This window comes from Erinaceus europaeus, chromosome 7 (genome assembly GCF_950295315.1).
Source record: "Erinaceus europaeus chromosome 7, mEriEur2.1, whole genome shotgun sequence".
Classification (NCBI taxonomy): Eukaryota; Metazoa; Chordata; class Mammalia; order Eulipotyphla; family Erinaceidae; genus Erinaceus; species Erinaceus europaeus.
In genome coordinates, this window is record NC_080168.1 from 63,831,149 (window position 1) to 63,901,977 (window position 70,829).

The following is a 70,829-nucleotide window of genomic DNA, read 5'->3' on the forward strand; positions in this document are numbered from 1 at the left end:
CTGGTGGGTTTGGTTGAACAGACAAGGGCTGATGGCCCATTAATGTTCAGTAGATTTCTTTTCTCATTCAGAGGCCTTGAGATTTATAAACAAATGACAATTCTTATTTTTAAGCTTTTCTCTTAATTTCTAGGTTAAGTATCCTTTTAAGTTGGTGGCACATATATCCATACAGATTTTGTCCCAAGTCAAAATTAAAATATGCTACACAATTGAGATTAAGTCTATGAGGCAATTCACCGAGGCAGCTTTATTATAGAAGATGACTTGATAATTATTTTGTAACCAACTTGAGTTAATCTATTCTTAGCTTTCTTGCTTAGATATCATTTTAAGATCTTGTTTTAAAAAAAATTTTAATATATGGCAATTGTTACCCATCATATACTTTTTTTTTCTAGCAGAACTTCAAATTCATGTCTATACTGTACAGAAACCTATTTTATCAATAAAGATGAGTGTTTAAAATTGGGATGGTCTCCAAGTTAATAGAAGGCAGTACAGTACTTACTTTGCTTTCTTACATAACCACTTATATTTAGGACTTTTTTTTTTTTTTTCATCTCCACCACAAAACCACTATCTTACGAGTAACTCTTATCTGGATGCCCAAGAGGTGGGAATTTCTGACCTGTGAACACAAGGTCCTGAGTTCAGTCCCCAGCATTTCACGTACCAGAATGATGCTCTGGTTCTCTCTCCCTACATCTCATACATAAATAAATCTTAAGGGGGAAAAATAAGCTTGAGTAATAAAATGGCCAGGGAAATAGCTTAATTGGAAGACTGTAGAACATGCATGCACAATGCTCTTGATTAGATCCTGAGCACTTTTAAGGTGTTTTTTGGTTTTGTTTTAAATAGGACAGAGAAATTGAAAGGGTATGGGGGGAAGAGACCTGCAACATTGCTTCACCACTTGTGAAGCTTCACCCTGCAGGTATGGATCAGGGGCTTGAAGAGAGGCCCATGCACTTGGTAATGCATGCATTCAACCAGGTGCGCCACTACCAGGCCCCAGTTTGTTTGTCTAGCAGTGAAATACCTCATCTCATTGCTATCATACAAATATAACTGATAAAAGAATTTTATAGACTACCATTTCTTTAAAATATGTATTTATTATAAAATTATACAACTTTTTTTTATTACTAACAAATTATCATGAGAAAATAAGACAATTTCTCACCCCCCTTCCAAAAGTACATTCTTTTTTTTTTTTTAAACAATTTTCACCAGCAATGCATTTTTTGATGATACAAAGAAATAACCCATGAGGATTCTTTCTTTTGTTAGAATGTACAATGATGGGGCAGAAGTCAGACTGCCTGTGCTGAATTAAAAAAAAAAACTATGGTTATGTGTTACTAAAGTGATAGACAATAAAGGGTTACAAAGTCAATAGTAAAAGAACATCAAGGTATAATGCTTTGAAAGCAAAAGTGTTTGGCTTAATATATATTTATTCACTTTCTTCTGTCTTACCAAAAGTTGAAAAAGTTTCCAGCGACCTAGAACTTCAGAAACTACACTGTGAAGAAACCCTGAAAGCAGCATTGTTTTTCAACAGTGGTGAACTCAGAAGCACCCAGTATGCAGCACCCAGAGGGTCATGGGAGGCACAAGGACACAGCTGACAGTGCAGACAGAAGGCAGCGGGCAGGGTGGCTGGTGGGAGGGGAGCTGCAGGCAACAGGTGTGTTCCCTTGAGGACGCAGAAAAGGACCAAGACTCAGGGGACTCTTCCCCCCAGGATACAAGCTCTTAATTAAAAACTGCTCCATGAGACACCTGGTTTAATTTCAACTCCCTCCTGATCACTTTCAAACACAGGTGGAACAAAAGCTTCTTGGAGGAAAGATTCTTTTAAAACTTTTCGAGCAAAGCTAATAAAACAATTGGTGGGAACTGGAGAATACACATTTTGAAAGGCCTCTGTTAAAGGACTGCAAGATAAGGCAGGAGTCAAATTTGTTTCATGATAAGACAATTCATGTCACCCAACCCACTTTAAAATTTAGATATGAGCTGGCAACGTGATTGATTACAGGAGTTTAATACTTTTCCTGATCCACGACTGGCTGACACTACTAGAAAATTTGGGGAGTGCAAGTTCACAACTCTGTCAAAACTTTGAAAAGGACTTGAAGTGAAAAAGAACAGACCATCCAAATTACTATGATCTGTATAAACTGGCCCATTTTAAATAATCAAAACTATTAAAATTGCCATCTTCAGAAACAGAAAACAAAGTTTCTGTAAGAGCTACACACTTAAAATTTATTGAAAAGCAATTTTTTAATACTTACTATTTTCTCTTGTTGCCCTCGTTTTTCATTGTTGTTGTAGTTATTGATGTCACCATTGTTAGATAGGACAGAAAGAAATGGAGAGAGGAGGGGAAGACAGAGGGGGGAGAGAAAGATAGACACCAGCAGACCTGCTTCACCACCTGTGAAGCGACACCCCTGCAGGTGGAGAGCCGGGGGCTCCAACCGGGATCCTTCTGCCAGTCCTTGCGCTTTGCACCACGTGTGCTTAACCCACTGCACTACCGCCCGACTTCCTTTTTTTGGTATTTTATCACAAAAATAAAGCAAACAAAAAAAATCTTTTAGGGAGAGAGCATAATGGTTATGCAAAGGGACTCATGCCTGAGGCTCCAACTTTGCAGATTCAAGTCTCCTGCACCACCATAAGACAGAGCTCAGTAGTGCTCTGGTATGAAGAAAACAAAAAAAGGCTTTTAGATAATGTATGCTAGTGAAAAGGCATGTGAGCAGGTCCTCAGATGGTGAGCAGTTAGGCTTTCTTTTGTCCTCCCAAGCTCAAAGGCCAGGAGCAAATCCCTACAGATCCAGATCCAACCACAGTAACCAATTAAAGACTCAAGCTAGCACCCCACCAAGTTTAGACGCACTCAAGTGACAGAATTGCTTGTGGAATTATAAAAAGAAACGGGGTGTGGGGGGAGTCACTGCTCTTTACTAATATGTAGTGTATCTACTTCGTGAGATATATTGGTCAGTCATTTATAAACAAGGAAATTCCTCAAGTATTAAGAATGGAGAAGCCTCTCTAGCATGACCTTTGTGTTCCGCTTTCTAAGTGTTTGCCTCCTCTCCCTGGTACCCCCATGCCAGGCATCAACTGGGAGCCTAGCACCAGGCAGAGCTAAGATCCCTAAGCTGGACTCTGTTCAGATTCACCCCATAGAGCCCTGAGCCCATTCAGACCACATTCCACAGCAGCACAGGGGGGCAGCTACAGAAGCAGGGGGGTTCTCTCTCCGGTGGACTCTTCCTTCTGGAAGAGCTCTTTGATCTGGGCCAGCTGGCCAAAAAGCCTCTCCCTCAGCGGAGGGATGTGGTAGCTGGGATCCAATACATTTGTCACCCTGCGCTCTTGCTCTCGCTTCCAGAGCTTGTAGGGGTGGGGAGGGAATGGCGGCTGCCCGAGCTCTCTCCGGATCTGCAAGGTTATTCCGCTCACGGCCAGCATGCCCCACACGGCCAGCAGGATGAAGTCTGCAATGTAGGAGGAAGTCACAGTTTGAACCTTTGTATTTTTGTTTGGGATCAGGGGACACAGCATAGTCTATGGTTATGCAAAAAGCCTGAGGCTTGATTCTCAGGTTCAGTCCCCAGCATCTCAGTAAGCCAGAGCTGAGCAGTACTCTGGTCTCTCTCGGAAATAAAATACACACACACACACACACACTCTCACACACACACACACACACACACACACACACACGTCTGTCGTATGCTTTACTTTGGTTTGTTCAAGCCCTCCCCCGCCAAGAGAATTGGATCAGTCCTATTAATTTCGCGGGCCTGCTTGGCCCCGCCCCAAGGAACCCCGGGAGAGGGTTCCTGAGTGAGAGAGTGCCAGAGAGACAGAGTTCCTGGGTTCCTGAGTTCCAGAGTAAGAGACGGTTCCTGAGTTTGAGAGTAAGAGAGAGTGCCAGTTAGACAGAGTTCCTGAGTTCGAGAGTGCCAGAGTTTCAGAGGGTTCCCCAGTACGAGAGTTCCAGAGTTCCTGAGTTGGAGAGGGACAGAGTAGGAGAGAGTGCTTGCGCCGCCGCAAAGAGACAGCGGAGTTTTGTTCGGTGATTAGTTTGTCTTAGTTTATGAATCGTTGTTCCTGAATAAAGAAATACAGCTTCCCTGCCCAGCTGTTGTCTCCGCGTCTCTGTTACCCGCCGTGAAGCTAGCCAGCCCGGCAAGAGCATTCCGAAAATTTTAACAACACACGTCTCTCTCTCTCTCTGAATTAAAATACATATACATACACACAGGCTTGGGAAACAGCATAATGGTTGTGCAAAAAAACTCGTGTGAGGCTATGAGGCCCTAGGTTTAATCCCTAGCACTTCCATAAACCAGAACCTGGAGTGCTCTGGACTTGCTATTTCTTTCTCCCTCTGTCTCATTAAAAAAAAGAGGGGGAGGGGTAGATAGCATAATGGTTATGCAAAGAGACTCTCATGCCTGAGTCTCCAAAGTCCCAGGTTCAATCCCCTGAACCACCACAAGCCAGAGCTGTGCAGTGCTCTGGTGTTTCTCTCTGTGTCTTTCTCTCTCTGCATCTCTCTCAAAAATAAAATAAAATACTTTAAAAAAAATTTTTTTAATAAAAATAAAAAGGGGGTAGATAGCGTAATTGTACAAGGAGACTCTCATGCCTAAGGCTCCAAAGTCCCAGGTTCAATCCCCTGCACCACCATAAACCAGAGCTGATTAGTGCTCTTGCAGGGAAAGAAATATATATATTTCTGTTTTTTAGATTCTCTCATGTAGTTTATGAAATAGCAAAAGGGGGAGAAAGAGAGAGAGAGAGGAGAGAGGTCAGAACAGCACTCTGGCTTATGCAGTACCAGGAATCAAATTTGGGACTTCATGCATGAAAGCCTAAAGTACTATCACTACAGAACCTCCTAAGTGGCTGAACTCCAGAGCCTGAGAACTCAACCCAGGGGCAGACGGCAGTGCACCTGGTCAAGCACATGCATTACCGAATGCGAGGACATGGGTTTCAGCTCCAGCTTCCCCTCCCCCCACCACACACATACACATCCTACCTGCATGAGTGGTGAAACAAGTACTACAGGTGTATCTGTCTCTCTCCTTCTCTATCTCCCCTACCCCTCTCAAAATTTCTCTGCCCTATCAAATAAAGGTGGGGGGGGAGCCACCAAGAGCAATGGATTGGTCGATCATGCAGGTGATAACCCTGGTGGCAATAAAGAATAAATAAATAATAGTGCCCAGAAAAGAAAGAGAAAACTCTCGTGGCCAGCAGGTAGCTCACCCAGTACACACTTGACCCCGAAGGAGGACCCAGATGTGATCCCTGGGCACCCCGTGGGAGTGCCTGTAGGGGGTGGAAGGGAGGCTCCACAAGTGGTTAGAGCAGTACTTTCCTTCTCTCTCCCCCCTTCTCCTCTCCCTCTTCCTCCCCTTTCTCTCTGTCTCTGGAGAAAATAGGAAAAAACAAAATGGACACCAGGAGTGGTACAGCTGTGTAGGCAGTGAGTCCCAGCATTCTACCAGATGAGCTACCTACCAAACCCTATAGTTTTAGAAGTGTTTACAGCTAGGAAAATAGTTCAGCTGGCAGAGCACAGGACTTGCACACCTAAGGCTCCCAGTTTGAGTTCTAGTACCCTATGTACCGGAGTGGAGCTTAGGCTCCTCTCCCATGTGAAACTGTCTCACAGAAGACAAAAAAAAAAAAAAAAAAAGCAATTGTGTGTGTCTATATTGAGGAAGGTACAGGTAGAGGAAGACCCAATTGTGCGCACATATTACAGTGCACAAGGATCCAGGTTTTAGCCCCACTTCCCCCCCTGCAGGGGGGAAGCTTCATGAGGAGTGAATCAGGTCTGCAAGTGTCTCTTTCTTTCTCCTCTCTGTCATCTCCTCCTCTCTCTGTCCCAGCAAATAAAATAGAAAGAAGGGGGTCAAGCAATAGTGCAGTGAATTAAGTACAGGTGGTGCAAAGCACAAGGACCAGCATAAGGATCCCGGTTTGAGCCCCCAACTCCCCACCTGCAGGCAAGTCACTTCACAGGTGGTGAAGCAGGTCTGCAGGTTTCTTTCTTTCTTTTTTTTTTTTTTAATATTTATTTATTTCCTTTTGTTGCCACTGTTGTTTTATTGTTGTTGATATCGTTGTTGTTGGATAGGACAGAGAGAAATAGAGAGAAGAGGGGAAGACAGAGGATAAGAGAAAGACAGGCACCTGCAGACCTGCTTCACCATCTGTGAAGCGACTCCCCTGCAGGTGGGGAGCTGGAGGCCCCAACTGGGATCCTCCCACCAGTCCTTGTGCTTTGCGCCCTGTGCACTTAACCCGCTGCGTGCACTTAACCCGCTGCGCTACCGCCCAACTCCCCTGCAGGTTTCTATCTTTTTCTCCCCCTGTCTTCCCCTCCTCTCTCCAATTCTTTCTGTCCTATCTAACAATGATGACATCAATAACAACTACAACAACAATAAAACAACAAGGGCAACAAAAGGGGGAAAAAAATAGAAAGAAGAAAATTTTTAAATGTCCGAGGCTCCAAAGTCCCAGGTTCAATCTCCTGTACCACCATAAGTCAGAGCTAAGCAGTGCTCTGATAAAAATAATAATAAATAAATAAAAATTAAAAAAGAAATAATGACCGCCAAGAGTGGTAGAACCCTAGAGATAGCTCTGATAGCAATTTTAAAAATAATAAAAGAAAAAAAACAATAATGAATCAAGAGGCATCTGTGTGGTGAGTGTCTCTTCTTTGGCCTGTCAGCACAGCCCTCCACCTCCCTGGCTCCTAGGTCTTACCGTTGGTCTGCAAAGGCACGCTAGTGAAAGCTCGGCGGAAGTCTGGGTACAGTGCTCTCTTGAGAATGTTGAGGGTGATGAAAGACAGGCTGGTGTAGGAGTAACTGCCCACAGCCAAGACCACAGTGTAAGAGCCCACAAGGCCACAGGCCAGGATGTTCATCTGTGGAAATAGGAAACAGGGAGCACTCAGGCCTCACTTCCAGCAACGCCAGAGTACCTAACACTCAGCTCTAGCCCAATCACAGGGATGCACTTTTTTTTTTTTAATTTATTTCTTTATTGGGGAATTAATGTTTTACATTCAACAGTAAATACAATAGTTTGTTCATGTATAACATCCCCCAGTTTCCCATTTAACAATACAACCCCCAAGGGATGCACTTCTGACCTTCTGGGGAACAAAAAAAAAAGGAATCAGTCTCCAAGCTAAACAAAGGTTGCCTGAAAAGATGAATTGAAACCACCTTCCAGACCCCAGGTGAGCCCTTCAACAGCTATTCACCTGAGGAGAAGGCTCCACTGGTCCAGTGTGATCAGCTGCAGACACCTAGGCTGCTGCTTCCATGACAACCTGTCCTGCTCTGCCCCCAGTGTTAAAGGCACACTTATAAAGTGGGGCTGCTGGGGATTGGTACACCTGGCTGAGTTCACACAGTGCACAAGGAAGCAGGTTCAAACCCCAGTCCCCACCTACAAGGGGGAGGAAGCTTCATGAGTGGTGAGTCAGGACTGCAAGTGTCTCCCTTCTCTTTCTCCCCTCTCTCAATTTCTGTCTTATCAAATAAAAGAAAGAAAAAGGAAAATGGCTGCCAGGAGTGACAGATTTCATCTTGCAGGCACCAAGCCCTCAAGATAACCCTGGTGGTGGTAATAAGAAGGAGAAGGAAAAGGAAAAGAAAAAGAAGGAAAAGGAAAAGGAGGAGGAAGAGGAGGAGGGGGAGGGGGAGGGGGGAGGGGGAGGGGGAGGAGAAGCAGTGACAGCAGCAGAAGCAGTGACAGCAGCAGAAACAGCGACAGCAGCAGAAACAGCGGTAGCAGCAGCACTGTTAACTCTGGCTTATGGTGGTGCTGGGGATTGAACCCAGGACCTCTGGTATATCAAGTTGCTGTGTTACTGACATGACCCAACAAGGTTAGTTGGAACCTGTGAGGTGATGCAGCCCTCCTTAGTAAGCGAAGTAGTTAAAAAGCCACCACACGTGATTATCTAGAAGACCAGGAAGGCATGATGGTTACATCTGACCACTGCAGAAGCACTTACCACACGGAGGCAGGCCAGGAAAATCACCGGAACGATCAGAGCCATCAAACAGAAGGCCACCCAGTACACGGCATCATCTTGAAAGACGCCTAGGTTTCCTGAAAAAAGCAAACAGGAATCCAGAGTAAACAGGAGGTCACGGGGGCCAGATGATGGTGCACCTGGTTGAGCACATCTGTTACAATGTACAAGGACCCAGGTTGAAGACCCCAGTCCCCACCTACAGGAGGAAAACTTTGCAAGTGGTGAAGCAGGGATGCAAGTGTCTGTCTCCCTGTCTATTGACCCCCTTCCCTCTTGACTTCTGGCTGTCTCTATCCAATAAATAAATAAAGATAATTAAACAAATTTAAATGAGTTAAAAAAATTTAATAAGTTTGCTGTGGTCTGGGAGGTGGTGCAGTGGATACGGCATTGGACTCTCAATAAATGAGGTCCTGGGTTCAATCCCCAGCAGCACATGTACCAGAATGATGTCTGGTTCTTTCTCTCTTTCCTCCTATCTTTCTTGTGAATAAAGAAATAAAATCTGTGGTTGGGAGGTGGCACAGTGGATAAAGCATTGGACTCTCAAACATGAGGTCCTGAGTTCAATCCCCAGCAGCACATGTACCAGAGTGATGTCTGGCTCTTTCTCTCTCCTCCTGTGTCTCTCATTAATAAATAAATAAATAAAATCTTTAAAAAAAAAAAAAAAAGAAAGAAAATCTTCAAAAAAAAAAAAAAAAGCAAAGAATTCACCGATTTAAATGCCACCTTCTCAACATCTGGAGGCAGGCATAGACTGAAGCTTTCGTGGAAGGACCAGGGAGTGTGTGAGAATCATCTGTGGTTTTTTTTGTTTTGTTTTTGTTTTTTTTGCCACCTAGGTTACTGCTGGGGCTTGGTGCCAGCACTATGAACCCATGTCTCCTGGTGGCCATTTCTTCCTCCCCCCCCCCCTTTTCTTTCCTCTCCTTTCGACTATACTTGATAGGACAGAAAGAAAATGAAAGGGGAGAGGAAATAGAGAGGGAGAAACAGAGAGACACTTGCAGACCTGCTTTATCACTTGTGAAGTGCACCCCCCACCCCGCAGGTGGGGAGTGGGAGCTCGTACCTGAGTACTTGTGCATAATAATATGTGCATTTAACCAGACACACTTCTGCCCAGCCCTCATCTTTTTTTTTTATTTATTTTCCCTTTTGTTGCCCTTTTTTTTATTGTAGTTATTAGTGTTGTTGTTATTGATGTCATCGTTGTTAGAACAGAGAGAAATGGAGAAGAAGAGAAGACAGAGAGGGGGAGAGAAAGATATAAACCTGCAGACCTGCTTTACCACCTGTAAATTGACTCCCCTGCGGGTGGGGAGCCAGGGGCTCAAACCAGGATCCTTAGGCCGGTCCTTGTGCTTTGTGCCACATGTGCTTAACCCGCTGCACTACAGGCCGTCTCCCGCATCTCCCGCATCCCGTTTTTAAGAGTAGCCTGTCACGGTACAGGCCCTGAATTTATTAACCAGGACAGCTGAGAAGAGACTGGGCTAGCCCCAGCCCTTCTTTCCTCTGTGTGGTGACCCAAGCCATAGTAGGCATCCCTTACCCATAGGAGTGAGGAGCAGCACGCCGTACCCCAGCGTGCCCAGCACCATGCCAGGGCATAGCAAGCAGAGCAGGAGTGTTCCAAATCGCCACCACACCGCCACCACAAGGAGCCCGCCGATACAGCCCACAACTGCTGTGAGGATCAGCCGCACTGCACAGGGGAGAAGAGAGGAGACTGAGTAGAGGTGGGGGTGGACACAGACTACAGGTCCAGGACTGGGGACAGCCAGGGCAGGGAGGCCATGGGCTCTGCCAGAGCTCAACCTGCAGCTCAACAAGATAGACCTGGGCTTGGGAGGCAGAGCTGGCCTGAATCCCAAATGTGTGACATGACAAGAGAAGTTCCTTGAGCTGTCACAGGTCTCTCATCAGTATGGCTTATTACTGAGTCTATATGTACCAAGGACTTCACCAGGGAAATGAAAAACCAGGAGAAAAAGTCTAAATGTGCATAGCACAGGAAATGTTTAGTTAGTTATTGACCTGTTATTCTACACAAATAAATACATATGAGCAGGGGAGAGAGCATAATGGTTATACTGAGAGAATCACATGCCTGAGGCTCCAAAGTCCCAGGTTCACTCCCTGCATCACCATAAATCAGAGCTTGGCAGTGCTCTGATGAAATAAATACTAATATAAATATAAATATATACGGAGTCAGGCAGTAGTGCAATGGGTTAAGTGCACATGGTGCAAAGCGCAAGGACCAATATAAGGATCCCAGTTTGAACCCCTGGCTCCCCACCTGCAGGAGAGTCGCTTCACAGGTGGTGAAGCAGGTCTGCAGGTGTCTATCTTTCTCTCCCCCTCTGTCTTCCCCTCCTCTCTCTATTTCTCTCTGTCCTATCCAACAATGATGACAATAATAGTAACTACAACAATAAAACAATAAAGGCAACAAAAGAGGATAAACATTTAAAAAAATATATCAGGATGTCACAGAGAGAGAGGCTGTCACACCCAGTCCTGGTTAAACAGCTGAGGGGCAGGCGGCATGGACACAAGGAAATCCTCAGGAACACCCAACAGAGCTAGCTGGCATGGTCACTCACCATCATAGGCAGCAGGTGTCACCCTCGTGACCAGGATGTAGAAGAGGAACCCCGCAATGATGAACCCCATGAAGAATAGTTCTGGTCACAAGCCATCAAGAAAAGGGAACAAGCAAAAACCACACGTTACGCTTAGGTGGGTACAAATTTAATTTACTCTCGTGTTGTTTTTGTCATTACCATGGCTTCCCTTCTCTCCATCCACACAGACTCCAGATGCTCAACCTCAGTCATCTTTCCTCACTCAGCCAGTCTGGCCATGGAAGTTTGCTGTGGAAACCTCATTTCACCTCCACCTGGCAAGTGGAGTTTTCAGTCTACTGTTGAGACTGAGAGGATCCAGGCACAAACCCACAAGCAGCAGAGATAGGTAGCTCCCTGCCGGCTCCTGGCACAGAAGAGATTGCTCAGTGGCACCAGGAAAGAAGACCACCAGCACACAAACAGCCTTAGGTTACCTGTTTTCCAGAATCTGTGCCCAAAGAAACAGATGAAGAGGCCAAACAGGGCGAAGAGAGTGAAGAACACTTTGGTAGATACTCGTCCTGAAAATGAGGAACAGTGAGTGGGTTATGCATCCAACTGGGTTATTTGTATTTATTCATTTGAATGAAGCTTAAAGACAGCAGAGTGGGGAGTCGAGAGGTAGTGCAGCGGGTTCAGTGCAAGTGGTGCAAAGTACAAGGACCACGTAAGGATCCCAGTTTGAGCCCCTGGCTCTCCACCTGCAGGGGACTTGCTTCACAAGCAGTGAAGCAGGTCTGCAAGTGTCTATCTTTCTCTCCCATCTTCCCCTTCTCTCTCCATTTCTCTCTGTCCTATCCAACAATGAAGACATCAATAACAACAATAACTACAACAACAATGAAAAACAAGGGCAATAAAAGGGAAAATTAATAAATATAGGGGGTCAGGTGGTAGAGCAGCGGGTTAATTGCATGTGGCTCAAAGCGCAAGGACTGGCATAAGGATCCCTGTTCGAGCCCCCATCTCCCCACCTGCAGGGGAGTTGATTCACAGGTGATGAAGCAGGTCTGCAGGTGTTGGTCTTTCTCTCCCCCTCTCTATCTTCCCCTCCTCTCTCCATTTTTCTCTGTCCTATCTAACAACGACAACAGCAATAACAACAGCAATAACTACAACAATAAAAAAAAAAGGGCAACAAAAGGGAAAATAAATATTTTTAAAAGGGGGCAACAAAAAAGAGGAAAAAAATATATATATATAATGTGGGAGCCAGGTGGTGGCGCACCTAGTTGAGCGCACGTATAATGATGCACAAGGACCGGGGTTTGAGCCCCCAGTCCCTGCCTGCAGGAGGAAAGCTTTGTGAGTGGTAAAGCAGTGCTGCAGGAGTCTCTCTCCCTCTCTATCACCCCCTTCCCTCTTGATTTCTGGCTGTCTCTATCCAATAAAGATAATAAAAAATTTTAAATAAATAAATAAATATAAAATGTGTCAGAGTGATGCTCTGATCCACTTTCCTCTTTTCTAAATAATTAATGAAATCTTAAAAAAAAAAAAAAGACAGAGTAGGGTAGGGAAGATAACAATGTTTATGTAAAAAGACATTCTTTGGCACCAGGTGGTGGTGCACCTAGTTGAACACACGTCGCAACACACCAGAACCCGGGTTTGAGCCCCTGGTTCCCACCTGCAAGGGGAAAGCTTTGCGAGTGGTGAAGCAGGTCTGCAAGTGTCTCTCTGACTCTCTCTCCTTCTCCTCTCAATTTCTCCCAGTTCTATCCAACGAAATAAAAAGAAGGGGAAAAAGGCCCCGGGAGCAGTGGATTCATAGTGCCAGCACCAAGCCCCAGCAATAACTCTGATAGCAATAAAAAAAATTAAAAAAGAAAGTAAAGATAAATCTGTATGGGATTATGGAATCTCACATGAATAAAGTCCTAGTACCAAACAGAATAGTACAATATATATAAAACAAAAAAGATCAAGCCAGAAGTAAGAGACAGCATTCTAGATTACAACTAGTTAACAGGTTAGTTAAATGGAAGGCATTATCGGATAGATTCTTTTTAGTTTTTTTTCTTTACTTTTTTGCCCCCAGGGTTATTGCTGGGGCTCAATGAATCCACTGCTCCTGCTCCTGGAGGCTTTTTTTTTTCACCTTTTGTTGCCCTGGTTGTTATCATTGTTGTTGTTATTATTATTGTTGTTGTTGGATAGGGCAGAGAGAAGTCGAGAGAGGAGGGGAAGACAGAGAGGGGAAAGAAAGATAGACACTTACAGACCTGCTTCACTGCTTGTGAAGTGACCCCACCTAAAGGTGGGGACCCAGGGGCTCGAACCGGGATCCTTACGCCAGTCCCTGCATTTGCGCCATGTGCGCTTAACCCTCTGTGCTACCGCCTGATAGGTTCCATGGCACAGTTTCTTTCTTTTTTTTTTTTTTTAATGAATTTTGTTGTAGTGTTGGTGGTGAAATAACTACTAAAATTCAGTAACATCTGTAGATTAAGTAGAGATCAGTAGGGGGCTGGGCAGTGGCATACATTATCATACACAAGGACCAGGGTTTGAGCCCCAGCTCCGCACCTCCAGGGGAAAAAAAAACTTCATGAGTAGTGAAGTGTGCAGGTGTCTCTCTTTATCTCTCCCTCTCTGTCTTCTCTAACCTCTCAATTCCTCTCTGTCCTCTCAAATAAAAATTAAAAAGGGAAAAATGGCCTCTGAAATGGTGGATTCATAGCACAGGCACAGCCTCAGTGATAACCTTGGTGACAGTAAAAGAAAGGGAAGTAGGGAGGGAAGGAAAGAAAGAAATGGGGGGTCGGGCGGTAATGCAGCAGATTAAGCGCATGTGGCGCAAAGCGCAAGGACCAGAGTAAGGATCCTGGTTCGAGCCCCTAGGTCCCCACCTGCAGGGGATTCGCTTCACAAGTGGTGAAGCAGGTCTGCAGGTGTCTGTCTTTCTCTCCCCTTCTCTGTCTTCCCCTCCTCTCTTCATTTCTCTCTGTCCTATCCAACAACAAACGATATCAACAATAATAATAATAACAACAATAAGGCTACAACAAGGGTAACAAAAGGGGAAAAAAAAAGGCCTCCAGGAGCGGCGGATTCATGGTGCAGGATTAAATGGTGGAAAACAGGATGTGACTAGGAGAGGGGGCGGAGTGGAAAAAGAGCACAAATCAGTGGGGATTAAACCAGTGCAAACAAAACAATGATTAGTAAATAGACCACAGCATCAAGCAACGCAACAGAAGGGGTCTTAGAAGCAGAATTTAGAAGCGGACCAACACTACGTTGCATGCCAGATGCCTGTGGGGCCAGGGAGGCCACTTCCCAGGCTGCTGTGCAGGTAACTCACCGAGGGTTGAACAGCCGCCCTGTGGAGTCCCAAGGCCACAGGCGTACGTATGCACAGGCACATAAGCAGCAGATGTGTTCAGGATTGGGTCCCTGACGATGACATTGTAGATGACCCCTTGTCCACCAAGGGAAGAGAAGGACATGGTTGTCTTATCATCCTCGGTTAGGGTCACCACCTGAAGCCCCAAGCGGTGCATGGTTAGTGTTCAGATAATCAGCTGAGCAGCATTGTCGTAGTCCTGACATCTCGGGATAGTCGGCTACAGAACAGATTTATATTTCTAAGACTGACAATTGATTTAATGTGACAGTAGGAGCCAAAGCATCACTCTCAAGGTAGATGCACTACAAGGAGTCAAACTCTGGACTGCAAGTCCTGTGCTCTAGCAGTAAGCCACTTCCCTGGACTAAACTAACTTATCAATACTGTTGAAAACATACACCAACCCACTTTTTTTTTGGACATGGAGAAAATTGAGAGGGAAGTGTGTGAAAGAGAGTGGGGTGGCCCTGGTCCCCACCTGCAGGGGGAAAGCTTCACATGTTATGAAGCAGGGCTGCAGGTATCTCTCTGTCTCTCTCCCTTTCTATTTCCCCCTCCCTTCTTTATTTCTCTCTATCTCTATCCCAGAATAAATAAATTAAATTAAGCATGAAAAAAAGAGGGGGGAGAGACACCTGCAACACTGCTTCACTACTCTTAATACTTGACCAGGTGCTTGAGCCTGGGTCCTTATGCACTGTAAGGTGTGTGCTCAACCAGGTGTGCCACCACCTGGCTCTTACCAACCAACCTGTTAGGGGCTGGACCCATTGCCTGGGAAAGTCCAGGCCATAGTTTCCATGAAGTCTGAGCAGGTCTGACTCCAAACCTACCCACCCCCACATATACACACACACACACACACACAGGCTGAGATATGGCTGGTCCCCCCTGACCTCTGGAATTTATGATGGCTGGACCCCCAGACATGGGCGCCTTTCTACACATGCCACACCTCCCCCCTTTCCTTATTTAATTAAAAGCCATAGATTACTGTGCGTTATTAATTTAAAAACTGCCAGTAAACAGATTGCTCAGCTGCCTCCCTTTTCCCCACTGATGCCCTAAAGTACTTGCAATCTACCTCTGGAAAAATGTACATTGTAAAGCTTGTGACCAAACCTTGTGTGGTAATCTTTTACTTGTGATCAGTCTGTAGGTCAAAATGTGACTATGCATTGTGTTGCTCTGTGTTTGGGTTAATGGTTACCTCAACTCCCGCTCCCCCGCCCCCCACCCCGAGTTATGGGTCTATTTGCCTGCCTTTTCTTTCAATAAATGAGTTGCCCCACTGATGCTCTCCCAGAGCTGACTGCTCGTCTCTCTAGCACTTTGCCCTCAGCACACAGAGCTACCCCAGGACCCCCAGAGAGCTGCTCTGACCTCCGTCTCCCCAACGGCCAGGGAAGGAAGGTGGGACCCAAAATCGGTGTGGGACTCCACACCAATCCACTTTTAAAAAACTTCTATTATGGCTATTGCTTGGGCTCAACACAGGCACTACATATCTACCACTCCTGGAAGATATTTTATTTCCTTTTTTCTTTTATTTTGGATAGGACAGAGAAATTGAGAGGGGGAGAAAAAGAGGAAGGGGGGAAAGGGAGACACTTTCAGACCTGCTTCATCACTTTCAAAGCTTCTGCCATACAAACAGGGAAGCAGAGACTCAAAGCCAAGTCCTCTCCGATGATAACGTGTGGACTCAACTGGGAGTGCCAATACCTGTTCCCATCAACCCACTTAAAACAAAAGTCTTTTATTGTAGTGCCAGGGACTGAACCTAGGGTCTCGCATATGTGTATCTCCTAAGCTGTCTCTCTGGACACTTTTTCTTGTGCCTTTAGGGTTATCTCTGGGGCTCGGACTCTGTACTATGAATCCACTGCTCCTGGAGGCTATTTTTTCCCATTTTCGTTGCCCCTGTTGTTATTATTGTTATTGCTGTTGTTACTGTTGGATAAGACAGAGGAAAATTGAGAGAGGAGGGAAGACAGAGAGGGGAGAGAAAGACAGACACTTGCAGACCTGCTTCACCAGTTGTGAAACAAACCCCCCCCGCCCCCCCCTCATAGGACTATGTGAAAGCTTGGTAGAGCTTAGGGGAGCTCTTCCATCCTTGGATGGAGGTCTGGAAAGACACCCCATCTGTTAGCCTCTCCCATATAGGAATGAGCTAAGAGGGAAAAGTCTTCCATGACTCAGTTTCCCCTTGTTAGCCTCTAAAGCTCACAGAAGAGAGCCTACAAGCCTCTCATACTTAGTTTCCCCTGCTAGCAGGCCAAATGGCTACCTGCTTGAGGGTTCACTCAAAGTTCACTATAGTCATTCAAAGTTCACACGTTCACTATAAATTCACCTTTTGATCATATAAGAGAGCACACTTTATCATACACCCTTGCCAGTGACTTGGCAGTGAGACCCCCACATCTATTTTCTTGCCTTTGATATCTATGATTTACATCAAGCCTTGCCTCTTTCTGTATCATCTCATTCTACTGGTTTAGCCACTATGTTTTTCTTAATACCTTTGGATAATTAAGATGCCTGCATGGAAAACAACTGTCTCGACCTTTTGGTATCACATCAATTCTTGTCATTCACACCCCTCCCCACTATAGGGGCAAGCTGACCTTTAAGAAACCTGTAATTTCTGACATATGTGAAAAATGTCCTTTGTTCCGTTTGCTATAAAGCCTTGTGATTACCCTGAATAAACTAGAGGTTCATACTAGGATCTCTCCTGGCATTCTTACTGCATCACAGAGTCCCTAGAACTTGTGACGGAGAAGCCAGTGGCTTACCTTCTGGTTGGAGGCACTCCACGTGAGCACCAGCACCCCACCCCTGTAGGTGGGGAGCCAGGGACTCAAACCAGGATCTTTATGCTTTGCACCATGTGCACTTAACCCACTGCACTACCTCCCAGCCCATTATAAAATTATAAAATATTTTTATATTTTATAAAAATATATTTTTTAATTTTTTTAATATTTATTTACTCCATTTTGTTGCCCTTGTTTGACTGTTACTGATGTCACCATTGTTGGATAGGACAGAGAGAAATGGAGAGAGGAGAGGAAGACATAGAAGGGGAGAGAAAGAGAGACACCTATACCTGCTTCACTGCTTGTAAAGTGACTCCCCTGCAGGTGGGGAGCCAGGGGCTCAAACCAGGATCCTTACTCTGGTCCTTGCACTTTGTGCCATGTGCACTTAACCCACTGCACGACCTCCCGGCCCCCAATATTTTGATTTTTTTACTAGCACAATGCTCAGTTTTAGCTCATAGTGGTGCTAGGAACTGAACTTGGGGCATTCAGTGTCTGAGACATGAAAGTCCTTTTGCGGGAGTCGGGCTGTAGCGCAGCGGGTTAAGCGCAGGTGGCGCAAAGCACAAGGACCGGCATAAGGATCCCGGTTCGAACCCCAGCTCCCCACCTGCAGGGGAGTCGCTTCACAGGTGGTGAAGCAGGTCTGCAGGTGTCTGTCTTTCTCTCCTCCTCTCTGTCTTCCCTTCCTCTCTCCATTTCTCTCTGTCCTATCCAACAACGACAACAACAATAATACCTACAACAATAAAACAACAAGGGCAACAAAAGGGAATAAATAAAATATTTTTAAAAAAAAGAAAGTCCTTTTGCATCACCATTTCTCGATCTAGCCTTGAAAATGTCTATAGTAGCTTTTTATTTTATTTTTTTTAACCAGAGCACAGCTCAGCTCAGCTCAGAGCTTTGGAGACTCAGGGATGAGAGTCTCTGCATAACCACTATGCTGTCTACCCCTGCTATAGCTGTTTTTCGTTTCTTTTGCCTGCAGGGTTATCACTGGGGCTTGATGCCTGCACTACAAATTCCCTGCTCCTAAGGCCATTTACTTTGATTTTTTTTTTTTTTTTTTATAGCACAGAGAAATTGAGAGGGGAGGGGAAGATAGAGAAAGAGAAAGATACACACCTGCAGACCTGATTCACTTATGAAGCAACTCCCTGCAGGTGGGCACTCAAACCAGATCCTTGCCCTTATTACTATGTGCGCTCAACCAGTGAGCCACCGCCCAGCCCCTATAACTGCTTTTCTTTCTTTCTCTTAACCCAGATTCAAGCCCCTAGAGAAGAGGGGAAGCTTCATGAGCAGTAAAGCAGTGTTACAGGTATTTCTCTCTTCTCCTTCCCTTTTTGATTTCTCTCTTTATCCAATAAATAATAATAATAATCAAAAGAAAGCAAAAATAAGAATTCAGATAATTATCTTTTTAAAATATTTTTTAAAAATTTATTTTGGGGGCTGGGTGGTAATGCACTTGGTTGAACGCACATGTTACAATGTGCAAGGACCCAGGTTCAAGTCCCATCTGCAGGGGAAAGCTTTGCAAGTGGTTTAGCAGTGCTGCTGGACTGACACTCTATCTCTCTCTCTCTCTCTCCCTCCCTCGTTCCCACCCTCACCCTCATTTTCTCTCCCTCTCTCCCTCCCTCTTTCTCTCCCTTCTCTCTCAATTTCTGGCTGTCTCTATCCAATAAATAAATAAAGATAATAAAAAAATTAAAAATAAGCATAAAAATTTATTTTGGATACAGAGAGAAATGAAGAGGGAAGGGGGAGACAGAAAGAGACATCTGCTGCTAGCATGATGCCAGCCAGACTTCCCTGGGCAGACAACCCCACCAATGTGTCCTGGAGCCCCACTTCCCCAGAGCCCCACCCCACTAGGGAAAGAGAGAGACAGGCTGGGAGTATGCCGACCTGCCCACACCCATGTTCAGTGGGGAAACAATTACAGAAGCCAGACCTTCCACCTTCTGCACCCCATAATGATCCTGGGTCCATAGTAAGCTATCAGGAGAGGGGATGGGATACAGAGTTCTGGTGGTGGGAATTGTGTGGAGTTGTACTCCTCTTATCCTATGGTTTTTGTCAGTGTTTTCTTTTTATAAGTAAAAATTAAAAAGAGAGAGAAAGAGACATCTGCAGACTTGCTTCACCACTGTGAAGCTCCCCCTGCAGGTGGGGACCAGGAGCTGGAACTGTGGACCTTACACAAGGTGATGTGTGCTCTATCAGGTGAGTCACCACCCAGCACCTAGATAATTATAAATGAATTTTAAAGTGATGCTCTGATTTTATCTATCATTAATAAATGTTCAAATGAAACAAAGAAAAAAAAGAAGGAAGGCTCGCTAAAATGGAAGAGGGACAGAGGGAAAAAGTCCACCAGACCTCAAGTGACAGCCTCAAAAAGCAATCAAAAAACAAGTAGCTGGCAGCCTCTCCCCTCCCTGACCCCACCTGACCAGATGACAAAGAGCGGGACTGACCTTGAGGGCATTGGCTGCCACCTGGGCCACACCGGCCATCCTCTGCAGGTGCTGAAGCGCAGCCCCTTCCGTGAGGTCCCCCTCTGGCAAGAAGTACTGGTAGATGTCATACTGCAGCCGCCACCGGGAGTCCTGGCCCGAACTCACATCGCATGGCAAGGGGTTGACGCCTCTACAATCGTCCAGCATAGCCGTGTCAGTCTCCTGGGGCACCAACAGGACCCAGAGCAGAACTGCCCCACCCTACCCCACCCAAAAGCAGGCACCAAGGAGCAAGTTAACAGTGAGGAGCTACAGTTGGCTCGGCCTGGCCGAGCACCAGCATATATGCTCGAGGCTCCGGAGGCTACAGGTTCGATCCTTCCCATCTCTTGCTCTCTTTTCCCTCTCTCACTAAAAATGGATCTTGAAAAGAAGGCCCTGGGTGGAGGTGGGGTGGGGATGGTTGGAAGGTGGCACAGTGGATAAAGTGTTGGACTTTCAAGCATGAGGGCCTAAGTTCAAATCATGGCACCATGTATGCCAGAGTACTTCTGTAGCTCTCTGTCTTCTTCCCCTCTCTTTCATAAATAAATCTTTTTTTTTAAGATTTTATTTATTCATTAATGAGAAAGATAGAAGAGAGAGAAAGAACCGGACATCACTCTGGTGCATGTGCTGCTGGGGACTGAACTCAGGACCTGCTGCTTGAGAGTCCAATGCTTTATTCACTGCGCCACCTCCCGGACCACGATAAACAATTTTTAAGATTTTATTTATTTATTGAGAAAGATAAAAAAGAGAGAGAAAGAACCAGACATCACTCTGGTACATGTGCTGCTGGGGACTGAACTCAGGACCTCATGCTTGAGAGTCTAGTGCCTCGGCTACTGCGCCACCTCCCAGACCACAATAAATCTTTTAAAAATATATTTTATTTGTTTTAATTTTTTTTTTTTTTGCATCCAGGGTTATTGCTGGGGCTCAGTGCCTGCACCATGAATCCACTGCTCCTGGAAGCCATTCTTCCCCCCTTTTGTTGCCCTTGTTGTTGTAGCCTTGTTGTGGTTATTATTATTGTTGATGTCATTCGTTGTTGGATAGGACAGAGAGAAATAAAGAGAGATGGGGAAGACAGAGAAGGGGAGAGAAAGACAGATACATGCAGGTCTGTGAAGTGACTCCCCTGCAGGTGGGGAGCCAGGGGCTTGAACCGGGATCCTTATGCTGGTCCTTGCACTCTCCGCCTGACCCCCTATTTGTTTTAATTTAATGAGACAGTGGTCCGGGAGGTGGTGCTGTGGATAAAGCACTGGTCTCTCAAGCCTGAGGCCCTGAGTTCAATCCCCAGCAGCACATGTATCAGAGTGATGTTTGGTTCTTTCTCCTCCTATCTTTCTCATGAATAAATTCTTTTTACAAAGAGAGAGACAGACAGACAGACATACCAGAGGCCTGCTCAGCTCTGGCTAATAGTGGTGCTGGGGACTGAACCTGAAACTTTAGGGTCTCAGGCACGAAAACCTTTTTTGTATAACCATTATGCTGTCTCCCCTGCCCTAAATAAATCAATCTTAATAAAAATAAAGAAGGCCAGAGGAGAGCTGGGATGTGGCTGAGACAGCAAAGTATATACTTAACCATGCATGAGGATCTAGCTTTGAGCCTCTGGTCATCAGCAGAGCAACTTCACAAACAGTGGTGCAATGCTGTGTGGTGTCACTCCTATTATCTAACTGTGTCTTACTGGTTTTATCTCTCACACTCTATCTAAATAAAAAAATCAAAAACTTCAGTTCACTGAGAATGGCAGAATCATGCAGTTGCCAAGTGAAACACCTGGGGGCAGAAAAGAAAAGGAGAAAAAAAAAAGAAGAAAAAAAAAAAAAAAGGCCAGAGAGAGGGAGCACTCCCAGGGCAGGCCATGAGTCTGGCCACGAGCAAGGCAGGACCCATGCTGGAACTCAGCACCACGTGGGTGGAGCCACAGCACTGGGTGGCTCTCTGATTCTGGGTCTGAATAAAGCATCCTGTGAGCAGTGAAATCATCCATGTGGCAAAGACTGTCAGTATGCAGTTACAAAAACTCTTTCAAAGGAAGGAGGCAGAAATGGTTGAACAACAGGCATTACAGCAGCCAGGCCGAGTCAAGCACAGGCTGTGAAGGAATCCCCGTGGACAAAGGCCAGCTGCTCCTCCTCATGAAAGGGTGGCATGGCCACTTGGCACAGGGCCACTCGGCACAGCTGGCAAAGATGCCTGGGGAGCTCTAACTGCTACTCATGGGACAGCTGCCACTGCCAGGGAAGCAGAATCAATGGTAGAGTGTTCATTCCCCCCCCCCCCCGCCTTTTCTTTTATTTTAGGACAGAGAACTTGAGAGTCAACAGGAAGATGGAGAGGGAGAGAGACACCTGCCAACCTGCTATACCACTTGTGAAGCTTCCCCTGTTGGTACTGAGTAGGTGCTAGAACCCAGGTCCTTCTTCTTCTTCTAGCATTTGCCCTTCTTCCATAGCCAGTCAACAGCGTCAGGTTGAAAGCTGTCAGGAGCTGCTTGTTGCTGGCTTTGAAAGTGACTGGGATCCATATGGATTCAGTTGGCTAGGAAGGATCGTCAGTTTCCCCAATGAATGGGTACTCACGGGATGCATCACGAGAAGGTCGATCCAATGCATCCACCCAGGTCCTTATGCATGGTAACGTGTGCACTTAACCAGGTGCGCCACTGCCCGACCCACACAGGGTGTTAAGGTCATTAACTCCTTGCACAAACATGAGTGGTTCACAGCTCCATACCCTTGTTCTCTTTTCTTGTTTGTCATCATTGGGGCTTCACTGCTCCAGGTCAATTTTTTTTCTTTTTTCTTTTTTTTTTTTTTCAGACAGAAAGATAGAAACAGATAGAGACAGAGAGGGAAAGAGACCACAACACTGAAGCTTCTCCCAATGCAGTGTGGCAGGTAGAATCTGGGCTGGGTTGTGCACATGGCAAAGCAGATAATCTATCTTGCTGGCCCTTCCTGTCAGTCTGTCTTTCTTTCCACCAGTTATCAATGGGGCTTGGTGCCTGCATGATGAATCCACCACTCCTTGCTGTCATTTTTTTAATCTCTTTATTATTGCCCAGATTCTACCTGCCACACTGCATTGGGAGAAGCTTCAGTGTTGTGGTCTCTTTCCCTCTCTGTCTCTGTTTCTATCTTTCTGTCTGAAAAAAAAAAAAAAAAGAAAGAAAGAAAAAAAATTGACCTGGAGCAGTGAAGCCCCAATGATGACAAACAAGAAAAGAGAACAAGGGTATGGAGCTGTGAACCACTCATGTTTGTGCAAGGAGTTAATGACCTTAACACCCTGTGTGGGTCGGGCAGTGGCGCACCTGGTTAAGTGCACACGTTACCATGCATAAGGACCTGGGTGGATGCATTGGATCGATGCACCACCACCGAACCCCTTTTCCTTCATTTTTAAGTCAGTATTGGGTGATGAACTTAAGGTCATGCCTATCCATTAACACCATTGATTGACCTTTGGTTAATCCTATGGCCAACTTTTTCATTCCCTTATTATTGTTATTTTAATTTTTTTTAATTTGAACACTGCTCACCTCTGGCTTATGGTGGTGTGGAGGACTGAACCTAGGACCTCAGAGCCTCAGGCATGACAGCAAACATTATGCTATCTCCCCAGACTTTTCATTCCCTTAATTGACAGAGGGAGATGATAGACAGAGATACAGCAGCACTACTCCACAGTCTGTTCATGGGGCTCCCTGGGTGCTGGGCTTGAACTCAAGGCCCCAAGCATGGTGAGATGTATACTCTACTTCGTGAGAGATCACCAAGCCCTTGCAGATTCTTGGTATATTTACAACTCTGTACAGACTAGAGACAGATGTCTAGACTAGGACAGACAGATGTTTCACAGCTGCTCTTCATTAAAGTGGAAGGGGATAGCCAGTAACAACTTACAAAGCCTGCTCCCTCCCCCACTCTTGTTACAAAAAAAGAGCAGCATCCACTGGACATCATTAAGGAGCAGTGGCTTGGGGCAGAGCTTGCCACCCATACGGGCAGGTGAGGGGAGCTGTACCTGGCAGAACCCAGGTTTGCGGGAGCAAATTTGATGGTTGTTTCAAAGAAATCGTATTCCACGTAAATGTTGGGATCTACATCTAGATCAAACTCCAAGTTGCAGCCTCCAGGAACAGGGTCTAGACAAAAATGAACAAACAAATAAAGGAGTTACCCAATCATATATATTTTCTCTCTCTTTTTATTTTTTGGCCCACTGAGCTTCATATGTATGACCCCATTGCTCCCAGCAGACTTTTAATCTCCCATTTGAATTTTAGGTAGAGAGAGGAGACATCATAGCACTGACCCATAGCTCATGGGGCTTCTCTTAGTACCACCACAGTGCTCCCATGTGGTGACAGGCCTGAGCCCCCGAAGCCTCAAGCACAGTGAGCCACATTCTCCTCCACTAAGGGAGCCCCCACGCAGTCCCCAGACAGAGCTCTCTAGGACCTGAAATGCAATACACATTTCTGCTTACAAACTCTCCATATATGCACAGAACCTAGCACAAGCCTTGAACTGTACATAAAGCTTCCTTCCCTGGTCCCAATCCCTATCATAAGCTCAAAATCTACCTGCCACCCACAGGGATGCCCTGCTCCTTCCCTCCGCCAGGACAAGCCCTGAGGCCTGAGTCTCTGGTTGCTGCCTCTCCTGCTGCTCCCAGGGATCCTCAAGAGCTTTTTTTTTTTTTTTTTTACTATTTATTTTCCCTTTTGTTGCCCTTGTTGCTTTTATTGTTGTTGTTGCCATTGGATAGAACAAAGATAAGAGAGAGGAGGAGAAAACAGAGAGGAGGAGAGAAAGATAGACACCTTCAGACCTGCTTCACCATTTATGAAGCGAGGGCTTTTCTTTTCATTCTTTCTTCTTTTTTGTTTTTAGAAATGAAAAGGTATATAGTTTATGTATCTACTGTTCACTGGACTGAGGCAGAGAGAATTCGAGTGCTATGGGGGAGCAAGAAAGGGAGACAGAAATAAAGAGACAACTGCAGCCCTGTTCCACAGCTCATGAAGCTTCCTCCCTACAGGTGGGGAGCAGGGGTTCAAACCTAGATCCTTGCGCATGGTAACATGTGCACTCAACCAGGTGTGCTACTGCCTAGCCCTTCCTAGAATGCTTTACAAACTAAAGCAAGGGAACCCTGCAGGTCTTGGACTGGCTTTCAATGCCTTATGGAAACATCTGATGAACATGGATAAGCAAGGCAGGGTGACAGAGGTCTTCTTGAGTCCTAATGTGTGTGTGTGTGTGTGTGTGTGTGTGTGTGTGTGTGTGTGTGTGTAACTTACCTCTCTCAGTGTAGGACAATGGCACTGCCAGGCTCTGCACCGGCCCAGCCTCCCCAGTCTGTAGGTGCCAGGAGCACTGGCTCTGCTCTGGCTGAAGAGCCAAAACCAGCCCTGTGTCCATGCCTGTCGCCGAGGCATTGGGAAGGGGCACCTGTTGCAAGAAATAGGAGTTGCCCTGAATATGACACAGGGGAACAGGAGATTCCAGAAATACCGGAGCACATCCGCTCATCTCAACGGACACTGAGCTAAGCAGACCAAGCTGTGGGTTTCACTTCTCGGCTCAGAGGAGAAGTCGAGGCTTGTGGGTGGGTGGGTGGGTCCTGGGTTCACCCAATGTTCCTGGAAGAGGTTGACTAAAATTCAGGAAGCCTGGTGGAAGGGTCACACAGCAGGAACAGTTAGGTGGGGCCTTAGGGGGCACTGTGGAGGTCAGAGACTTGAAGAGGGCATAGGAGAGTCAGGATCCCCAACATGGGGATATAGACCAAATGAGAGAGAGACAAGAGACACAGATAAAGACAGACAAAAGGATAAATAGAGGGGCCGGGTGGTAGCGCAGTGGGTTAAATGCACATGGCACGAAGTACAAGGACTAGAATAAGGATCCTGGTTCAAGCCCCCAGCTCTCCACTTGCAGGGGGGTCACTTCACAAGCAGTGAAGCAGGTCTGCAGGTGTCTGTCTTTCTCTCCCCCTCTCTGTCTTCCCCTCCTCTCTCCATTTCTCTCTGTCCTATCCAGCAGTAACAGCAATAACAACAACAATAATAACAACAACAAGGGCAACAAAAATGGTGGAAAAAATAGCCAGAAGCAGTGGATTTGTAGTGCAGGTACTGAGCCCCAGCAATAACCCTGGAGGCTAAATAAATAAATAAATAAATAGAAACAGAGTATAGATTAACTTAGGAAAAAAGGCACCCACTAAAGGCAGACAGTGGGCTTGATCCTTGCATCAAGAAACAGATGCAAGAAACAGAGCTGAGTGATGCTGCACCCAGTAGAGCACAGTTCACCATCCACAAAGACCTGGGTTTAAATCCCTGGTCCCCACCTGCAGAAGGGATACTTCACAAGCAGTGGTGCAGTGCTGCAGGTATCTCTCTTCTTCCTTTCCCCCTCCACCCATTTTAAACCATCTATCAGAATAAAAAATGGAAATAAAAATGGTTCCTAGGAATGGTAGAGCCATGTAGGCACCAAGCCCTAACTTTCTCTTTTTATTTTATTTTATTTTATTTTATATATTTATTTGGACAAAGACAGTAAGAAATCAAGACGGAAAGAAGAGACAGAAAGAGAAGACACCAGCAGCACTGCTTCACCACTTGCAAAGCTAGTCCCTACAGGTGGAGATCAGGGACTTGAACCCAGGTTTTTGTACATGGTAGCATGTGCATTGCCAGGTGAGCTACCACCTGACCCCTCCCCCACTTTTTTTCTTTTGTGATCATAGGTGAAACAGATATATATATACACACACACACACACACACACACATACACACACACGTGGCAGGGGTGGGGGGAGACAGAGAGGAGAGCCACCTTTAGAATTATTTTAGCACTTGTGAAGCTTCTTCCCACAAGTGGGGACCAGGAGTTTGAACCCAGGTCCTTAAGCACAGTAACATGTACACCACCAGCCAGCCCCTCAATCTAGGCTGGTTTTTTGTTTTGTTTTGTTTGTTTGTTTTTGCCTACAGGGTTATTACTGGGGCTTAGTCCCTGCATTATGAATCCACTGCTCCTGGCAGCCATCTTTTTTTCCATTGTTGTTGCTGTTGTTCTTGTTGCTATTGAATAGACAACGAGGAGAGAGGAGGGAGAAATAGAGGGAGAAAGATAGACACCTGCAGACCTACTTCACTACTTGTGAAGTGACCCCCCTCCTGCAGGTGGGGAGCCGGGGCTCAAACTGGGATCAGTGCACCAATCAGTGTGCTTTGCACTATGTGCACTTAACCCAACCCCCTCAATCTGGGCTTTTCTTATAGACATAAAGCCACATATCAAGAGACATAAAGCCACATATCAAGAGATGACCAATCATCTACCTAAGACTCAAAAAATATGGAAACCATTCTTCCTGGAACCCTTCTGTACACTTACCTTAGAAAAGGAAATTGTTGTATTCTGATGCTGCGAGTGTATCTGGATAATAAGAAAAGATACATTGCTGGGAATATCTCGCAAAATCGCTTCCTTGGGAAAGGCCCTGCTGAGGCTGACGTATCTGAATCTCCCCACAGAAAATTCCAGAAGACCTATGGTGGAAGAAAGTTTTCACTGTAACCCTTCTACCTCTAATATCACTATATAGACATCACATACAAAAATATACATGGGCTACTAATTTAATCTTCAGTAAAGACCCTTAAGATAAATATGATTGATAATGTCCTTGTTTCTCTGATGAAGAGTCCACTTACGGTCACCCAGTTAGGTAGTGGTGGACAGGAACCAGAATAGAGAAGAGGAGCTGGAGGATAGTTTGCCTGGTAGAGTGTACACCTTACCTTATCCCAGCACCACAGAAAGCACTACACACAGCACCAAGGGGAGCTCCATAGATGACAGGGTGGTACTATGGTCTCTCTCAAGAGAAATAAAGAATGAGTTGCCCAAGAGATGGCATAGTGGGTAAGCATTGGACCCTCAAAGCATGAGGTCCTGAGTTTGACTAATAGAATTGTATATGCCAGTGTGATGCTCTAGATCTCTCTCCTAGGCCTCCTTTCCCTATCATTTTATTCATTTTATTTTTTTAAAAGATTGCATAGCACAAGAACACACAAGGATCTTGAGTTCAAGCCTCTAGCTCGCCACCTACAGGAGGGGCCGCTTCACAAGTGGTGAAGCAGGGCTGCAGGTATCTTTATCTCCCTTCCTATTTTTATTTATTTATTTATTTTCCCTTTTGTTGCCCTTGTTGTTTTTTTTATTGTTGCTGTAGTTATTATTGTTGTTATTGATGTCGTAGTTATTGGATAGGACAGAGAGAAATGGAGAGAGGAGGGGAAGACAGAGAAGGGAAGAGAAAGACAAAAACACCTGCAGACCTGCTTCACTGCCTGTGAAGCAACTCCCCTGCAGGTGCGGAGACAGGGGCTCGAACCGGGATCCTTAGGCTGGTCCTTGCACTTTGTGCCACCTGTGCTTAACCCGCTGCACTACCTCCAGACTCCCTATCTCTCTTCCTTTCTATCTCCCTCTCCTCTCAATTTCTCTCTGTCCTATTCAATAAAATGGAAAAAAAAGAAAAGGCTGCTAGGAACAGTGGATTCCCAGTGTAGGCACCCAGCCCCAGCAATAACCCTGGAGGCAAAAGAAAAAGAAAAAAGAATTTATTCAAGAGAGAAAGAGAACTGGCCTGGGAGGTGAGGCAGTGGCTAAAGCATTGGACTCTCGAGCATGAGGTGCTGAGTTCCCTCTCCAGAAGCACATGTACCAGAGTGATGCCTGGTTCTGTCTCTCCTTTCATTAATAAATAAATATTTAAAAATATATCTTAAAAAATGGGAGAGAATATCACAGCATCATTCTGACTGAGAGTGGTTAGCTGGCAAGAGAGTCAAACAGGATTTATCAATAGTCTTAGCACCAGAACAAGTCTTAGTTCGGGGCCAGCAAGACAGCTCACCTGGACAGTACACCTGTTTTGCCATGCCTGCTGTCCAGGTGATTCTTTTTTTTAAGACTTTATTTATTCATGAGAGAGATAGAAGGAAAGAAAGAACCAGACATCACTCTGATACATGTGCTGCCGGAGATCAAACTCAGGACCTCATGGTTGAGAATCCAATGCTTTATCCACTGTGCCACCTCCCGGACCACTGTCCAGGTGATTCTAATGCTCAGCCATCTTGAGAACTCCTAACACTGTCAGGTGAGTCACAAAAGGATGCCCATAATGAGCATATTTTCCTCAATAACCTTTTATTTAGCCACCAGAGTTATTGCTAGGACTTGGTGTCTGCATGACTCTACCATTTCCAGTAGCTTGATCTATCTCTCTTTCTGTCTCTCTCTCTCTCTTCTTTTTCACCTGCAGCACTGCTCCACCACTCATGAAGCTTCCCCCCTGAATGTGGGGTGGGGACTTGCACCCAGGTCCTCTGGATCATGTGGACGTTGAGTGCTCCTCTAGATGAGCCGTCACTCAGTTCCAATTCTCAGCCATCTTTAACTTCTATGTGATGATACTTCGGTGGTGTTATGTCAGCAGGCCAACAGTCACTGGACAGTTTTGAAAGAAGTCTGCCTGGTGACCAAACCAATTGTGGTTGGGCTCACGTCTGAGCAGGACTTTGGCACATTACACAATCGTGTACCAAACAGAGCACCAATCACCCAACTGGCTCAGTGAGTGAATGACAGTTGAACTTTGTTACCTCAGGCAAGAAATTTACTTCCTCTGGACCTCAGTACCCTTCTGGTAGAGAGGAGGTTGTATTGTTACACAGAGTCACTCTGGCACTGAAATTCTCAAAGAAATGGGGAAAAATTGGAGGGTGGGGATGGGGCATAAAAGATAGCTCACTCAGCAGGGCGCAGGGCAATGCTCTGGTGTCTCTGTCTCTCTATCTGAAGTAAAAATGAAGAAAGTCAATCTAGGAGTGGCAGATTCATGTGCAAATGAAGAAATATTATAAAGTAGCAAAGAATGATAATGAACTTCCATTAGACTACCAGCATTTCAGAGACTTAAAAACAAGACTGGGAGTTGGACCGGTAGCACAGCAAGTTAAGCGCAGGTGGTGCAAAGCGCAAGGACTGGTGGAAGGATCCCGGTTCAAGCCCCCAGCTCCCCACCCGCAGGAGGGTTGCTTCACAGGTAGTGAAGCAGGTCTGCAGATGTCTTTCTCTCTTCCTCTGTCTTCCCCTCCTCTCTCCATTTCTCTCTGTCCTATCTAACAACGACAGCATCAATAACAACAATAATAACTATAACAATAAACAAGGGCAACAAAAGGGAAAATAAATATTTTTAAAAAATTAAAAAAAAAGAAGGGAACTATATGCTGGGTCACAAACTTTTGGTGGAAAAAAAGATCCCATGGAATGACAAGAAACAACACTGAAAAGGATGACAAGAATCACAAGAGAGACTGCTTTCCACCCTGGTCCATTAAAGCATGCAAGAAAAAAAAAAAAACAAAGACACATCCAAAGTACATTCTGAAGAAGCTAGCAGGAACGAAGACTTTGTGGGCATCTGGAGGAATCACCTCTTTTTATGAGGCTCAACTAGGTCTCTTGCTTGGAGTGGGTGGGAGAGAGGGAGAGATAACAGGCTCAGTCATACACAGACAGAATGCTTGGGTGCCCCTCTCTCCTGGGAAGCAGCGCCTGCTGCTTCTGCCAAAACCCATCCTTGCTGTCTGAGCCATAGGAGGAGACTTCCTGGCCACCTACTTCCAGTCCTGCTCAGGGGCCCCTGCTCTTTGCAGTAAATCATTCCAGATAAGTTGTCCAACCCTGATCTGCTCCTCCTTTTTTCCCAATCAGCTCTTCAACCTAAAAGCTGATACTTTTTTTTGGGGGGGTTCTCATTTTACTGACAATCTGGGCTTTCATGTGACAGATTCTAGGAAAGATCTGTGAGGGCTCCATCTTCATAATCCTCTTCAGATGAATATGGAAGAAAAAAATAACTCAGCTACCGGAGCTGACATCCAAGCCTCCCTCCCCATTTGTCATTTGTAGCTTCTTACTCATTTTCTAGTTCCCTGGAAAGGGACCACTGGTACAAAGATGCAAGTGCCTGCTTGTTGACGCAAAGCACTGTCACAGCCTACATACAAGAAGGGGACATTCCGCTTAATCCAAGTTACTATGTAATTCATGTGAGTTACTATATATGAAGTTAAAATAATAACAGTCCTTGAGGAAAACAGAACTGGGACTCCAAAAAGAGGAGGAAACTGCTAAAACGTATGATGAGTTTCTATCCTTGCTGGTCACATCAGACATTCCAGGAACTTATTCATCCCCCAACAGAGTTACTGGCCTTTCAAAACACTCAAGTCATGCATACTAGCTGAGAAGCACTTCTATTATGAGAAAGATGGGAATCCCAGCAACTGCTCCAGACCCCCAGTCTGTACAGTTAGCCGAACCCTTGAATAGAAATTCAGCCATTTTCCAGGACAGGCATTTGAATTAGCACTATCTTCATTTCCCTATGGCTTTTAATCTGAGCCATGTGGAGATATCAGCTTTTATGGTCACCAGGCAGTGAGAGTGCTACAGTGACTAGCTTCTGGAAAGAAGGCTGCTGAGGGCCAATCACTGTTGCCATCACAGAAACGAGGGACAGAATAATGTCGGGAAAATGGTAATTCCTTGAATATCTCAACACATGCTTACAAATGTGGAGATTTTATGGAACATGCCAACACAGACTCAGAAGTACAAAGCTCTAGCTCCCAGCCTCCCTGCTAACTCAAATTTTCAAATTCTCTACCTAGTGGAAAGGAGACAATGTCTCTCTCACCTCCTTCACCAGGCTCTATTGAGGAATAAGAATTAGCACAGGCATTGACACTTTGTGAGCCCAAAGCACCTGCCAAGCCAGCTGTTCTTCTGGAAGGGCAGCTCTGTTGAAGTGACAGCATGAAAGTAGCAGGGAGGGAGTCGGGCGGTAGTGCAGCGGGTTAAGCGCAGGTGGCACAAAGCACAAGAACTGGCATGAGGATCTCAGTTCAAGCCCCGGCTCCCCACGTGTAGGGGAGTCGCTTCACAGGCAGTGAAGCAGGTCTGAAGGTGTCCATCTTTCTCTCCCCCCTCTGTCTTCCCTTCCTCTCTCCATTTCTCTCTGTCCTATCTAACAGCGATGACATCAATAACAACAACAATAATAACTACAACAATGAAAAAACAAGGGCAACAAAAGGGAAAATAAATAAATAAATAAGAAAGTAGCAGGGAGATGCCACTACCTGGGTCTTCGTATCTGTTCAACTTGGAGCGAGCATCAAATGCTCTAGGCATCAGCTGGCTTCTCTGCCCATTGGGGGGGAGGGGTGGGAATCATCACTCTCCTAGCTCTGTTGTGGAAAGCAGAGACACCCTGCTCGCTCTTGGTGAATGCCAGTACCCTACTATAACCAAGGTTATCTTTTCTTGCAAAAAATATAATTGCCCTTTTCAGCCTTGGTCTTAAGTCCTCTGCAAAGTTTCCAGGGTGCAGCTGCACAAGAGCTTAGCAATGAACCACCCTGAGGAATATAATTATATTATTCACAAAATATATATATTTTGTGAAATGCAGCTGGCCTTATAAGTGCAAAGCCAAACTAAGACTGTACTGAACCTCATGGAAAAGCACGTGATTATCAGGTTGGGACCATTAATGCATTTTACAGTTGATACAAACAAACCACAAGCTATTAAAATCCACTCATGAGGCACATGACCTACAATCTGAAATCCTAGTCCAAATCCATAGGGAATAACCAACTCAAAAACCATCTGGATTGGGGGGTGGGGGTATAAAATCCTTCTGCAGCCCAAAGGACCACCAGGCAGGAAGCAACTTAGCTTTCCACCCAGCTCGTCAGTGCCATTATGCAGACACCCCACATGGGAGCAAAGGGGGCCTTCAGGGGATCCTGCGAAACCCAATCCTGGCTCTTCCCAGGAAAAACAGTGAGCTGACTGGCTGGGACTAACCTCTCTCTCCCCTCACTTCCCCAGTCCAAATGAGGAGACTGGCAGTGCAGCCTGCTAGTAATGGGAGCTTCATTCTGAAAAGAAAAGAAAAGAAAAAAGGACCCTGAAACTGTGGTCCCAAGAGAAGATGACTTCCTAAAGGTGGTGACCTGACACTTATAAACTCTTCGACAGCGGATTGCTAAAACTCTGGGACAGTTTCCAGAATCAGCTTAGCAGAAACTTAAGGGAAACTCATCAGGATCCAGAAGACTGGAGGAGTTGATGGCCTCAAGAGTCCCACGCCCTTGTCTTCTGCCTTCAGGCCCAACAGCTTAAAACTCACTCAAGACATGCTTCTTTTTATGCCTAAACCCTCTAGTTTTGTGTCATGCAAGAAAGACTTCTCCAGGGCAGGGGTTGATAGCATAATGGTTATGCAAACAGATTATCATGCCTCAGGCTTCGAAGTCTCAGGTTCAACCCCCTGCACCACCATAAACCAGAGCTGATCAGTGCTCTACTAAAAAAGAAATAAAGAAAGAAAGAAAGAAAGAAAGAAAGAAAGAAAGAAAGAAAGACTTCTTCAGCCTCACCCATTACCTGGAGCAAGAATCTCTCCATATCTCCAAGCAAGAACCAGAGAGTATGGCCCTGGCCTCCACTGCCCATGGGGGTGAGGATGGGGGTGGGAGGCAGCAAAAAACTTTCCCTTTCTGCAAAAGCTAGTGTGACAACTGGCTGTAGCTTTCTATGGCATGGGACAGAGCCCTTCTTGGCCTGCCGCCCCGCTCCAGGGCAGGGCCCAGCACTTCCCGCCCCCCTCCCCAAAAGGGTGGCCAGGCTCCAAGGCAGATTAGATCTGACAACAGATGCAAAAGCCACTCTGGGCTGCAAAAACAGCAGCGGGACCTTACCTTCACTGGCGTTGCCCGCACTCTCGGCTGCCCAGGTAGAGCCAGGTCTCCAAGCCAGCACACCCAAAATCAGCAGCCCCAGGAGCTCCATAGCTGAGGTGGCGGTTCGACAGACTCGCCCGCGCTACCCCGGGGAGCCAGCCGCGTGCTCCATCGCCTGCCAGGTGCACTAGCCACACACCTGCCCACCCCTTCGCCCGCGGGCTTCCTCTTCCGCTGCCTGCCCCGCCCTATGACGTCATCGCGCCAGCTGGCTTAAGGTTCCACCCCCTTAGATCACCACGCAAGTTCCCGGGACTCAAGACAGCGCGCGCCCTCTGTAGGCAAACCACGGAACTGCTCACGGAGGCCCGCAGCTTACCGCACCTGGTGGCACCCCTAGGCTCTCCTAAGTAGAAAGTGTACTTTCAACCACTACCCAAACCAAGAGACCCCTCACAGAATGGGAGAAGATCTTTACATGCCATACATCAGATAAGAGTTTAATAACCAACATATATAAAGAGCTTGCCAGACTCAACAACAAGACAACAAATAACCCCATCCAAAAATGGGGGGAGGACTTGGACAGAATATTCACCACAGAAGAGATCCAAAAGGCTGAGAAACACATGAAAAAATGCTCCAAGTCTCTGATTGTCAGAGAAATGCAAATAAAGACAACAAAGAGATACCACTTCACTCCTGTGAGAATGTCATACATCAGAAAAGGTAACAGCAGCAAATGCTGGAGAGGGTGTGGGGTCAAAGGAACCCTCCTGCACTGCTGGTGGGAATGTCAATTGGTCCAACCTCTGTGGAGAACAGTCTGGAGAACTCTCAGAAGGCTAGAAATGGACCTACCCTATGACCCTGCAATTCCTCTCCTGGGGATATATCCTAAGGAACCCAACATATCCATCCAAAAAGACCTGTGTACACATATGTTCTTGGCAGCACAATTTGTTTTTTTTTATTTCTTTATTGGGGAATTAATGTTTTACATTCAACAGTAAATACAATAGTTTGTACATTCATATCATTCCCCAGATTCCCATTTTTCAACTTCAGCCTGAGAGTGAGATCATCCCATATTCATCCTTCTGTTTCTGATTTATTTTACTCAACATGATTTTTTAAGGTCCATCCAAGATCGGCTGAAAACGGTGAAATTGTGCTGCCTTAGAGCTCCAGTGGCGCAATCGGTTAGCGCGCGGTACTTATACAAATTGTGCTGCCAAGAACATTTTTAAAAAAAAAAAAATTTATTTCTTTATTGGGGAATTAATGCTTCGGTCTGAGAGTTTGGCAGCACAATTTGTAATAGCCAAAACCTGGAAGCAACCCAGGTGTCCAACAACAGATGAATGGCTGAACAAGTTGTGGTCTATATACACAATGGAATACTACTCAGCTGTAAAAAATGGTGACTTCACCGTTTTCAGCCGATCTTGGATGGACCTTGAAAATTTCATCGTAAGTGAAATAAGTCAGAAATAGAAGGATGAATATGGGATGATCTCACTCTCAGGCAGAAGTTGAAAAACAAGATCAGAAAAGAAAACACAAGTAGAACGTTAAATGGAATTGGCATATCACACCAAAGTAAAAGACTCTGGGGTGGGTAGGTGGGGAGAATACAGGTCCATGAAGGATGATAGAGGACCTAGTGGGGGTTGTATTGTTATATGGGAAACTGGGGAATGTTATGCATGTACAAACTATTGTATTTACTGTTGAATGTAAAACATTAATTCCCCAATAAAGAAAAAAAAGAAAGAAAGAAAGAAAGTGTACTTTCTCAGTCTCTTCTTTCTCCTCTCTGTCTCCTGCTTCCCTCTCTCTCTCTCCTCTCCCCCCACCACTCTTTCTTTTAACCTTTCCTCCTTTGGAAAACTTCGATTATAATCACAATGACACACTCCTCTGCAGGCTAACAGTTCCAAGAACCTATTGCTGAGTTTAACTGTCCTTTGAAAGAAGACATCCACAGAAAAGGCAGCTCAGGTCTGCCTCCACCCCGCGGCTCACTCCACTGGACATGAAAAGTTTTTGTTTGTTTGTTTTCAGGAAGTCCTACAAATTATTTCCTTCCTGGAGTCTCTGCCTTAATTGCTGAAGCCCAGGTTAGAAAGACAGTGGAAGAAAAGAAGAAAACAGACTGTGCAGGGGGCAAGGGGAGATCCCATAGGGGTAAACACAGCAGTTTAAAAGTAAAACTGCTGGGAGCAGCGCAGTGGGTTAAGCGCACATGGCACAAATGCAAGGCCTGGCGTAAGGATCCCAGTTCGAGCCCCCGGCTCCCCACCTGCAGGGGAGTCGCTTCACAAGCGGTGAAGCAGGTCTGCAGGTGTCTATCTTTCTCTCCCCCTCTCTGTCTTCCCCTCCTCTCTCCATTTCTCTCTGTCCTATCCAACAACAACGACATCAATAATGATTACAACAATAAAACATCAAGGGCAACAAAGGGAATAAATAAATATTATAAATAAATAAATAAAATTGCTTTCTCTCTCTGGGAAAGAGGCTGAAAGTGTGGAAATCCTCTGAACTTCCCCATCTCAGTCTCCCACATAAACGCTGCTGAAGGTAATCCCAGTGACTGGGGGACAAAATCGTGCAACGAATGATGATTGATTCCTTGGGAAAGTGGAAAAGCACAGCTATCATCACCCCTTGCCCTGTTAATAGACAAAGTTCTTTCCCCTGGCCTTCTGTATGACACACAATTCTCCATTTTGGTAACACTATCTGCTCCTAGGGTTGCCTGATGGCTCTTGCTATTCTCAAGAGATGGATCACACTCAGTGATGATGATTAAGGGTAGCGTTTGAGGTCTGTGGATTCTTTCATAATTTTTTTTATTCCCTTTTGTTGTCCTTGTTGGTTTTTTATTGTTGTAGTTTTTATTGTTATTGATTTCGTTGTTGTTGGATAAGACAGAGAGAAATGGAGAGAGGAGGGGAAGACAAAGAAGGGGAGAGAAAGACAGACACTCGCAGACCTGCTTCACCGCCTGTGAAGCGACTCCCCTGCAGGTGGGGAGCCTAGGGCTCGAATCGGGATCCTTATGCAGGTCCTTGTGCTTTGCTCAACGTGTGCTTAACCCGCTGCGTTACAGACCGACTCCTTCTTTCATAAGTTTTATACTGACAGGAGTCCGGTGGTAGCACAGCGGGTTAAGTGCAGGTGGCGCAAAACACAAGGACCGGCGCAAGGATCCCTGTTGGAGCCCCGGCTCCTCCACCTGTCGGGGAGTAGCTTCACAGGCAGTGAAGCAGGTCTGCAGGTGTCTTTCTCTCCCCCTCTCTGTCTTCCCCTCCTTGCTCCTTTTCTCTCTGTCCTATCCAACAACGACGACAATAAGAATAACTACAACAATAAAACAAGGGCAACAAAAGGGAATAAATAAATATATATTTTTAAAATGTATACTGACAACTACTTGGCTGTGATAAATAGGGAAGGAAGGATGGGGAAGTTACTCTTGGGGGCCGGGGAGTGGCGCAACCAGAAGAGCATGCATGTTACCGTATGCGAAGACCAGGGTTCAAGCCCCTGCTCTCCACCTGTAGGGGCTAAACTTCAGGAGCAGGGCTGCAGGTGTCTGTTTCTTTCCTTCTCTATCTTCCCCTCCCCTTTCAGTTTCTCTATCTCTATCCAAAATGTGTTAATAAATTCTTTTAAAGAAAGAAAAGAAAATTGCTCTTAAACAGCAGACTTCAATGATTTGTGTCGTCCTTTTTACAAAAAGAAATAAATGGTATCGGGGCCAGGTGGTGATTAAGTGCACACCTGGTTAAGTGCTCACATTATAGTGAGCAAAGACCCAGGTTTAAGCCCCTGGTCCCCACCTGCAGGGAGGAAGTTTCACAAGTGGTGAAGCAGGGCTGAAGGTGTCTCTTTGTCTCTTTCCCTCTGTCCTCTTCCCCTCTCAATTCCTCTCTGTCTCTATCTAATAATAAATATATATATTTTTAAAAAGAAGTAAATGGTCTCATATTTACTTATTTTATATGTGTTATACCTCAGCTCTATACACAGTGATGCTGAGGATCAAACCTATGGTCTCTGTCATCTAAGTTCCAAATTTAACAGACTTCTTCTTCTTGCGTTTGCCCTTCTTCAGTAGCCAGTCAACAGCAAAGCTGTCAGGAGCTGCTTGTTGCTGGCTTTGAAAGTGACTGGGATCCATGTGGATTCAGTCGGCTAGGAAGGATCATCAGTTTCCCAATGAATGGGTACTCACGGGAAGCACCACGAGAAGGTGGATCCAATGCAATCCATTTAACAGACTGAGGTAATTGGGTAACAGCTTGAAAGTTAAGGAGACCCGGATGTTTAGCTCAGAGGGGGCGGGGCCCAGCACCGCCACGTGTGACTTCCGGAAGGTCCCGCCTTTCCCTTTCTGGCTCCACCTCTTCCCAGGTCGCAGCCTTGTGATTGGTCATGACAAATAACGTATTGGGAGCCACTGTGTCGCGGCTACGCAGTGGCTCCCGTTTGGGGCCGAGGAGCAATATGGCGGATCGCCTCACTCAGCTGCAGGACGCTGTTAATTCGGTGAGTGTTTCCCGCCTCGGGCCGCCTGGGCCCTACGGGACTTGGCAGGATAAAAAAAAAAAAGGGGGGGGGGTCGGAGGTGGGGCCAGACTGGACGCCTGCACTAGAGGTGGGAGGCGGGGAGCAGAGCGTCTGGCATCCTTGGGCTTTCTTGGGTCTGGAAGTCTGCTTTCGAGAGGTTGTTTTTGATCATCTGTGTGAGAACAAAGCAAGGCCTTTCGCGACCGGGAATTGATGGAGTCGACAAGATGACGAATGCGACCTCGCCAGGGAGAGGTACTCCTGGGAGGTTTAGCAAAAGTCAGAGGGTAACGATGCTCTGCGGATGGACGTCCAACTCAAGGGGAAGATGTTGCAAATCCCGACCTGCCTGGGAGCCATCACTCCCCCCCTAAAAATAAAAAAAAAAAGTATAGAAGGACAACACCACAGCATATGGCCTCGACTCCAGGGCAGACATGCTGATAATTGCATTTTAGGAAGGGAAACTCCAAGTTCACTAGTCTGCGCTCCCCTGTGATAGTGTGAGCCCCTGGTATGTTCCAAAGGACTCGCAGGTTCCAGAGACACGGTTTTTGTTTTTGCCTCCAGGGTTATTGCTTGGGCTCGGTGCCTGCACTACGAGTCCACTGCTCCTGGAGGAGCCATTTTTTCCATTTTTTTTGCCCTTGTTGTTATTATTACTGTTGTCGTTGCTGTCGTTGTTGTTGGCTAGAACAGAGAGAAAGAGACACCCGCGGACCTGCTCCAAGCGGGATCTTTGTGCCGGTCCTTGCACTTGCACGTGCTCAAGTCCCTTGGATTATTGAGTGTTCTAAAAAAAGGGGGGGGTTCTAAGGTGCCGGGTGGTGGAGCACCTGGTTGAGTACACATGTTACGGTGCGCAAGGACACAGGTTCGAGCCCCCAGTCCCCACCTGCTGGGGAAAAGCTTTGAAAGTGGTGAAGCAGGACTACAGGTGTCTCTCTGTCTCTCTCCCACCCCCTTCCCTCTTGATTTCTGACAGTCTCTATACAATGATAAAGATAATTTTTAAAAAATAATAAAAGGGGGGTTCTACCATCTAGAAGAGAAGAGAGTGGTTCTGAGTTAAGATTTACTTGAAAAACAAGGGCAACAAAAGAAAAATTAGCCTCCAGGAGCAATGGATTCATGGTGCAGGCACCAAGCCCCAGTGATAACCCTGGAGGCATAAGCTCCCCTAGAGAATTCCTTTTCTCATCAGAACCTACAAAAAGCTATTTGTGCTTGTAACAGATGTTGGCATACATTTTCTTTTATATATGTGTATATTTATGTGTCTGAGTATATACATTTTTTTTTTTTTTTTTTAACGAAAGAGATAGACCAAAGCCCTACTCAGCTCTGGCTTATAGAAGTGCTGCAGATTGAACCTGGGACCTCACAGCCTTAGGCAGGAAAGTCATTTGCAGAATTTTTATGCTGCTCCCCAGCCCTACTGGCATATGTTTCTTAGCCATACTCTTTGGAATGTAAAGAAAGATTATTGTGTATTGCTTGAGCACTGCTCAGGTCTGGCTCATGATGGTAAGAGGGATTGGACCTGGAAACCTAGGTGCATCAGGCATGAAAGGCTTTTTATTGTTGTTTGTTTGCTTTGCATAAGCATTATGTTCGCTGTCTCCCCTGCCTGAAATGTTGGACTCTCAAGCTATAAAAATAAACACAAGGGGGACCAGGCAGTGGTACAGTTGGTTAAGCACACACACTACATTGCACAAGGACCCAAGTTTAAGTCCTTGGTCCCCACAGTAGGGGAAAAACTTCACAAGTGTTGAAGCAGGGCTGCAGGTGTTTCTCTGTTTCTCTCTATCTCCTACTCCCCTCTTAATTTCTGTCTCTATCAAAAAATTAATTAATTAAACACATTTAATCATTAATAATAACTGACTAACTTTATCTCACATAACTCCTTTTTGATGTATCCCTTTGCTCAGAAACCATTATAGGAACTGTTTTTTAGTGCTATTAAAATGTGTAGATCTCCCCCGTCTCCGGGCGGGCCGGAGCCTGAGGAAGAGGAAGGGGACGAGGACAACGAGGCGGAGGAAGAGGAGGCCGAGCACCAAGATGGCCCCCGCTGCAGGAGCAGCCTCGGCAGCCGCAGGCGGGAGGCTAGAGGCCGCGCTGGCGGCGTTGGCGGCCGGGGCCCGGCGGCCTGGGACCGAGTCCGAGTCGGCGGCGGCGGCGGCGGCCGCGGTGGCGTCTACAGCGGGCCCTCGGAGCTGAGAGGAGCTGCGCGGGGCGGCGGTTATATTTCACACTATGTGCTGACTGTATCTACAAAAGATATTTAACGGAAAAAAAGAGATAAACTTTTTTCAAAGAAAAAAAAAATGTGTAGATCTGGGGAGTTAGGTGGTAGCGCAGCGGGTTAAGCACACGTGGCACAAAGCGCAAGCAAGGACCAACATAAGGATCAGGGTTTGAGCCCCTGGCTCCCCACCTGCAGGGGAGTCGCTTCACAGGTAGTGAAGCAGGTCCGCAGGTATCTTTCTCTCCCCCTCTCTGTCTTCCCTTCCTCTCTCCATTTCTCTCTGTTCCTATCTAACAATGACATAAATAACAACAATAACTACAACAACAATAAAAAACAAGGGCAACAAAAGGGGAAAAAAATATATATATATTTTAACCAGAGCACTGTTCAGCTCTGGCTTATGGTGGTACAGGGGATTGAACATGGGACTTTGGAGCCTCAGGCATGAAAGTCTCTTTGCATAACCATTATGTTATCTACCCTCCACACAAATACAATTTTTTAAGGGGGTATAGCATAATGGTTATGCAAAGAGACTTTCATGCCTGAGGCTCTCAAGTCCCAGGTTCAATCCCCCACATTGCCATAAGCCAGAGCTCAGCAGTGCTCTGGTAAAAAAAAAAAAAAATTAAAAAGAAAGGGCAACAAAAGGGAATAAATAAATAAATATATATATTTTTAAAAATGTGTAGATCCTGTAGCCTGGAGCTGGCTTACTCACACCTATGTGCGTGTTTAAGGTCTGGAGTTCATTCCATACTACCACATGTGTCAGAGTGATGCTCTCGTTCGCTGTCTCTTTCATACATACATGCATAAGTAAATATTTTGTAAAATTCAAAGATCCTTCCTAACTTGGGCACATTTTCTTTGGGCTCAGCTTGCAGATCAGTTTTGTAACGCCATTGGAGTATTGCAGCAGTGCGGGCCTCCTGCCTCTTTCAGCAACATCCAGACATCAATTAACAAAGATCAGCCAGCCAACCCAACAGAAGGTTAAGTACTGACTTCTCTTGGTTTGACTCACATTACATGAGGCCCTTTAAAGGAGGATCAACTGAGAAATTCAGATCACTCCTAGCTTTCTTTTTTTTTTTAATATTTATTTTATTTATTTATTCCCTTTTGTTGCCCTTGTTGTTTTATTGTTGTAGTTATTATTGTTGTTGTCGTTGTTGGATAGGACAGAGAGAAATGGAGAGAGGAGGGGAAGACAGAGAGAGGGAGAGAAAGATAGACACCTGCAGACCTGCTTCACCACTTGTGAAGCGACTCCCCTGCAGGTGGGGAGCCGGGGTTCGACACTCCTAGCTTTTTAAGAAGCTCATTGTAGTTTGAAAATCACAATAATGTGATCTGTCATAAAATAATTGCTGCACTTAACACAGTCTTTCATGACTGTTCATGTCAGATAGCTCCATCTGAGTAAATTCGTGTAGAATTAGCTGAATTTTATTGGCGGTATCATAATAAAGCATTCCATTTATTTAAATTCTTTCATTCAAATATCTGTGATGTTATCTAATAAATGAGAGTATATACATTCATTCCCAGTTTTAGTAAATATTAAGGCTAATGCTCAAACAGGTAATAGGATTGGCATGTTAACATTACACTTTAATTGTTAGAGGCCTAGTACCTAAAAAGTTATATACTGTTTTCTGGCTTCATTAACTTTGTCTCTGAAGCTTAAGATGCTCTAGTGTCTCAATATTAGTAATATCTTCTTCTAGAATATGCCCAGCTTTTTGCAGCACTGATTGCACGAACAGCAAAAGACATCGATGTTTTGATAGATTCCTTACCCAGTGAAGAATCTACAGCTGCTTTACAGGTAAAAACAAAACCAAAAAAAAGCTCTTCCTTTGAGAACCCTTCTAGTAGAGAAGTTTTAATTAAAGGAAGTAAGTTTGATACCATTGTTACAATGTTTAAAGTTAGCTTAAAGTTAAATTTTCAGATTGAGAGAATTAATCATTTTGAATCATTGTAGCTTGCTGAGGACCATACTGAATGTGTAGAGCTATCCAATTTCTAATTAGAAGCAAACTTGCCATTTTTCCTAATTTGGCTCTTTTCTTTCCTTTTTCTTTTTGCCTCCAGGGTTACTGTTCAGGCTCGGTGCCTGCACTACAAATACACTGCTCCTGAGGGCCATTTCCCCCCATTTTGTTGTCCTTGTTGTCACTACTGTTATTGTCAACATTGCTGTTGTTGTTGGATAAGACAGAGAAAAATCGAGAGAAGGGGAGAGAAAGATAGACACCTGCAGACCTGCTTCACCACTTGTGAAGCAAACCAGAGGCTCAAGCCGGTCCTTGTGCTTTGCACCATGTGTGCTTAACCCGCTGTGCTACTGCCCTACCCCCAGTTTGGCTTTTCCATAGCAAAGAGTGAGTGAAGGTGCTTTCTGGGTTGCTTCTCTCCACCCCCAGCAATGTTACCACTGGAGTTCTGCCTGCACCATGAATCCACCACCTCAACGGTCTCCTCTTCCTTATTTCTTTTCTTCTTCCTTCCTTCCCCACTTTTTTTGTAATAGACAGAGAGAAGTGGGGAAGGGGGAAAGAAGGGAGACGCCTGCAGCATGCTCCACTACTCATGACACGTTCCCCATACAGGTGGGTACAGAGGCTTTGAACCCAGATCATCAAACATGGTAACCTGTGCACTTCACTGGCGTCCCCCTGTCCAACTATGAAGGCTGATTTCAGGATGTGGTATGGAATAGAAGCCTCCAGAAGTGAGTCATGGATAGATACCCAGAGATCCCTCATTGAAAACTCATTCTAGTACACAGTCCATTCAGAGAAAACTCGGAAAAGTTATAAGTTTAGAATTTGTCACCTGGGGGCTGGGTGGTAGTGCACCTGGTTGAGGGTACATACTAACATGCACAAGGACCTTGGTCCAAACCTCTGGTCCCCCTAGCTGCAGGGGGAAAGCTTCACCACTGATGAAGCAGGTCTGCATGTGTCTTTCTCTTTCCCTCTCTACCTTCCCTTCCTTCTCAACTTCCTATCCAATAAATAAATAAATATATATACTAAAGAAAAACAATTACCATTCAGAAATCTTTCACAGTGGTTTCATAGATATGTTACTAATAAGTTCTGAGCAATATCTGTCTTCAATTCTTGCCAGTTTCCATGTATCTCATTTTTAAAAAATAGTTTTATTTACTTATTTATTTTAATGAGAGAACGACATAGCGAAAGACCAGAGCACTGCTCAGCTCTGTTAGGGATTGAATCTGAAACCTCAGGGCCTCAGGCATAAAAGTTTGTTGTTGTTTTTTAAGATTTTATTTATTAATGAGAAAAATAGGCGGAAAAAGAGCCAGACATCACTCAGGCACATGTGCTGCCAGGGACCTCACGCTTGAGAGTCTAATGCTTTACTCACTGCGCCACCTCCTGGACCACTTTATTTTAAACATTTATTTATGAGAAAGATAGGAGAGAGAAAGAATCAGACATTACTCTGGCACATGTGCTGCCGGGGACCTCACGCTTGAGAGTCTAATGCTTTACTCACTGCGCCACCTCCTGGACCACTTTATTTTAAACATTTATTTATGAGAAAGATAGGAGAGAGAAAGAATCAGACATTACTTGGCACATGTGCTGCCAGGGATCAAACTCGGGACCTCATGCTTGAGAGTCCAAAGCTATACCACTGCACCACCTCCCGGACCACAGGCATAAAAGTCTTTTGTATAACCGTTATGCTGTCTCCCCAGCCTCAAGTATTCATTTTTTCTCTATTTAATATTTTACTTTAATAAAGAGAGATACCAGAGCACTTCTCAGCTCTGGCTGATGTGAGGGATTCAACCTGGGACCAAAGAGCCTCAGGCATGAGAGTTTTTTGAGTTATGCTGTCTCCCCAACCCTCAAAACATATTCTAGGGGGGTCAGGCGGTAGCGCAGAAGGTTAAGCACACATGGTGTAAAGTGCAAGGACGGGCATAAGGATCCCATTTTGATCCCCCAGCTCCCCACCTGCAGGGTGGTCACTTCACAGGTGGTAAAGCAGGTCTGCACATGTCTATCTTTCTCTCCTCCTCTCTGTCTTCCCCTCCTATCTCCATTTATCTCTCTGTCCTATCCAACAGTGACAGCAATAATAACAGCAATGATGAACAAGGGCAACAAAAGAGAGAAAATAGCCTCCAGGAGCAGTGAATTCATAGTGCAAGCACTGAGATCCAGAGAACCCTGGAGGCAAAAATATAAAAATAAAAGATTTTCTAATGTGTGTGTCTTATAAATAGGCAGCAAGCTTGTATAAGTTGGAAGAAGAAAACCATGAGGCTGCTACGTGCCTGGAGGACGTTGTTTATCGCGGGGATGTGCTTCTGGAAAAGATACAGAGTGCACTTGCTGACATTGCACAGTCGCAGCTGAAGACACGGAGCAGTGCCCATCACCAGGCCCTTGCAGACTCATAGTGCCCAGAGTCCACTGTGTGGCCGAGGAAAGAACTGTTTCAGTGCCCATTAGGAATTCTGCATCAGTTTTAGATATAAGCCTTACCTTATCTGTCAACACTTATGGAAGTGAGAAGCAGTATAACACAGGCAAACTTTTTAGCTTTTAACTAGGCTTTCATTGTCACTCTTGGTGCATCTGTAAAGTTGAACCATATTTAAACCATCATTATACCCTCTTTTTATTATTTTGTTTTTTTACTTTTCTGAAGAGATTGATGCAGATAATACATTACTCGTCAGAATAACACATGTACTTTGGAGTTCTTTTGGTGATATAAATTTCTGTCTATTTTTGTCGTGTTTCTAGAATCTTTCTACAAATCAAATGATCCCTCAAGCCAGAGGAGAGGTAGTAAGTTCAGAGATGTGGGGCATTTCACATTTAGTTTAGTGAGTGTCCTTTTGCCTATTTAGAAGTGGCAATGTTAAAATTAAAGTGGGAGCAGGGGAGTCAGGTGGTAGTGGAGCGGGTGCAGCAGGCTTAGAACAGGTGGCACAAAGCACAAGGACCAGCGTAAGTATCCCGGTTCAAGCCCCGGCTCCCCACCTGCAAGGGAGTTTCTTCACAAGCGGTGAAGCAGGTCTGTAGGTGTTTATCTTTCTCTCCTCCTCTGTCTTCCCCATCTCTCTCCATTTCTCTGTCCTATCCAACAACTATGACAACAACAATAAAAAACAAGGGCAACAAAAGGGAAAGTAAATATATATATAAATTAAAGTGGGAGCAAAGCACCTCCAACCAAAAAGATCTGTGTACACTTGTGTTCATAGCACCACAATTCGTAATAGCCAAAATCTGGAAGCAACCCAGGTGCCCAACAAGAAATGAATGGCTGAGAAAGTGTGGTCTGCATACACACAGTGGAATACTACTCAGCTATTGGTAATGAACCCACCTTCTCTGACCCATCTTGGGTGGAGCTAGGAGTTATGTTAAATGAGATGAGTCAGAAAGATAAAGACAAGTATGGGATGACCCTACTCATAAACAGAAGTTGAGAAAAACAGAAAAGGAAACTCAAAGCTGAATCTGAGTTTGGAGTATTGCACCAAAGTAAAAATCTCTGGGTGGAAGATGAGGGTAGATGTTCAGCTTCACTTGGGGGGGGGGAGGGGATGCAGGGGGGACACAGATCTTTGGTGGTCTGTTATGAATGGTATTAATTTACTTAACATATAGTCTCACAAAGAAATTATAAAAAGAAAAAGTGGGGGAGTCAGGCAGTAGTGCATCGGGTTAAGCAAAGCACAAGGAGCGGCATAAGGATGCGGGTTCATGCCTTCGGCTCCCCACCTGCAGGGGAGTCGCTTCACAAGCGGTGAAGCAGGTCTGCAGGTGTCTTTCTCTCCCTGTCTGTTTTCTCCTCTCTCCATTTCTCTCTGTCCTATCCAACAGCAACAACATCAATAATAATAACTACAACAATGAAACAAGGGCAACAAAAAGGGAGTAAATAAATATTTAAAAAGAAAAAGTGGAAGCAAAGCAAAATTCTAAAGCAGTTTTGTTAATGTGGCTATCAGGTCACTTATAGAACTGTTTTCCTCTTTTTCCTTTTACCTATTATAAAAAAATAGATGAAAAGTCTGATTTTCACAGTGAACGATATTTTCTTTTTTATATACCAGAGCACTGCTCTGGCTTATGGTAGTGCAGGGGATTGAACCTGGGTCTTTGGAGCCTCAGGCATGAGAGTCTGTTTGCATAACCATTATGCTCTCTACCCCTGCCCTACCCTTTTTTTTTTTTTAATTTTTTAAAATTTATTATTCCCTTTTGTTGCCCTTGTTGTTTTATTGTTGTAGTTATTATTGTTGTTGTTGGATAGGACAGAGAGAAATGGAGAGAGGAGGGGAAGACGGGGAGAGAAAGACAGACACCTGCAGACCTGCTTCACCGCTTGTGAAGCAACTCTCCTGCAGGTGGGGAGCCAGGGCTTGAACCTGGATCCTTACTCCAGTCCTTGTGCTTTGCACCACCTGCGCTTAACCCACTGCGCTACAGCCCGACTCCCCCCTTCTTTTTTTTTTTATACCACAGCAATCCTCAACTCTAGTTTATGGTGTGGGGGCTTGAGCCTGGGACTTGGGATCTATAGACATGGAAGTCTTTTTATATAACCATTATGCTGTCTGACCCACCCTAGCTTTTTCAGAGATAATCATTGGAATCAGAGTTGGAAACATAACTGCAGTTAATAATATTAAATGTTAGTGATGGCAAACTATGGTGAACTTGAGAAAATCACAGTGATGTAACTCATGAAGTTCATATCCTGGCTATATATCTGAGAATGCAACAAGGCAGGCTGAGAGGTCAGCCAGATCAGAAGACAGAATTAGGGGGCTGGGTGGTGGTGTACCTAGTAGAGCACATGATATCATGCACAAGGACTTGGGTTCCATACCCCAGTTCCCACCTGCAGAGAGGAAGCTTCACAATCCATAAAACAGGACTGCAGGTCTTTCTCTTCCCCCTCCCTTCTAAGTTTTTCTGTCATATCAAGACAGAAACATAACTAAATAAAATTAACAACAACAAAGCCCCAGAAACTTCAGATAATAAAATTATTGAGAAAAAACTGAGTTAGAAAATATCTTTCGGGAGTCGGGCTGTAGCACAGCGGGTTAAGCGCAGGTGGCGCAAAGCACAAGGACCAGCGTAAGGATCCCAGTTCGAACCCCGGCTCCCCACCTGCAGGGGAGTCGCTTCACAGGCGGTGAAGCAGGTCTGCAGGTGTCTATCTTTCCTCCTCTCTGTCTTCCCCTCCTCTCCATTTCTCTCTGTCCTATCCAATAACGACAACAACAATAATAACTACAACAATAAAACAAGGGCAACAAAAGGGAATAAATAAATAAAACAAATATTTAAAAAAAAAGAAAATATCTTTCACTGTTGGGTAGGGGTAGATAGCATAATGGTTATGCAAACAGACTCTCATGCCTGAGGCTCCAAAGTCCCAGGTTCAATCCCCTTCTTCTAGCCTGCACCACGGTAAATCAGAGCTGATTAGTGCTCTGGTAAAAATAAAGGGGGGAGGGGGGTCGGGTGGTAGCTCAGCAGGTTAAGAGCACATGGCGTACAAGGACCGGCACAACGATCCCGGCTCCCCACTTGTAGGGGAGTTGTTTCACAGGCGGTGAAGCAAGACTGCAGGTGTCTGTCTCTCCCCCTCTCTTGTCTCCCCTCTTCTCTCAATGTGTGTCTCTCCTGTCCAACAACCACAGCAGTAATGACAACAATAATAACAATAACAAGGGCAACAAAAATGGGAAAAAAAATAGCCTCCAGGAGCAGTGGATTCATGGTGCAGGCACTGAGCCCCAGCAATAACCCTGGAAGCAAAAAAAAAAAAAAGGGGGGGTAGAGTTCAAGTGTGTTTTACATTGTAACTACACTTCCTGCAGTAAAAATGGTGAATGAGGGCTGGGTTGAACAGCTCTGGTAAAAACAGAAGAAATGTGATTGAAAGGGGTTAGGCTATGGCATACCTAGTTGAGTAGACACATCTCAATGCTCAAGGACCTACTTACAAGCCCCCCAGTCCTCACCTTCAGTGTGATCCCTTCACAAGTGGTGAAACAGTGCTGCAGGTGTCTCTTTCTCACCCTATCTCCTCCATTCCTTTCAACTTCTCTCTGTCTCTATCAAAAATAAATTTATAAATAAAATTTCTTTAAGAAGTGATTGAAAGTTTAGACTTGTATGTTATCTTGCCTAAGGACTCCACAGCCAAAGGCAAATGAGTCTGTCCATGTGTGGGAGCCCAGCAGCATCTGTAGCATATGCCTGAATTTGTAGAGACCCAGCTAGGGGATAAAGTCAGAGTATGGGCAAGGAGACAAGCAAAAATAATAAAATAGGACTGCATCAGCTTAAACAGCTATACAGTGGGCAAAAAAGGGCACCAATGAGGAAAGGCAGCCTACTGAATGGGAGAGGACAAATAATAAAGGACTCATAAAACTCAAGGGAGTCGGGCATTAAGTGCATGTGGCGCAAAGTGAAAGGACCATCTTAAGGATCCCAGTTCAACACCCCAGCTCCCCACCTGCAAGGGAGTCGCTTCACAGGCGGTAAAGCAGGTCTGCAGGTGTCTATCTTTCCCCCTCTGTCTTTCCCTCCTCTCTCCATTTCTCTCTGTCCTATCTAACAACACGACATCAATAACAACAATAAAAAGAAGGGCAACAAAAGGGAAAATAAATAAACTTTTAAAAATATTTTTAAAAACTCAACTAAATCCAAAGTGACTGGACTAAAAAGTGTACACTGTACAGTGATCTGGACTGACAGATTTCTAATGAAAACATACAGATGGCCAATAGGCAAGTAAACAGATGTTCATCTTCTCTTGTCCTGGGGAAACAAATCAGCCCCACGGTAAGGTATCTCAGACCTGTGAGAATGGCTTCCATCAAAGACATGGAGCAAGTGGGAGTGAGGATGTAGTGAGAAGGGAACCCTTGTGCACTGTTGGTGGGAAAATAAGTGTGTGCAGCTATCGTAGAATGCAGAATGGAAATTCCTCAAAAAACTAAAAATGAAGGGGGCCAGGCAATGGCGCAGGGACCAATCCTTGGGTTGAGCACACATCTCCCCACCTGAGGGAGGATGCTGCACTGCAGGTGTCTATCTTTCGCATGGATTCATAGTGCCAGCACGGAGCCCCAGTGATAAAACCCTGGAGGCAAAAAAAAAAACAACCCTAAAAATGAAGACTTCCTATGATCCACCTGTCCCACTGCTGAATATTTACCCCAAGATACAAAAACACATTTGCAGACATAGCTACACCCTTCTGTTTCTTGCAGCATTTTTTCAATAGCCAAGAACTGGAAACAGTCTACATAACCTGCAGCAGCTGACTAGATCAAGCTGTGTGCCTGTCCACAAAGCTGTACTATACCACTATGGAAAACAGATGAGCTGCCATGTGCAGCAACATGGAGGGGCCCAGAGGGTATTAGGCTCAGTGAACCAAGTCACTGTATAATCTCACCAGGTGGCATGGCAAGAAAAACAGATGAACTAAAGAAAAACCAAAACTTAACAAAATCTAAGGCCAAACCTGTGGTTACCAGAAAGAAAGGAGGGGGAGAGCTGTGGCTAAATCAGGATAAAAGTAATAACTGCATGATGGATAAAATCAGAATGTTAGTGGTGAACTGAATGTAGTATATACATGTGCTGATGTTGAATGATGTGCAGCTGACACACTCTTGTAATGCAAGGCAGTGTCAGTCAACACAAAGGGCTACACATGGCTACGTGCCACTTCTGACAATGTGGTTGACCCTCATGAGTCCCTTAAGATAATGCTGAGAACCACAGGGAGAAATTGGACAGTTGTCGACAACTGTTCTGTAAGACATTATGTCCCCAGTAAAATGTTAGGTGGGGGGATTAAAGGATACTGCTGAGAGACATCAAAGGATTTCCTTGTGAGTTATCCAGACATTTTACATTCATCATATATATATATATATTAACCAGAGCACTGTTCAGCTCTGGCTTGTGGTGTGGGGGATTGAACCTGGGACTTTGGAGCCTCAGGCATGAGAGTCTGTTTGCATAACCATTGTGCTATCTACCCTCCTCCCTATTGAGCATATATATATATTTTTTTAGAATAAACATGTTTTCTACATCCAGAATATTTTTAAACAACTTACAGAGCAAAGTAGTAAGCACAGCAACATTGAACAGCTGGGAAACACCCATAGCAAGCCTTTGATGGGGAAAAAAAAAATCCAAGAGTGAAATCACAATATTTTTTCCTTGCATTAAAATGAAAACCCATAAAAGTATTTCACTATAAAAGCAGATGTCTGGGCAACTAGTTCTTGTTTCCTTGTGCCTGCCATTGTGGGTATTTGGAGCAGTCAAGACTGTCCACAGGTATAGAGCTTGTCAGAATATACTCCAGGATATCCACAAGAGCCCTTGGCTATGCTAGCCACACATTCTGGGTTGCAAACTGAGGACTCACAGGATCACACAGTTTTCATCACATTATTATTTTTTTTAATTTTATTATCTTTACTTATTGGAGACAGAAACCGAGAGGGAAGGGGAAGACAGAGAGGAAGAGAGACAGGGCTGCATGGCTTCACCACTTGCAAAGCTTTTCCTGTGATGGTGGGGACCGGGGGATTTGAACTTGGGTCCTTGAGCTTTGTAACGTGTGTTCAACCAGGTGTGTGCCACCACCCAGTCCCTGCCCCCCTATTATACAGTTTTTCAAACTCGATCTACTTTTATTGAGGTTTTGTGCCTATGTGATTTATGATTCTACCACTCTGGATGACAGACTCTCTCTCCTTTTTTTTTTTTTTTTTTTTTTGGTAGAAGGATACACACCACAGCACTACTCCAACACCTGTGAAATCTCCTCTTTGCAGGCTGGCTGGTGGCTGGTGGCTGCAGCTTGTGTCCTCAAGCATGGCAAAGTGTGTGCTCTATTGGGTTACCTATTTCTGTTGCTGTTGCTGTTGTTTTTAGTGCCACCAGGTTGAAGCTTCTATTTTTAACATTGTCTATCCCCATCTGAGAGGTGGCACCCTATTAGAATGCAGGACTGGAGAGAAAGAGGTGTCAAGTTCCATTCTCAGCAAAGTATGTTCTAGAGTGATTAGGGTGGTCTCCGCCTCCTCCGCCTCCTCCTTTTCTCCTTCTCCTTCTTCTTCTCTTCCTTCTCCTCCTCCTCCCTCTCCTCCTCCTTCTTCCTCTTCTTCTTTCTCTCTCTCTCTCTTTATTTCTCCCTCCCCTCAATAAATACATAAACCTTAAAAACAAAAAAGGAAGGGGGACAAGCACTGGAGCACTTGGTTTAAGTGCACATATTACCAAGAAAGGATCCAAGTTCCAGCTCCAGCTCCCCACCTGCAGGGGAGTCGCTTCACAGGTAGTAAAGCAGGTCTGCAGGTTCTGTCTTTCTCTCCCCCTCTCTGTCTCTTCCAGGATAGCCTGAGGGTGCTTCTTTCTGAGCAAGTGCTCTCTGGGTTGGAGAGAACTCAACTGGAGCCAACCTAGGCTGCTGTGTGGGAGAGGGATCAGGAACTCGTGCTGAGCTAGCCTCGCAGGAGATACACTCTGGAACTCTCGGAGCTGGAAGGCAAATCCTAAGTGTCCCTATTGAACATATTTTTCAGGCCCAGAGGTTGGCTAACAATGAAAGCTTCTCAGATTACACTTTTCAGCCATCAGAGCTAAAAGTTTAAGAATGCCTCCGGACACCATGACTACATCTATAATTTAAAAAAAATATTTATTTTCCCTTTTGTTGCCCTTTTTTTTTATTGTTGTTGTTGTTCTTGATGTCATCATTGTTGGAGAGGACAGAGAGAAATGGAGAGAGGAGGGGGAGAGAAAGATAGACACCTGCAGACCTGCTTCACTGCCTGTGAAGCGACTCCCCTGCAGGTGGGGAGCCTGGGGCTCGAACCAGGATCCTTACGCAGGTCCTTGCGCTTTGCGCCACCTGTGCTTAACCTGCTGTGCTACCACCCGACTCCCTATATCTATAATTTTGAAATTAATTTCTCAGTCCACAATGAGGGAAATATTTACTGAAAGCAAGTTTTTCCCAAGGGGAAAAAGTCCACCAGGTTAAGCGCACAAAGTATGAAGTGCAAGGATCCTAGTTTGAGCCTCCAGCTCCCCACCTGAGGGTGGTCGCTTCACAAGCAGAGCGGTGAAGCAGGTTTGCAGGTGTCTATCTTTCTCCCTCCTTCTCTAAGTTCCCCTCCTTTATCAATTTCTCTGTCTTATCCAATAAGATGGGGGAAATGGCCACCACAAACTGGATTTGCAGTGCTGGCACCGAGCCTCAACAATAACACTTGCAAGCAAAAAGAAAAAAAAATTTTTTTTGAGTAAGCACTTTAATTTTAGAAGAGCTCAACTCTTGCCCTGACATAATATGTTCTCTCAAAAGTGGCTTTTCCTAAATGCCTCAGCAAATGACTCAGAGTATAGCAAATGTCTGTCCTTCCTGAGAGGATTGCTGGAAGAAATTTCTCCCTAACTTGACTGATCCTCTCATTTAATGGAGGGATAAAACTTAATTCCCTTGATTTTTACTCATTCTTTCTAACAATGGTTGATACATAGGACTCCAGAAAGGCTGTTTCAGGTTTGAAATGCAAGTTCACTGTCACCTTTTCCTGTCTGACTAAATCAAAACAAAGGAATCATCATGGGCTGAAGCATACTATACAGAAGCTGGGGCTTAGATGGTAACAACAGCATTGAATTTGATTCCCATGTGTGAGCTGGAAATCATGCACTTAATGAGATACTAGATGCTGTGGCTGGAGGCCCAGTTCACATCATTTGAGCTCAGGAAATGTAGACTCTTCCTATGGAAACTCCTGACTATTGCTGCAAGTACTTGTCAGTCAAAGGGGTTATTGATAAGTCACCTTTGAACAACTATTGCCTGGAAGACAAAAGGCATGATGGTTCATATTCAGGCTCTGGGTTTGAACCTGGTGACACCACTTAGAAGTGTGGGGAATTGGCTGGTAGCACAATGAGTTAAATGCACGTGGCACAAAATGCAAGGACCCGTGTAAGGATCCAAGTTCAAGCCCCCAGATCCCCACCTGCAGGGGAATCGTTTCACAGGCGGTGAAGCAGGTCTGCAGGTGTCTATCTTTCTCTCCCCCTCTCTGCCTTTCCCTCCTCTCTCTATTTCTCTCTGTCCTATCCACCAACAACATCAATAACAACAACAATAACTACAACAATAAAGGGCAACAAAAGGGAATAAATAAATATTTTTTTAAAAAGTTGTGTGACCTGGGGCCAGGTGCTGGCACACCTGGTAGAACACACATGTTACAAAGCGCAAGGATCCAGGTTCAAGCCCCTGACCCCCACCTGCAGGGAGGTCGCTTTACAAGTTGTGAAGCAGGGCTGCAGGTGTCTCTCTGTCTCTCTGCCTCTCTCCCCCCCCCCAACTTCTGGCTATCTCTATCCAATAAAGACAATTTTTTAAAAAATTAAAAAGTTGTGTGAATTTAGGTCACATCACCACTCTGTCTTGGTTACTGTCTTTATAAACTAAGAACAATTACCCAAACGTGGCACAAAGCGCAGGGACCAGTTAAGGAGCCTGGATCGAGACCCTGGCTCCCCACCTGCAGTGGAGTCGCTTCACAGGTGGTGAAGCAGGTGTCTATCTTTCCCCTTCTCTGTCTGTCCCTCCTTTCTCCATTTCTCTCTGTCCTATATAACAACAACAATAACTACAACAACAATTAAAAAAAAACAAGGGCAACAAAAGGGAAAAATAAATTTTTAAAAAATTACCTACTTCCTAAGATGACGTGATTGATCCAAATAATACATTTACTTAACCCAATACTGAGTGACCAATGGTGGTTGTTTGCAGTTGTTCTGCTTTCCTTTCTGTGCTCAGTAATGTCCTTGAGTTGTTAAGTAGGCAGAAATGATACCCAAGAGTACACCAAGTCTTGGTTACTTTCCTTCTATTCAGCCTTCCCATGGTGAGCCCTCCAATTCCAAATCCTAAGTACCTGCAGATGCTCCATCTTAAATCTAAGAAGTTCTGGGGCCAGGTGGTTGTGCACCTGGTTAAGTGCCCGCATTACAGTGCACAAGGACCTCAGGGTTCAAGCCCCTGATACCTACCTGCAGAGAGAAAGCGTCACTGTAGGTGTCTCTGTTTCTATTCCTCTCTGTCTCCCTCTCCCCTCTCAATGTCTTCCTAAGTGTGGGAATCAGATAATATATACAGAATTCAGATAAGTTGACCTTGAATTTTGACCTTTTAAGAAAAGATTTAGGGAGCCGGGTAGTGGCGCAGCGGGTTAAGCGCACATGGCGCAAAACTCATGGACCGGCATCAGAATCCTGGTTCAAGCCCCTGGTTCCCCACCTGCAGGGGGTTTTGCTTCACAGGCGGTGGAAGCAGGTCTGCAGGTGTCTGTCTTTCTCTCCCCACCTCTGTCTTCCCTTCCTCTCTCTATTTCTCTCTGTTCTGTCCAACAACAACATCAATAACAATAATAATGACAACAATAAACAAGGGCAACAAAAGGGAAAAATAAAAAATTAAAATAAAAAAAAATTTTAGTAGCACGAGAACTAGAACATTACTCTAGCAAATGCAATCCTAGGGATTGAATTCAGGAGCTTGTTTGCTTGCTTTCCCTACCCTCTCCTTCCCTTTCCTTTCCCACTCCCCTTTCCTTTTCCCTTTCCCCTCCCTCCCCCTCTCTTTTCCGTCCTTCCTTTTCCCTTTTCTTCCTTCCTTTCTCCCTTACCCCTTCCCTTTTCCTCACCAGAGTGCTGCTCAGCTTGTGGTGCTAGGGATTAAACCCGCAACGTTGGAGCCTCAGCTGAGAGAGTCTATGTATACATAACCATTAAGAGCAAGACCTCAGGAGTCAGGCAGTAGTGCAGCGGGTTAAGTGAACGTGGTGCAAAGTGCAAGGAGGAGCATAAGGATTCAGCATAAGGATTGACGACATCAATAGTTACAACAACAATAAAAAAAAGCAAGGGCAACAAAAGGGGGGTGGAGCAAGACCTCATGCTTTCAAGTCCAGTGCTCTAACCACTACCCCACCACCTGAGCTGCAAATTGTGAAGCTATAAATGTGCTAAGTTTTGTTTTATTTTTCTGTTGCCTATTGGTGTATTATTACCTGGGTTACTTCAGGAGATATTTATGAACACACATTTCTTGCCTGTGACATGTTAGTTTCTCCAAGTTCCAGAGGTCAGAGATCATCTTTATAGCATTGTAGAGAGCACCTCACGGTGAGCTGAACAGCCGTGTGTGTGTGTGTGTGTGTGTGTGTGTGTGTTCACTAACAGTTACTACATCCCCAGTGTGCAGCACTGTCCTGGGACTGGGCAAGGGAGAAGCCAGGCAAGTTCTTCAAAAAAGGTGTCGTGGTGGGGAGAATTGACAAATACATCTTAAAGGGAATCTTATAGACTGGAAGGGTAATGGGATACAGTGATAGGATGAGACTGAGGGGAGGTGAAGAAATAAAATTCTCTTTTCCCCACACCTTGTATCTTTGGGGTGCTGTAAGATTGTAAGATCTTAACTGTGGGTGAAGACATTTTTTATTCACTCTAGAAAATTACCAGATACTTTTCAAAACTTCTTGTTTCTAAATCTGAGAACATATGTAAGGGAAACAGGACAGAAACTTTTCAGCAACCCAGTGGGGAATTCCTGTCAAGGACAAACGAAAGAAGAGAGAGAGCCTGCTTGTATTTAGCTCTAAGTAGCTCTAGTGATTTAAAAAAATAAAAAAGTGAAGTAATGGGTCATTTGTCTGTTCACTGAGTTAGGATTTGGCTTCTCAGAACAAAAATCACCTGGCTTCTCTGAAATCAGAATTCTCCAATTTTAAATGTATTGATTTGCCAATGTACTGATTATTTGTGGTTTTGTGTTTATGGTCCTGAGTAGAAGAAAGATAGTCCCCATCATATTTATCAAAAAGAAAATGGAGGGGGCCAGGCAGTGGTGCACCTAGTCAAGTGCGCATAGCATAATACTAAGCACAAGGACCCGCTCAAGGATCCAGGTTTAAGCCCTGGGCTCCCCACCTTAAGGGGGATGCTCCACAAGCAGTGAAGCAGGTTTGTAGGTGTCTCTCTTTCTTTTTCTTTTTTTATTGTTGTTGTAGTAGTTATTATTGTTGTTGTCCTCGTTGTTGTTGGATAGGACAGAGAGAAATGGAGAGAGGAGGGGAAGACAGAGAGGGGGAGAGAAAGATAGACACCTGCAGACTTGTTTCACCGCCTTTGAAGGGACTCCCCTGCAGGTGGGGAATTGGGGGCTCAAACTGGGATTCTTATGCCGGTCCTTGCACTTTGCGCCACCTGCACTTACTCGCAGGTGTCTTTCCTTCTTTCGCCCTCTATCTTCCTTTCCCCTCTCAATTTCTCTCTGTCATATCCAATAAGATGGAAAAAATGGCCGCTAGGAGTAGAAGACTTGTAGTGATGTCACAGAGCCCAGGTGATAACCCTGGAGGTAAAAAGAAAGAAAGAAAGAAAGAAAGAAAGAAAGAAAGAAAGAAAGAAAGAAAGAAAGAAGGGAAAAGGGAAGCAGTGACAGTTAACATTTTCACTGCCAGGATTTTAATTAAGGCCATCAAACACTCAAAAGAATTTTTTTTTTTAACCAGAGCACTGCTAAGCTCTGGTTTATGGTGGTGCAGGGGATTGAACCTGGGACTTTGGAGCCTCAAACACGAGAGTCTCTTTGCATAACGATTATGCTATCTACCCCCATCCCTCAAAAAGGAAATTAAAGGAAGAACCTCAGATCACAGATGAATCTGGGAAAAAAAAAAAAAAAAAGACTTGAAGAGAAACAAGTCACAGATGAAGAAGGCCAAAGTCAGAAGTTATCTAATCAGGTCTCCCTTGTAAGAGCAGTGGCCGTGTGATAGAGTTAACTTTTCTCTCTGGCTCTTGGAAAATGTGTTCGGTTAAGGGCCTGAAGATAACTTACCGAGCAGGGTGTGTGACTTGCCATGTGCATGGACCAGGTTTGAGCCCCAACACCACATGGAGCATCACAGTACCAGGGGAAGCTCTTGTGTTGTGGTGACTCTCCTCTCTATCCCTATCTTTGCTCTGAAATGAGGGAATCCAAGTACAGATCTGGAGATGGTGACATTGTGTATGCTCAAGGCCTGACTGCTAAAAAAAAAAAAAAAAGCACTGGCCACCAGGAGCAGTGTATTTGTACTGCTGGCACCAAGTCCCAATGATAATCTTGGTGGCAATAAAAAACTAACATAAGAAAAATTAAACGAAAAATAAAAGAACCTGTTAAAGCCTGGAGAGATAGTATAATGATTATGCAGAAAAGACTTTCATGCCTGAAGCTACAGTATTTCAGGTTCAGTCCTCAGCACCACCATCAGCCAGTGCTGAGCAGTGTTCAGCGGGGAAGCAATTACAGAAGCCAGACCTTCCACCTTCTACATCCCACAATGACCTTGGGTTCATACTCCCAGAGGGATAAAGATAGGAAAGCTATTAGGGGAGGGGAGGGGATGCGAAGATCTGGTGGTGGGAATTGTGTGGAGTTGTACCCCTCTTATCCTATAGTTTTGTTTATGTCTCTTTTTAAGAAATAAATATTTTTTTAAAAAGAAAATTATAAGGGAGCCAGGCAGTGGTGCACCCTGTTAAGTACACATAAGGACCCGCACAAGGATCTGGGTTCAAGTCCCCACTCCCCAGCTGGAAGAGGGAAGCTTCACAAGTGGGGAAGCAAGCCTGTGTGTATGTCTCTTTTTGTCCCTATCTGTCTCTCCCTCCCGTGCCAATTTCTCTCTGTCCTATCCAATAAAGTGGGAAAAAAAATGGCCACCAGGAGCAGTGGATTCATAGTGCTGGCATTGAGCCCCAGTGATAAGCCTGGAGGCAATAATAATAATAGTAGTAATAGTAATAAAATAAAAATAAAACAGAACCTTGAACTCTGAGAGCAGCTTGTAGTCAGTGGGAATGAACAAGTGGCAGGAGCTAGCTGTGGGGTGAAGGCCTGAAATGGAGTTGTCAAGGGGAACCTAGGGGGCCTATGCAGATACTACTCTGGGAGGCTGTGCCCCTGAAACCTGGATTGTGTCACCACAGATTCTCACCTCAGTAGAACACATGGGGAACTGAAGCTTTCCTGCCATGGGCCCTGCACACTGTGCTGAGCAGAAGAAGGGTGCAAGCAGAGGGCAAGAGCTGGCTGCCAAGGGCCTTGTGGATCCTGGCATCCTCTTCACACACAGGCACCAGACCCACTCACTGAGTTAGGCTCAGTCTGGGCCTCCTCACTCACCACTCAGCTGGCTTGTGACATAGGGGATTTGCTTGTTTGTTCTCTACCATCAAACTGCTTGAGTGTGTGGATTTTTTTTTAAATTTTATCTTTATTTATTGGACAGAGACAGCCAGAAATCAAAAGGGAAAGGGGGTAATAGGGAGAAAGACAGAGAGACACCTTCAGCCCTGCTTTCCCTGCAGGTGGGGACAGGGGGCTCGAACCTGGGTACTTGAGCATTGTAATACATGCGCTCAACCAACCAGGTGCACCACCACCTGGGCCCAGCTTTTTTTTTTTTTTTTTTTTTTTTTAGTAACTTTATTGGATTGAAACAACCAGAAATTGAGAGGAAAGGGGAGATAGAGAGACTGCAACACTGCTTCACCACTTGCAAAGCTGTGTGTGCCCCCCCCAAAGGTGGGGACCTGGGGCTCAAATCCTGATCCTTGCATATTGTAACATGTGCTCAACCAGGTGTGCCAGCACCTGGCTCCCAGGCTTTCTCCTGAAAACCAGGGGGAACATGGAAGTTTCACACTCAGGACAGGAGCCTGCAGAGCTTGGTCTGTGAAAAGTCCTTGTGGAACTGAGAATCAGGAAGCTGGGAACCATTGGCAGACACAGGAGGGTCTAGAACAAGGAATTTGGAAAAGATGTGTGTTGGGAGAGACAGAAGGGAAGGAGGTGACTAAGAAGTGATCTTCAGGGTAAAGTGCCAGGCTAGCATGGGGGTGCCTCTTCTTGGGTGCATACTCTCTGGGTTGGAGAGAACGCGACAGGAGCCAGCCTGGGCTGCTACTCACTCAGCGACGTGAGAGAGATGACCCAGGAACAGAGCTGCTGGTGGTGAGACGATTCATTTCTTTACTGATCAGAGAGCCAGGGCTTTTAAGAATCGGACATGGAAGTGGCAAGTTGGAAACGGAAATGACTTGACATGGTTTGGAAAGGGGCGGAGAAAGGCAAAAGGGGCTGGGAAAGGTAGGAACTTCCTTAGCAACTGTTGTGAGGGTTTGAACTGGTAGGATTAATAATATCCTGCAGGCAGGGAGGGTCTTGAGGGTAGAAAGAAAATAGATCAAAGGAATGGAATGGGTGGGGATCTTTCAGGCAAAACAATGATTATGTAGATAATAAGGGAGCAGGCCATAGTATCAGGAATGCAGGGTGTTTTGTGGGGCAGGGAGTCTGATAAGATGAGGCAAATCTTGGGGAGTCATGTCCCCCCTTGCTCGACCTCTCAGTAGAGAGAGAGACTGACAGGATGGACGTGGCCCTCAGATCAAGCCCTGCCAAGCTCAACCACATCCTCACAATTTCCCTACAGTAAAGAAAGTCAGATATTGTGGTCCAGGAGGTGGCGCAGTGGATAAAGCATTGGATGCTCAACCATGAGGTACTTGGTTCAGTGCCCAGCAGCACATGTACCAGAGTGATGTCTGGTTCTTTCTTTCCTCTGATCTTTCTCATGAATAAATAAATAAATTCTTAAAGAAAGAAAGAAAGAAAGTTGGATACATAGCACAGGGGTGGGAAAAAGGGAGATCAGAGAGTGGAGATGGAACCTACCACTGCCCAGTTCCGGTGACAAGGGAAAAAAAAAGGAATCTGTATGCATTGGACACAAGACTATTTTTAGTGACTCTTTGGGACCCTTTACAACAGACAGAGCAGGGGTGGGACCCAGATAGTTTGTCAGACTTGGGGAAAAAAAAAGATTTATGACGTCCTGGTCCAGGAAGTGTAAAGATAGATAGGGGTGAGGTTGCCCCTGTGAGGGAGCCTGTGGTATTATGAACAACAGCTAGAAAGGAACAGAAACCAGAGCAAAAAAAAAAAAAAAGACAGAGTACTGCAGGGCAGACAGAAGAGAGACGCTCCCAGAGTGAGGTCATTTTGCCTCCCCGATGATCTCACTTTGTCCCTCAAATGTTTGTCCCCAACTGAGGGAGCCCAGGGCTATATTTGGGCAGGGGAAGGACTACCTTCCGTGCCTGTGCCCAGACAGAAGTCTGCCGGGGTGAGCCTGCTGGATTATTTCAGGCACATGACCTCACCAGCAGCCCCTGCTAGCTCATCTGTTAAACATCTGAAGTGTCTTTTAATGTGGGTTTTCCCCTCCACCCCATTGCATTTGGAGCATATTTGGTTTATATTTGTGAGTACATTCACAGCTGATACAAGGGGAAAAATAAAAAAGAGGGCAAGAGGAAACAGGTCAGAGGCACCCATCAATAAATCTCAGGCATGATGTACTGAGTTGATCACCAGCAGGAATGTCATTACAGCAGAGAACAGCTTCCATGAATTAGAAGTAGAAACACCTGCAGCACTGCTTTACCACTTATGTAGTTTCATCCTTGCAAGTGGGACCCAATCATTTTAGATATTGTAATGCTCTAAGCAGCCTATAAGAATTGTCTAATTTCAAGCCTTTATGCAAAATACGGTCACCACACTTTCTCCTCAGCTAAGACCACCTGGCTATCAGCTCCCTCGACCTTGAGCAAGTGGTTGGGTTTCAAGGACTTGGTTAGGCTAGCTATTCTCTTTAAGACAAACAACAGGTGGCTTACATCTTGGGGTGTGGGTTTTGTCTAGCCCCCCTTTTTTTACAGGAATTTTCCACTACAGGCAAAAAACCAACTATACTTACAACTCATGTTTAAACTTTTACTTAAAACAATTCTGAAGTTACTGCTTCTAACATGCACCACTATATGGCCCCTTTATGGCTTTCCTCCCTTAATATATATATATATATATTTTTTTTTAAATTTTAAATTTATTTATTTATTTATTTATTTATTTATTTATTTATGAGAAAGATAGGAGAGAGAGAGAGAAAGAACCAAACATCAACTCTGGTACATGTGCTGCTGGGGATTGAACTCAGGACTTTATGCTTGAGAGTCCAGTGCCTTAGCCACTGCGCCACCTCCCGGACCACCTGAATATTTCTTTTTTTTACTTATATATTTTAATGAGAGTTGCAGAGAGAGCCAAAGCCCTACTCACCTCTGGCTGATGGTGGTGCTGGGGATTAAACCTGGCACCTCAAAGCCTCAGGCAGGAAAGTCTTGGAGAACCATTACTCTATTTCCCCAGCCCTCCTCTGAATATTTCTTTCTCTCTTTCTCTCTTTTTAAGTTTCTTTATTGGGGGATTAACAGTTTATGGTTAACAGTAAAATACAATAGTTTGTACCTGCATAACATTTCCCAGTTTTCTACATAACAATTCAACTTCCACTAGGTCCTCTTCTGCCTGTATTCTAGGACCAAATAAATATAATTATTTTTTTTGTAGATATCACTATTTTTTTTTTTTTGTAAGCCAGAACATTGCTCAGCTCTGGTTTATGGTGGTGCAGGGGATTGAACCTAGGACTTTGGAGCCTCAGGCAAGAGAGTCTTTTTGCAGAACCACTATGTTTTTTATTCCCTCCTCTGAATATTTCTTTTTAAAATATTTATTTATTTATTTTCCCCTTTGTTGCCCTTGTTGTTTTTTATTGTTGTGGTTATTATTGTTGTTATTGATGTCGTCTTTGTTAGATAGGACAGAGAGAAATGCAGAGAGGAGGGGAAGACAGAGAGGAGGAGAGAAAGTTAGACACCTGCAGACCTACTTCACCGCCTGTGAAACGACTCCCCTACAGATGGGGAGCCTGGGGCTCGAACCGTGATCCTTTCACCGGTCCTTGAGCTTAACCCACTGTGCTACTGCCTGACTCCCTCCTCTGAATATTTCTAACCCTAGCCAAAAAAATTGATCTCCAGTGTCCTTTTACACAGATATCAACTTTACCATAGTAACTCACAGCAATAAGCTTCACAGTTCTTGTTTGTTTGATTGGCTTTGTTTTCTGTATAGAGTACAATTTGTTTGGGTTATCAGCAGACTGTTAGGCAGATGGGGCTGACCAAGGCCACTTTGATGACAGCCGGAGAAAGACCTGTTTATGCTAAGAGGAAGGGGAGATTGCTGCCAACTGCAATTTTCTTCAGCTTGTGAAGTGAACCTTTAGCTTCTCTACTGGGATGTTAACCATTAGTCTCTGTCTCAACCACTCTCATTGCATGGTGCTAGAGTAATCCTGTTCAGAAAGGCACACTTCCCTCTCTCTGGGGCCTGTGATGGGAGTGGGGAGCTGGGAGCTGGTGGGATGATTGACTCTGAAGGACTTTAGTGGTCCTGCATACAAATGAGGCCCAACACATGGAAAGGTGACATCTGGAAGAACACAGCTGAGTCTTGCCCAATCATAGAAAACCAGTGTTTTTTTTTTTTTTCTCCTTCCTAATTAACTTCCTTAAAGTCTAGCCAAAGGCTAGCTGTTTACAACTAATTGGGATCTCTTTTTGTGTTCCTTCTTTCCCAGAGAGAAAGGGCACAGGCAGCTGCCAGTTGGTGGGGAGGAATTACAAGTTTTTCAGGAATGTTTTTAATTTAAAAAAATATTTGCTATTTTAAAAAGGAGAAATACCAGAGTGATTATAATGACTCCTGATGCCATTAAAAGTAATCATCTGTTATATGTGCTTTCCTCCTCCTCCTCCTCCTTTTATTTATTTATTTTTTTATTGCCATCAGGGTTATCTCTGGGGCTCAGTGCCTACAAGAGGAATCCATCGCTCCTAGTAACCATTTTCTCCCATCTCTCTTTCTTTCTTTCTTCCTTCCTTCCTTTATTTCTTTTTTCATTTATCTCCCTTTTTCTTTCATTTTAATTTTTTTTTTAAATTTTTATCATCTTTATTATTGATTGCATAGAGACAGCCAGAAATCAAGAGAGAAGGGGTTCATAGGGAGAGAGACAGAGAGACACCTTGCAGCACTGCTTCTCCACTCATGAAGCTTCCCCCCTGCAGGTGGGGACTGGGGACTTGAACCCTGGTGCATGCACTTAACCAGGTGTGCCACCGCCTGCCCCCTCTTTTTTTTCTTTTCTTTTTTTCTTCCAGGGTCATTACTGGGGCTCTGTACCTGCACTATGAATCCACTGCTCCTAGAGGCCATTTTTTCCCTTTTGTTGTCCTTGTTGTTTATCTTTGTTGAAAAGACTGATACTACCAGACTAAGAGAGTTATGTTGGGGGAGGGCAACAATGGTGAGGGGGTGGGGGTGGCTTTAGCAGGATGAAAATGGACCCCTGGTGAAAGCTATTCAAGCCCAGCAGGCCAGTGGCCAGCACTGGCCAGTAGGGGCCTTCAGCCTGGGCCATTCTCTCAGGTTCTCAGGTAGCCACAGAAGTGAAAACTGACCTCCAAATCTGCCTCCCAAGGAAATGAAAAACATTACTGTCTGTTAGCAGCCAGCCACCAACTTTAGGAATGTTTTCAAGACTGATTGGTGTGTGTGTGTGTGTGTGTGTGTGTGTGTGTGTAAGAGAGAGAGGGAGAGGGAGAGAGGAACAGTGCACCACTATCAGGGAAGATATGCCAGTGGTTTGTGCAGTTCTGACATCCAGCCAGAAACTTGGGAACACAAGTGCTCTAAGCCCATAACTCCAAGCCCCTGCACAACAGATGTGCCTGACAAGGCTGGTCTGGCCAGTCCCTACCCCATGCTCTGGGCTTTTCTAAACAGCCCCCTCAGATACCTAGATGTTGATGGACCCTGAGCTTGGTCATCTCAGGTGTGTTTATGGCTGTGGGAGGCCCTGAGAGTAGTTTCCAGCCAGAACCAGCAGCCCCTCCTCAACCCTAGGGGTTGAGCTGGTCCTGGGGTCCAGTCCATTGCAGGGACCAGTAAGCCTAGGACACCTCTCAAAGGTCCTTGAACGTCCTCAGAAACACTGAAAGCCTTCAGCACAGTCTCTCATGCTGGAACTGTGTGGCTATAGTAGAGAAACCTGTGGATGGAGCTCTTTTCCCCTGCCCTCACATCATGCCTTGCCCTATAATTTGAAGAGGCACCACTTTCTTTTTTTTTTTTTTTTCATTTTTTTTATTTATTAAAGAAAGGATTAATTAACAAAACCATAGGGTAGGAGGGGTACAACTCCACAGAATTCCCGCCACCCAATCTCCATAACCCACCCCCTCCCCTGATAGCTTTCCCATTCTCTATCTCTCTGGGAGCATGGACCCAGGGTCATTGAGGGTTGCAGAAGGTAGAAGGTCTGGCTTCTGTAATTGCTTCCTCGCTGAACATGGGCGTTGACTGGTCAGTCCATACTCCCAGTCTGAAGAGGCACCACTTTCATTCAAATACTATCCCAGCATGCTCTGTGCATCTGCCCTTTCACTTCATGTAGTCATGTAGAGATAGTAGATGGCCCTCTTGTCTTTCCCACTTTATAGAGAAGAATTGAGAGGTCAAACAACTTTCCTGAGGCCTCAGAGCTCATGAAGGGCAAAGCGGTGACCAAGATCACTGGAGCCTGCTTCCAGAAGTGCTCATGACTAGTGCTCCTTTGCTGGCTCTGCCCCCTCCAATTTCATCCCCCAAGTTTAGAGTCAGTAAGAATCATATTTTTTTTTAAGAATGTATTTATTTATGAGAAAGATAGGCAGAGAGAGAAAGAACCTGGCACATGTGCTTCTCGGGAATGAACTCAGGACCTCATGCTTAAGAATCAGTGCTTTATCCACTATGCCACCTGCCAAACCACAGAATCTTTTTTTTTTTTAATATTTATTTTTCCTTTTGTTGCCCTTGTTTTTTATTGTTGTTGTAGTTATTATTGTTGTCGTTGTTAGATAGGACAGAGAGAAATGGAGAGAGGAGGGGAAGACAGAGAGGGGGAGAGAAAGACACCTGCAGACCTGCTTCATCGCCTGTGAAGCGACTCCCCTGCAGGTGGGGAGTCAGGGGCTGGAACAGAGATAGGCAGTCTTTGAGCTTCGCACCAGGTGCGATTAACCTGTTGTGCTACTGCCCTACTCCCGACAGAATCTTATTCTTTTTTTTTTAAGTTTTTAAAAAATTTTTTTAACCAGAGAACTGTTCAGCTCTGGCTTATGGTGGTGTGGGGGATTGAACCTGGGACTTTGGAGCCTCAGGCATAAGAGTCTGTTTGCATAACCATTATGCTATCTACTCTCCACCCCCCCTTTTTTGCCTCCAGGGTTATCAATGGGGCTCAGTGCCTGCACTGCGAATCCACTACATCTGGAGACTATTTTTTCCCTTTTGTTGCCCTTGTTGTTTATTGTTGTTGTTATTGTTGTTATAGAATCATATTCTTGAACTGGTAAAATACTTCATCAGAGCTAAGCAGTGCTCTGGCAATAAACAAATCAATCAACAAATCAGTCAACCACTCTTTATTAGGCTAGGGAAATAGCTCAATGTTAGAGCATAGGACTTGGCATGCCTTACACCCCAGGGTCCCCAGATTCAATCCCTGGAACCATCATATGTCAGAGCTGAGCAGTTCTCTTTCTCACTCTGATTAAAACATATAAATACATCTTTAAAAAATATTTTTAAAAGAATTCCAGTATGAAACTCTTTTCTCTCAGAATGTAGACAGCTTAGCCAGAGGTGAGAAGTCTGAGGCATATCCATCTCTTACTACTTTGGTGGTAACCTCTCACTTATCTCTGTACTTCCTTCCTGGGAGCTTTTAGGAGTTTATCTCTGTAAATGCCTAGTGATATCTAAGTCTTTTATTTCTCCTGCAATCAATGAGCTTTTTAACAGTATGAAACGAGTTTGTTTCTCCATTAGGTTCCTGCCCTTTCTTTCTGAAATGCACTTTATTTTATTATTTTTTATTAGCAATTCAATATTGAGTTACAAAATTACATGTCAACAGAGGTATAATTTCCCACCTTTCCCACCACCAGAGTTCTGAATTACAAGTACCCTCACTGCAAACCATTGCAGTTCTCCCAAGGCTGCAGACATGGGTTAACTGTCATCTCTACATCTATCTATATTTGTACACAACTGCCCCCTTTTCCCTGAAATGCATTTTATCCACCTCTGATTTTCCAAAAATGATCCCATGTTTCTTCACTTTCCTTCTTGTTTTTCAGCCTTCACGGCTACTTACTTTGTATTTTACAAAATCCTCTTTTGTGTTATCGTCCAAACTTTTTCTTGGCAGTCTTGTCTTTTTACAATCCACACGATGAGCGATATACTCTTTCAACTTCCCCTTTCCTTTAACATCACATTTTTATTTTGGGATCATGACATCACCTCGGTGTCTATGATGACTGTGTTATGGTGTTTGCATTTTTTTTTTTTTGCCTCCAGGGTTATTGCTGGGGCTTGGTGCCTGCACCTTGAATCCACTGTTCCTGGAGGCCATTTTCCCCCCTTTTGTTGCCCTTGTTGTTTTATCATTGTTGTGGTTATTATTGTTGTTGTTGTTGGATAGGCCAGAGGGAAATCGAGAGAGGAGGGGAGACAGAAAGGGGAAGAGAAAGACACCTGCAGACCTGCTTCACTACTTGTGAAGCGACTCCCCTGCAGGCAGGGAGCTGGGGGCTAGACCAGGGATCCTTAAGCCTGTCTTTGCTACTGCTGACTGCCTTTTTTTTTTTTTTTTTTTTAACCAGAGCACTGATCATCTCTGGGTTATGGTGATGGGAGGAATTGAATCTGGGACTTTGGAACCTCAGGCATGAGGGTCTCTTTGCATAACCATTATGCTATCTACCCCAACCCCTTTATTGGATTTTTAAAATTAAAAACTACATGGCTTTATTCATTTACCACATTTCTTTTTTTTTTTAATTTATTTCTTTATTGGGGAATTAATGTTTTACATTCAACAGTAAATACAATAGTTTGTACATGCATAACATTCCCCAGTTTCCCATTTAACAATACAACCCCCACTATGTCATTTATCATCCTTCATGGACCTGTATTCTCCCCACCCACCCACCCCAGAGTCTTTTACTTTGGTGCAATACGCCAATTCCATTTCAGGTTCGACTTGTGTTTTCTTTTCTGGTCTTGTTTTTCAACTTCTGCCTGAGAGTGAGATCATCCCATATTCATCCTTCTGTTTCTGACTTATTTCACTCAACATGATTTTTTCAAGGTCCATCCAAGATCGGCTGAAAACGGTGAAGTCACCATTTTTTACAGCTGAGTAGTATTCCATTGTGTATATAGACCACAACTTGCTCAGCCACTCATCTGTTGTTGGACACCTGGGTTGCTTCCAGGTTTTGGCTATTACAAATTGTGCTGCCAAGAACATATGTGTACATGGATCTTTTTGGATGGATGTGTTGGGTTCCTTAGGATATATCCCCAGGAGAGGAATTGCAGGGTCATAGGGTAGGTCCATTTCTAGCCTTCTGAGAGTTCTCCAGACTGTTCTCCACAGAGGTTAGACCAATTGACATTCCCACCAGCAGTGCAGGAGGGTTCCTTTGACCCCACACCCTCTCCAGCATTTGCTGCTATTACCTTTTCTGATGTATGACATTCTCACAGGAGTGAAGTGGTATCTCATTGTTGTCTTTATTTGCATTTCTCTGACAGTCAGAGACCTGGAGCATTTTTTCATGTGTTTCTCGGCCTTTTGGATCTCTTCTGTGGTGAATATTCTGTCCAAGTCCTCCCCCCATTTTTGGATGGGGTTATTTGTTTTCTTGTTGTTGAGTCTAGCAAGCTCTTTATATATGTTGGTTATTAAACTCTTGTCTGATGTATGGCATGTAAAGATCTTCTCCCATTCTGTGAGGGGTCTCTTGGTTTGGGTAGTGGTTTCTTTTGCTGTGAAGAAGCTTTTTAATTTGATGTAGTCCCATAGGTTTATACTTGCCTTAGTCTTCTTTATAATTGGATTCGTTTCATTGAAAATGTCTTTAAATAGTATATGGAAAATAGTTCTGCCAATATTTTCTTCTAAGTATTTGATAGTTTGTGGTCTAACATCCAAGTCCTTGATCCACTTGGAATTTACTTTTGTATTCGGTGAGATACAGTGATTCAGTTTCATTCTTCTGCATGTTTCAACCCATTGTTTCCAACACCATTTGTTGAAGAGACTCTGCTTTCCCCATTGAATAGTCTGGGCCCCTTTGTCAAAGATTAGATGTCCATAGGTGTGGGGCCTCACTTCTGGGCTCTCAATTCTATTCCACTGGTCAGTGTGTCTATTCATGTTCCAGTACCAAGCTGTTTTGATGACAATGGCCCTATAATACAGTTTGAGATCTGGGAGTGTGATGCCTCCAGTTCTGTTCTTTTTTCTCAAGATTGTTTTGGCAATTCTAGGTCTTTTCTGGTTCCAGATAAACATTTGTAGCATTTTTTCTATTCTCCTAAAAATGTGCTTGGGATCTTGATGGGGATAGCATTAAATTTGTAGATGGCTCTGGGTAATATATTCATTTTGATGATGTTAATTCTTCCAACCCATGAACATGGAATATCTTTCCACTTCTTTGTGTCTTTTTCAATTTCTTTGAGTAGTGACTCATAATTTTCAGTATACAAGTCTTTCACTTCTTTGGTTAGGTTTACTCCTAAATATTTTATTGTTTTTGTTGCTATAGTAAAAGGAATTGATTTCTGGATTTCAATTTCTTCTAACTTAGTGTTTGCATAGAGGAATGCCACTGACTTTTGAATGTTAATTTTATAGCCTGACACCTTACTGTATTGCCTGATGATTTCCAAAAGCTTCTTGCTGGATTCCTTAGGTTTTTCCATGTATACTATCATGTCATCTGCAAATAAGGAGAGTTTGACTTCTTCTCTCCCAATCTGTATGCCTTTAATTCCTTGCTCCTGCCTGATTGCTATGGCAAGAACTTCCAACACTATGTTGAATAGTAATGGTGATAGTGGGCAGCCCTGTCTAGTACCTGATCTGAGTGGAAATGCTTCCAGTTTTTCACCATTGAGTATGATGTTGGCTGTAGGTTTGCTATATATAGACTCCACTATCTTCAGGAATTTTCCATCTATTCCCATTTTTTGTAGTGTTTTGATCATAAATGGATGTTGTATTTTGTCAAAGGCTTTCTCTGCATCTATTGATATGACCATGTGGTTTTTGGTCTTGCTTTTGTTGATGTGGTGGTTCACACTGATTGATTTACATATATTAAACCAACCTTGCATGCCTGGGATAAACCCCACTTGGTCATGATGAACGATCTTTTTGATATACTGCTGTATCCGGTTGGCTAGAATTTTGTTCAATATTTTAGCATCTATGTTCATCAGAGATATTGGTCTGTAGTTTTCTTTTTTGGTTGTGTCCTTGTCTGCTTTTGGTATCAGGGTGATGTTGGCTTCATAGACGCTGGCAGGGGGTATTCCAGTGTCTTCAATCTTCTGGAAGACTTTTAAAGTAGAGGTATTAGTTCTTCTTTGAAGGTTTTGTAGAATTCATTTGTAAAACCATCTGGTCCAGGACTTTTATTTTTTGGGAGATTTTTGATAACTGTTTCAATTTCATTAGCTGTGATGGGCCTGTTCATGTTTTTTTTTTTCTTTTTTTTTAATTTAAGAAAGGATTAATTAACAAAACCATAGGGTAAGAGGGATACAACTCCACACAATTCCCACCGCCCAATCTCCATATCCCACCCCCTCTCCCGATAGCTTTCCCATTCTCTATCCCTCTGGGAGCATGGACCCAGGGTCATTGTGGGTTGCAGAAGGTAGAAGGTCTGGCTTCTGTAATTGCTTCCCCGCTGAACATGGGCGTTGACTGGTCGGTCCATACTCCCAGTCTGCCTCTCTCTTTCCCTAGTAGGGTGGGTCTCTGGGGAAGCTGAGCTCCAGGACATATTGGTAGGGTCTTCAATCCAGGGAAGTCTGGCCGGCATCCTGATGACACCTGGAACCTGGTGACTGAAAAGAGAGTTAACATACAAAGCCAAACAAATTGTTGAGCAATCATGGACCCAAAGCTTGGAAAAGTGGAGAGGAAGTATTAGGGAGGTACTCACTGCAAACTCTAGTATACTTCTGCTTTCTTACTTTGGTGCCATACTCCAAACTCAGTCAATTTCTGCTTTGCGTTTCTACTTCTTTTTTTTTTTTTTTTTACATGCATAACATTCCCCAGATTCCCATTTAACAATACAACCCCCACTATTTCATTCATCATTTTTCATGGACCTGTATTCTCCCCACCCATCCACCCACCCACCCCAGAGTCTTTTACTTTGGTGTAATACTCCAATTCCATTTCAGGTTCGACTTGTGTTTTCTTTTCTAATCTTGTTTTTCAACTTCGGCCTGAGAGTGAGATCATCCCATATTCATCCTTCTGTTTCTGACTTATTTCACTCAACATGATTTTTTCAAGGTCCATCCAAGATCAGCTGAAAACGGTGAAGTCACCATTTTTTACAGCTGAGTAGTATTCCATTGTGTATATAGAC

At 44.7% G+C, this 70,829-nt stretch overlaps 2 protein-coding genes across 4 annotated transcripts; one reads left to right on the plus strand and one right to left on the minus strand.

Moving 5' to 3' along the window:
- Nucleotides 1–2,397: 2,397 nt before the first annotated feature.
- Nucleotides 2,398–33,578, minus strand: TM7SF3 (transmembrane 7 superfamily member 3). Of its 3 annotated transcripts, XM_007538670.3 has the most exons (12): nucleotides 33,354–33,577; nucleotides 26,893–27,047; nucleotides 24,781–24,931; nucleotides 23,499–23,619; nucleotides 19,428–19,599; nucleotides 14,063–14,240; nucleotides 11,190–11,276; nucleotides 10,732–10,812; nucleotides 9,675–9,827; nucleotides 8,093–8,190; nucleotides 6,829–6,991; nucleotides 2,407–3,527 (listed from the first exon to the last, which is right to left on the minus strand). In XM_007538670.3, the coding sequence occupies exons 1-12, from the start codon at nucleotides 33,442–33,444 to the stop codon at nucleotides 3,265–3,267; spliced, it is 1,713 nt and encodes a 570-aa protein (XP_007538732.1). In that variant the 5' UTR covers nucleotides 33,445–33,577; the 3' UTR covers nucleotides 2,407–3,264. The 3 variants fall into 3 exon arrangements, with proteins under 3 accessions (XP_060050556.1, XP_060050555.1, XP_007538732.1); XM_060194572.1 differs by lacking the exon at nucleotides 11,190–11,276 and having other exon boundaries at nucleotides 2,406–3,527; XM_060194573.1 differs by lacking the exons at nucleotides 24,781–24,931; nucleotides 26,893–27,047 and having other exon boundaries at nucleotides 2,398–3,527; nucleotides 33,354–33,578.
- A 4,220-nt stretch (nucleotides 33,579–37,798) lies between these two features.
- Nucleotides 37,799–44,916, plus strand: MED21 (mediator complex subunit 21). Its single transcript, XM_007538666.3, has 4 exons — nucleotides 37,799–37,895; nucleotides 41,057–41,171; nucleotides 41,910–42,010; nucleotides 44,453–44,916. Exons 1-4 carry the CDS (start codon nucleotides 37,854–37,856, stop codon nucleotides 44,627–44,629), a joined length of 435 nt encoding a protein of 144 aa, XP_007538728.1. The 5' UTR covers nucleotides 37,799–37,853; the 3' UTR covers nucleotides 44,630–44,916.
- Nucleotides 44,917–70,829: the final 25,913 nt, after the last annotated feature.

What these genes read in the sequence shown, in the direction of transcription:
- MED21 (XM_007538666.3), top strand. Translation starts at nt 37,854, where the DNA reads ATGGCGGATCGCCTCACTCAGCTGCAGGACGCTGTTAATTCG. An exon ending in TGCAGGACGCTGTTAATTCG is followed by an intron (nt 37,896 to 41,056) that starts GTGAGTGTTTCC and finishes CTTTGGGCTCAG; the next exon opens with CTTGCAGATCAGTTTTGTAA. An exon ending in GCCAGCCAACCCAACAGAAG is followed by an intron (nt 41,172 to 41,909) that starts GTTAAGTACTGA and finishes ATCTTCTTCTAG; the next exon opens with AATATGCCCAGCTTTTTGCA.
- TM7SF3 (XM_007538670.3), bottom strand. Translation starts at nt 33,444, where the DNA reads ATGGAGCTCCTGGGGCTGCTGATTTTGGGTGTGCTGGCTTGGAGACCT. An exon ending in GCACAGATTCTGGAAAACAG is followed by an intron (nt 10,813 to 11,189) that starts GTAACCTAAGGC and finishes GCTTGTGACCAG; the next exon opens with AACTATTCTTCATGGGGTTC. An exon ending in TCCTGGCCTGCCTCCGTGTG is followed by an intron (nt 6,992 to 8,092) that starts GTAAGTGCTTCT and finishes CTATTTCCACAG; the next exon opens with ATGAACATCCTGGCCTGTGG.